Source organism: Phyllobates terribilis, unplaced genomic scaffold (assembly GCF_046119375.1).
Source record: "Phyllobates terribilis strain yellow unplaced genomic scaffold, ASM4611937v1 Scaffold_11__3_contigs__length_659146591, whole genome shotgun sequence".
In the NCBI taxonomy this organism is placed as follows: Eukaryota; Metazoa; Chordata; class Amphibia; order Anura; family Dendrobatidae; genus Phyllobates; species Phyllobates terribilis.
In genome coordinates, this window is record NW_027362771.1 from 597,763,380 (window position 1) to 597,830,941 (window position 67,562).

The following is a 67,562-nucleotide window of genomic DNA, read 5'->3' on the forward strand; positions in this document are numbered from 1 at the left end:
ACCTGCAGTCTTCTGCCCTTCGGTTTCCGCTGCTGGGCCTTCAGTGCCCCACAACATCGGACTCCGGTGTCCGGTTCTTCTACGCTCCTCTCTGGGGTGAACTGCCGCACAGCTCCACTCCCCAGGTCTTTGCTCGTCCCTGTCCTGTATTCAACTCCTCTCACTAACTCTTACTAACCCGCCTCCAGATTCCAGTTGCTAAGGGGAGGAGCTCCCCTTGCTGGTCTGGAGCCAGGAAAGTGTTACATTCTAGTATACCTGATTAGGGGACCCTTGCTTGCTTCCAGGCGTGGCATCACCCATTGTGAGGGAGGCAATGCCACTGTGGCAACTGGACTCCTGGGGTGCCACATTCCCCCCTAGTTAACTTCAGTACTCCCGGACTGAGGATACCTTTTAAAATTAACAATTAACAATTCACATTACAAATAGTTTACAAAGGCAAAAATTACAAAAACCAAACCAAAAACGTAAAGCAGTCACTGCGGCACTTAGTCTTTACGCCACAATCCGGATAACTGAAATTTGGCTGGGAACAACATCAACCCACTTTGTGTATCGTCCCTGGGCGTGGCTTCAGGGCACTCTGTCGTTGGGCCTGGTCTTTGGCCACGCCTGCGGTTTATTTTCAAGGCCACTTACTAACTATTTTCAATATTGTAGTGACCACACCTAGTCCTGTGGTCCAATTGTCCATAAATTTAACAACTATATATATCCAAGATTATTTAACGGTTACAACTATATATAACATACACTTTAGTTCCTCCAGCGGGCAGGGAGCTGACCTTTTGTACTCCTGGTCGATCTACGTAGTACATTTGTTGTCACTGACCTACCCTGGTCCCTAGTGTCTACCACTTGTGTGGTGGGTTCAGTGTGAACTACACTACGGGTAGTCTGAGGTAACACCGGTAGGCTGGGTAATCTCCTACGAATTCTTTGACTCACCCTGGGTACGACAGGTTCACTGCTAGCAGAGGGTAGATTCTCCTGATCTGTTGCTGATGAAGCATCTGTCTCTGAGGCCGACTGGTCTTCCAGATGTTCTGGAGCCTCTGCAGCTTCCGGTGAGGCCACTTGGAGAAAGGTTAGGACAGGCACCACAATGGCTTTGTTCACCTGCGTCCAAGACCGGGGAAATGCTCCAAGGACTGTCTGGACCATTTCCTACACTTTTTCTATGGGCTGAGGGCTGTCTTGGTCTTCTTCTTTGTGTTTCAACTGTTCAGGGCATATCTTCAAGTGGTCTCTTGAGACTGCCTCTGAAGTTTCCTCTCCATCTTTACTAATGAGGCACACTTTGGTGTTATCGTAATTCGAGGGTAGGACGGTGTATGGCTCAACCTCCCACTGGTCATCTAATTTGTGGACTCGTCTCTTCCTCTTGAGTACTTGTTCTCCAGGTGATAAGGGAACTGCAGGTGCATGCTGATTGTAAGTTTTCTCCTGCTTCTGTCTCGCCTGGGACAAACTTCTCTCCACACATTCTTGCACCTTGCGGTATTGTTGCTGCCGCTCTGTATTCCAATCTGCATCTGGTGATGTCGTCTGTGGTGTTAAGACTCCCATGTTTAAGTCAATGGGTAGCTTGCCAGGTCTTGCCCTCATCAGGTAGGCGGGTGTACAGTTGGTGGAGGGATGTGGTTATATAGGTCCACCAAATCTGGTAACCTCTCTGGCCACAGGCTACGTTCTTCAAGGGGCAACGTCTTCAACAGGTCTATTACCACCTGGCTTATTTTCTCGCACAACCCGTTGGTCTGGGGATGATACGGCATTGTCCTTATATTCTTGCAGCCGTACAAGTTACAAAATTCTTGAAACACTTCTGCTTCAAAGGCTGGACCTTGGTCGGTCAGCACTCGTTCAGGGTAACCGTGCGGGTGACAAAAGTGTTGTTGAAACGCTTTGGCTGCCATCTGAACCTGGAGTAGTGGTCAACTATGGTGAGAGCGTAGACATAGCCTGACCGGCTTGGGGCTAGCTTCACGTGGTCCAAGGCTACCAGTTCAAGTGGTTGTTTGGTGATTATGAGCTGCAGGGGAGCCCTCTGGCTGTCACGGTCTTTCCGTCTCAGGTTGCATAGACCACATTCTCGACACCGTCTCTTGATTGCTTTCCTCATGCCAACCCAGTAGAATCACTCACGTAGAAGGACTTCCAACTTCTTCCACCCAAAGTGTCCTGCTCCATCGTGGTACGCTTCTAAGACCATTGACGCTGTAGCATCGGCGCCTCTGCCCCGTTCTAGGCAGAGACGCCGTCCCTCTCACCTCCCCGCTCCTGGCGCGGCGTCCTCCAGCGCTGCTCTCCCCGCTGCTTCCGGCGCGCGCTCCTTCCCCGGCAGTGTGCTTAGGGCGCGCGCGCGCCGTCCTAGGGAGTCCCCGGCCAATTGCCGGAGGACCTCCCATATAAAGGGCACCTCCTCCAAAATGGAGGTGCCCGAGCAATGTTGTTTGCACCTGTGTCTCACCTGTGCTTCAGCCCTCAGGTCCCGTTGCCAGTTACCTGCCAGATTCCTGCCAGCTTGCTGCCTTTGTCCTGCCTGATATCCAGTCACCTGCCTGCTAGCCTGAGGTCCGACGGTCTGCCTTCCAACTCCTGTCAGTCTGTCTATGGACCAGCTTGCCCGCTCACCTGGGAGCGCACACCTGTTACCTGCCTGCTAGCCTACCTGGAGGCTCCGCCGTCACGTGCTGTGACCATCTGCCTTTTCAGAGACTCCTGCCCGCTCACCTGGGAGCGCACACCTGTTACCTGCCTGCTAGCCTACCTGGAGGCTCCGCCGTCACGTGCTGTGACCATCTGCCTTTCCAGAGACTCCTGCCCGCTCACCTGGGAGCGCCCACCTGTTACCTGCCTGCTAGCCTACCTGGAGGCTTCGCCGTCACGTGCTGTGACCACCTACCATTCCAGAGACTCTCGCTTGCTCACCTGGGAGCACACATCTACCATCTGCCTGCTAGCCTACCCGGAGGCTCTGCCATCACAGGTCGTACCTACCCTTTACCCAGAGACTGCCCCGGTCACTTGCCGTAACTCCCTGCCCGTTCATCCAGAGACTGCCCCGGTCACTTGCCGTAACTCCCTGCCCGTTCTTCCAGAGACTGCCCCGGTCACTTGCCGTGACCTCCTGCCCGTTCTTCCAGAGACTGCCCCGGTCACTTGCCGTGACCTCCAGCCCGTCCACTCAGAGACTGTCCCGGTCACCTGCTGTGACTGCCTGCCCGTCATCCCTGATTGCCACCCGCTCCCTTACAAGGACCGCCCCCTTGTATAGTAGCTCAGAGGTTCCGCCTCCCAGACCCGTTACAGTTTGCTCGGGCCATTGAACCCGGTGGCACCCAAGCTCCCTCGCTCTCGGACCTGTGTCATGAACTGTCCCGCCAGAGGTCCCAACAGGAGTCCATCCTGGGTCACCTGCGGAATGTCAATTCTCGCCTGGACACTCTGACTGCTCCGCCAGCAACCTCCGCCAGCGCCATGATTCGCAATCCGACAGCTCCGCTGTCCACCAACACTATGGTATCCTACCCCGGACCCCGGCTTTCTGCACCTCCTCGCTTCGGAGGCGACTCCGCTCAGGCTCGGGGCTTCATAAATCAGTGCACCCTGCACTTTGAACTCCTGTCCCACCAGTTTAACTCCGACCGGGCCAAAATTGCCTTCATCATGTCCCATCTCACCGGAGAGGCTCTGGCCTGGCTAAATCCTCTATGGGAGAGAGGAGACCCCCTGGTGTCCAACTTGCCTGCCTTTCTCATGGCCTTCCGGAAAGTCTTCGACGAACCCGGACGGAAGACCTCATCCGCATCATCACTGCTACGCCTCCGTCAGGGAAGCCTCACCGTGGGCCAATATGCCATACGGTTCCGTACCCTTGCCTCGGAGCTGGCCTGGGATAATGACGCTCTGGTTTCAGTCTTCTGGGAGGGTCTGTCCGGCCGTATTAAAGATGAACTTGCCGGTCGGGACATTCCTACCACCCTCGATGACCTGATAGCTCTTGCCACCCGGATTGACCTGCGGTTCCAGGAGCGTGCCAAAGAGGTCACCCGTGAGAGGAGGTTTCCACGCCTAGCTCCTACTTTTCAGCAACCCGTCACTCCCTCCGTCTCTCCTGAGCCTATGCAGGTCGACCAGACCAAGATGGTCGGTTCTCGCCAAGAATCTCGCCGAGCCGAGGGAAGCTGTTTCTATTGTGGCAGTAAGAAGCACTTCATCCGTTCCTGCCCGGAAAAGCCGGGAAACGCCAGTGTCTAGGACCACTCGGAGAGGTCGTCCTAGACAAAAGTAAGTCCTCTTCGTCTCTGACCTTACCGGTCTCTATTGCTTGGGGAGAAAACCGTCTCTTCGAACTCGCCCATCTGGATTCTGGAGCTGCTGGAAACCTCATCGCCCAGTCTCTGGTAGAGAGATACCATATTCCCACCAAGTCCCTGGCAGAGCCATTGTCAGTTGCTTCCGTGGATGGAAGACTTCTCTCGGAGACCATCCTGCTCGTCACCGAACCTATAACCCTACAGGTGGGAATGCTGCACTCTGAGGAGATCTCATTCCATGTGCTGTCCGGACTTTCTCACTCCTTGTTGCTAGGTCTACCTTGGCTCCAGACACATGAACCCGTATTGAACTGGCGGTCCGGTGAAGTACTCCGATGGGGTCCTGACTGCCATAGGACCTGCCTGGTTCCGGTCCGTCCACTTCGCCCTCAGCCTACTCCAGCTAATTTACCTGGTCTCCCGGCTCCCTACTGGCCCTATGCGGACGTCTTCGGTAAGAAGGAAGCTGAGACGTTGCCGCCCCATAGGCCATACGATTGCCCGATCGACCTGGTACCTGGCACCACTCCTCCCCGTGGGCGTATCTACCCGTTATCTGCAGCCGAGACCCGAGCCATGTCTGAGTACATTGAAGAGAATCTGGCTAGGGGATTTATCCGAAAATTTACCTCCCCGGCTGGAGCCGGATTCTTCTTTGTCAAAAAGAAAGACGGCTCGCTACGTCCCTGTATTGACTACAGAGGACTCAATCTCATTACGGTAAAAAACAAATATCCCCTGCCACTCATCTCCGAATTGTTTGACCGGCTCAAGGGCGCCAGGATCTTCTCCAAGCTGGATCTTCGAGGAGCGTATAATCTGGTCCGTATCCGTCAAGGAGACGAGTGGAAGACGGCATTCAATACCCGGGACGGTCACTACGAGTACCTTGTGATGCCCTTCGGTCTCTGTAATGCTCCCACGGTCTTTCAGGAACTAGTCAATGACATCTTCCGTGACCTCCTGTACTCCTGCGTAGTGGTATACCTGGACGATATCTTGGTCTTCTCTCCGGATCTCCCCACACACCGGAGGGATGTTCGTCAGGTCCTGCTTAGGCTTCGGCAGAACCACCTTTACGCCAAATACGAGAAGTGCCTCTTCGATCAGACCTCCCTTCCGTTCTTGGGCTATGTCATCTCCCAAACAGGTCTGCAAATGGATCCCGAGAAGCTCTCTTCCGTTCTAAAATGGCCTCGTCCTGAAGGTTTGAAGGCGATACAGCGATTCCTGGGCTTCGCTAATTATTATCGTCTTTTCATCCCACACTTCTCGTCTCGGACTGCTCCCATATCTGCACTTACCCGTAAGGGGGCTAACCCCAGGATATGGTCGCCTGAAGCCGAGGAGGCCTTCCTTTCCCTAAAGAAAGCCTTCGCCTCTGCTCCCGTCCTGCACCGTCCGGACTGTAATAAACAATTCTACCTGGAGGTTGATGCTTCCTCCTCCGGAGCCGGAGCGGTGCTCACCCAGAAGTCTTCTACCGGGAGAATGGTAACGTGCGGCTTCTTCTCCAAAATCTTCTCCTCGTCGGAGCGCAACTACTCCATTGGAGACCGGGAATTGCTAGCCATCAAATTGGCACTAGGAGAATGGCGCTATCTGCTTGAAGGGGCTCTCTACCCGGTAATTATCTACACGGATCACAAAAACCTGGCATATCTCCAAAATGCCCAGAGGCTCAATCCTCGCCAGGCCCGGTGGTCGTTGTTTTTTGCCCGCTTCGACTTCACTCTTCATTTCCGTCCGGCGGACAAGAACGTCAAAGCTGATGCCTTGTCTCGGTCTTTCCTGTCCTCCGATCAAGAGGAGGAACCTACGCACATCATCGACTCCTCCAAGGTGATGAATGTGGCTCCCTTGGATCTAACTCGTCTTCCACCCGGTAAGACGTTCATAGCTGTGCCAGATCGGGAGAGGGTTCTTCGCTGGGGACATTCTTCTAAACTAGCTGGCCATGCTGGCCAAAAAAAGACCTTTCAACTTATTGCCCGGCATTACTGGTGGCCTACCCTACGTAAGGACGTGGTAGACTTCGTCGCGGCCTGTTCATCCTGTGCTCGTAACAAAGTTCCCCGACATCTACCTGCCGGCCATCTCCTGCCCCTTCCTGTACCTGCTGCTCCTTGGCAACACATCGCTATGGACTTTATCACCGACCTTCCAGTTTCTGCCGGTTGTACCGTCATTTGGGTTGTCGCTGACCGTTTTTCTAAGATGGCCCACTTCATTCCCCTGCCTGGGCTTCCGTCTGCACCCGAGTTGGCTAAAGACTTTATCCGCCACATCTTCCGTCTCCATGGTCTGCCCCTCCACATCGTGTCGGATCGTGGGGTTCAGTTCACCTCTCGTTTCTGGAGAGCCACTTGTAAGCTGCTGGACATTACCCTGGATTTCTCCTCCGCTTACCACCCTCAGTCCAATGGTCAAGTGGAGCGGATCAATCAGATCTTGTCCAGCTACCTCCGGCACTTCGTGGATGCTCACCACTCGGACTGGGTGGATCTTCTACCGTGGGCCGAGTTCTCTTATAACAACCATGAGAGCGAGTCCTCTTCCAAATCCCCGTTCTTTATAGTCGGTGGCCAACATCCCCGGATTCCACTTCCTGTCTCTGTTTCTGTGGACAACCCTGCTGCGGAGTCTCTTGTCAGCGAATTTTCTACTATTTGGGAGAGCACCAGGTCCGCTCTTCTTCTCTCCTCTGAGCGGATGAAGAGATATGCTGATAAGAGACGTCTGGATCCGCCCCAATTCCGTCCGGGAGACAAGGTTTGGCTCTCATCCAAACATGTGCGGCTCAAACTACCCTCCTACAAGTTGGGTCCTCGATTCATCGGCCCCTTCGAAGTCCTCAGGCAAATTAACCCTGTGGCCTACAAATTAAAACTCCCGGCCACCCTACGGATCCCCAACTCCTTCCACGTATCTCTCCTCAAACCCGTTGTCTTTAACTCTTTTTCCAAAAATCCAGGTGCCCCTCCTGCTCCGGTTTCCGCTGATGACATCTTTGAGGTAGAGAGTATTCTGGCCTCCAAGAGGGTAAGAGGAAAAACCTTTTTTCTGGTAGATTGGAAGGGGTTTGGTCCTGAGGAGAGAACTTGGGAACCCAGGGAGAACATCAACGCCCCGCTTCTCCTTGAAAAATTTCTTTCTGGCCTAAAAAAGAGGGGGCCTAAAGGGGGGGTACTGTAGCATCGGCGTCTCTGCCCCGTTCTAGGCAGAGACGCCGTCCCTCTCACCTCCCCGCTCCTGGCGCGGCGTCCTCCAGCGCTGCTCTCCCCGCTGCTTCCGGCGCGCGCTCCTTCCCCGGCAGTGTGCTTAGGGCGCGCGCGCGCACGCTCCCCCTCTCTTAAAGGGACCGCGCGCGCCGTCCTAAGGAGTCCCCGGCCAATTGCCGGAGGACCTCCCATATAAAGGGCACCTCCTCCAAAATGGAGGTGCCCGAGCAATGTTGTTTGCACCTGTGTCTCACCTGTGCTTCAGCCCTCAGGTCCCGTTGCCAGTTACCTGCCAGATTCCTGCCAGCTTGCTGCCTTTGTCCTGCCTGATATCCAGTCACCTGCCTGCTAGCCTGAGGTCCGACGGTCTGCCTTCCAACTCCTGTCAGTCTGTCTATGGACCAGCTTGCCCGCTCACCTGGGAGCGCACACCTGTTACCTGCCTGCTAGCCTACCTGGAGGCTCCGCCGTCACGTGCTGTGACCATCTGCCTTTTCAGAGACTCCTGCCCGCTCACCTGGGAGCGCACACCTGTTACCTGCCTGGTAGCCTACCTGGAGGCTCCGCCGTCACGTGCTGTGACCATCTGCCTTTCCAGAGACTCCTGCCCGCTCACCTGGGAGCGCCCACCTGTTACTTGCCTGCTAGCCTACCTGGAGGCTTCGCCGTCACGTGCTGTGACCACCTACCATTCCAGAGACTCTCGCTTGCTCACCTGGGAGCACACATCTACCATCTGCCTGCTAGCCTACCCGGAGGCTCTGCCATCACAGGTCGTACCTACCCTTTACCCAGAGACTGCCCCGGTCACTTGCCGTAACTCCCTGCCCGTTCATCCAGGGACTGCCCCGGTCACTTGCCGTAACTCCCTGCCCGTTCTTCCAGAGACTGCCCCGGTCACTTGCCGTGACCTCCTGCCCGTTCTTCCAGAGACTGCCCCGGTCACTTGCCGTGACCTCCAGCCCGTCCACTCAGAGACTGTCCCGGTCACCTGCTGTGACTGCCTGCCCGTCATCCCTGATTGCCACCCGCTCCCTTACAAGGACCGCCCCCTTGTATAGTAGCTCAGAGGTTCCGCCTCCCAGACCCGTTACAGACGCATCCCGCCTCGGGACTACCACCTGCCAGACCAGTGTGTCCGGGAGTTGATACTTCTTCGACACAGTTTTCCCTCGTAGATGAACAGTTTGCCCTTCTCCTTCCACAACTGTTGGGTCTCCTGTGGAGCATCTTGATCAGGGTGAGAGTCAGCTTGTGTCAGAAACTCCTTTACCAGGCGGACAGCCGGGTCGCTATCCTGCGTCTCTGCCCATCCATGGTGGGGCAATGGGTTAAATGTGGCTTGTCTGTTGGCGGAGCACTTGTCCTTCACACAGTGGGAGCACTGGGTCACCCTGTGACGATGGAAAGCGGGTAGCTCTATCTCCTCCAGCTCTTCCGGGTCTTCTCCCCCATCTGGCAAGTTGGGCATCCTGGACAGCGCATCAGCATTAGTGTTTTTATGCCCAGCCCTATACTTGATGGCAAACTCGTAGTTAGACAGTCGGGTGTTAGAACTCTCCTGTTAGGTTTTTTTTAGTTTGCTGGTCACATGACCATTTTTGCCTATTTAATCCGTCTCCAACCTCCTGGCCTTGCTGGACTTCATTGTATTTACTACTCTTGAGCTAGCTTGGTGCTCTGTTGCCGTTCTCTGTTAGTTTTGCTAGGTCTTCTGACCTCTATGCTTTTTGTTGTGTGTTTGTCTTTGACTGCTATTATTTCTGCTAGGAGGTTTCCAACTTATCCCAGTCCCTAGTTCTTGTAGGGATCCCACCCTCACATCTATAGGTCTTCGTACAGACTAGCCGAGGACTTTAGCGGGTCTGATCGCAGGATCAGGTTCCACGTTACATCGTAGGGATCTAGTTTAGTTCTATTGTAGGGACAGATCTCCTGTCTTTCCTTAGTCCCTGTAGCAGATCATAACAGTAAGTCCAGCCCTAAAAGAAAAAAAAACAAAACTTTTCTCTAAGGAAAGACCTCCAGTTTTCCATCATGGTCTCGGTTCAAGATTTGGCTCAACGCTTGCAGGGACTCTCTCTGGAGGTGGCCAAGCTCCAACAACACGTGAGTAGCTGTTCTGGAGCACATTTTGTGGAACCAAAGGTACGTCTGCCTGATTTATTTTTTGGCGAACAACAAGATTTTTTTTCTTTTAAAAATGCTTGTTTATTGTATTTTCGTTTGAGACCCGGATCCTCTGGTGATGAATCACAGCGCATAGGGTTCATAATGTCACTTTTGCGCAAAGATCCTCAGGGATGGGCCTTCTCTCTCCAACCTAGTGATCCGTGCTTTAGATCAGTGGATAGTTTTTTTCTGCTTTGGGTTTGTTGTACGATGATCCTGATCGTGTCTCATCTGCTGAGTCTGAATTGAGACGTTTGAGGCAGGGATCAGGTAATGTGGAAAAATATTGTTCTCACTTCTGTCGGTGGTCTGCCCAGGTGGGGTGGAACGATTCAGCTTTGAAAAGCTTGTTTCTTGCAGGGCTAGGTGAAAGGGTTAAGGATTTACTGATTGCTTATCCCACACCTGGAAACTTGCAGGAGGCAATGCAATTAGCTATACGGGTGGACAGGAGACTGCGTGCAAGGGTTAATGAGAGCAAATCCTCTGCTATGTCAGCTCCGAGTCCTGAGAGGGTCTGTGCTGACAATGGAGAGCCGATGGAGATTGGGGCGATGGCACCCCGCTCTCAGGAAAAAGACCGCAGGCTTTCTGAAGGCTTGTGCTTCTATTGCGGAAATTCTGGTCATTTTATTAAGAACTGTGTGCTTCGTATGAAGAAAGAAAAAAAAAAGGTCAGTCATGCACGTATTGCCTGTTTAAATTCTAAGGGAGTATTCCTATCTGCTACTACCGCTGCTCAGGATGAATTAATTGAATTTCGGGTATTTGTGGATTGTGGTTCTACTCTGAGTGTGATTGATGGGGGATTCTTGGAAAAACTTAGATTAGAACCTAAAACTTTGTCATCCCCTATTGCTGTGGTTTCTGTTGATGGCTCTCCCTTGAAGAGTGTTACTCATAAGGTCTGTGAATTTCCCCTCACTATTAATGGTATTCATCAAGAGAATTTGGATTTGGTGGTATTGGATAATTTGCCTTCTCCAGTAATATTGGGGTTACCCTGGTTAAAATTGCACAATCCTGTACTGGATTGGTCTACCAATGAAATTAAGTCCTGGAGCCCTAAGTGTTATGACAAGTGTTGTAACGGACGTATTGCTGCTGTGGATAAAGGGGAATTGCCTGTACCTATTCAGGATTTTTGGAGAGTTTTTTCTGAGGAGGAGTCACAAATTTTGCCTCCCCATAGAGACTATGATTGTACCATTGAATTTGTCCCTGGAGCGACTCTTCCTAAAAGTCGTTTATTTAATCTTACTATTCCTGAGAAGGCTTTGGAGGAATACATACAGACAAGCTTGGCCGCCGGTCACATTAGGCCTTCCAAGTCTCCTGTGGCTGTTGGATTTTTTTTTGTAAAAAAAAAAGATGGCGGTTTACGTCCTTGTCTGGACTTTCGTGAGATTAATAAAATTACTGTACGCAATCCTTACCCACTGCCATTGATTCCTGATTTATTTAACCAGTTAGTGGGGGCCAAGTGGTTCTCTAAAATTGATCTCCGGGGGGCATACAATTTGTTGCGCATGAAGGAGGGTGACGAATGGAAGACTGCTTTTAACACTCCTGTGGGTCATTTTGAGAATCTGGTTATGCCTTTTGGTCTTACTAATGCTCCAGCATTTTTTCAGAATCTTATTAATGACATCCTTAGACCTTTAATCGGCAAAAATGTGGTTGTGTATTTGGATGACATTCTGATTTATTCGCCTGATCTGGAGTCTCATTGGCGGAGCGTACGTGAGGTATTACAGTTATTAATGGACAATTCGCTTTTTGCTAAGCTGGAGAAATGTGAGTTCGCTGTACAGAGAATTAGTTTTTTGGGCTACATTATCTCCAGTGAAGGTTTTGAGATGGACCCGGTTAAAGTTCAAGCTGCGCAGGAATGGCCTAGGCCTATTGGTTTGAAATCGATACAGAGGTTTTTGGGTTTCGCCAATTATTACAGAAAATTCATAAAAAAAATTTCTATTATTGTCAAACCGCTGACCGATCTCACCAGGAAAGGTGCTAATGCGGTTCAGTGGACTTCTGAGGCCATTGAAGCTTTTGTGTTTCTAAAGGAGAGGTTCACCTCTGCTCCCATCCTTATGCAGCCTGATGTGACTAAGCCGTTTTAGGTTGAGGTTGATGCTTCTTCGGTGGGGGTCGGTGCGGTGTTGTCTCAGGAAAACAAGGATGGAGTACATCCCTGTGCTTTTTTTTCAAAAAAATTTTCTGAGATTGAACTTAATTACGATATTGGTAATCGGGAATTGCTGGCTATTAAACTCGCATTTGAACACTGGCGTCACCTCTTGGAAGGTGCTGAATTTCCCATTCAGGTTTTCACTGATCATAAAAATCTGATCTATCTCGATGCTGCCAAGCGCTTGAATGCCCGTCAGGCTAGGTGGGCACTTTTTTTCTCGCGGTTTAATTTTTCCGTTACTTACATCCCTGGTACCAAGAATGTTAAAGCGGATGCTTTGTCTCGCAGCTTTTCTCCCATGGTCAGTGCTGAGGAGGAGGAGAGCATTTTACAAGAAGGTGTTGTGATTGCTGCTTTGGACTCCGTTTTGGAGGATGAGATTCTTAAAGCACAGGAGAATGCCCCATCTAACACTCCCCATGGGAGGTTGTTTGTGCCTAGGACCTTTAGGAGAGATTTGTTTGTTGAGTGTCATGAGTCTCGGTTGGCAGGTCATCCAGGAATTTCTGAGACCAAGAGACTTGTGGGTCGCAGTTTTTGGTGGCCTGGATGGCAGAAGGAAGTCATTAAGTGGGTGCGCCAATGTACTGTGTGTGCTAGATCCAAGTCTTCGCATGCTCCTGCTGCGGGGTTGCTTTGCCCTCTGGAGGTTCCTAGTGCACCTTGGACACATCTGGCTATGGACTTTATTACTGACCTTCCCCCCTCTGAAGGTTTCACGGTCATCTGGGTGGTCGTGGACCGTTTTAGCAAGATGTGTCACTTGGTTCCCTTCATCAAACTACCTTGCGCTAAGACACTCGCTAAGGCCTTTGTCAAGGAAATTGTCAGACTACATGGTGTTCCTACTGACATTGTTTCTGATAGGGGACCTCAGTTTGTGGCTCGTTTTTGGCGTGCCTTTTGTGACAGGTTGGGAGTTCATTTGTCGTTTTCATCCGGATATCATCCTGAGTCTAATGGCCAGACAGAAAGGAAGAATCAGGATGTTGAGCAGTTCTTGCGTTGTTTTGTGGCAGACAATCAAGAGGGGTGGTCTGAGTTTCTGCCACTTGCTGAATTTGCTCTTAACAACCATACATCCTCTTCTGCTGGGTGTTCCCCTTTTTTTTGTTGTTCTGGGAGACATCCGTCTTTTGGGTCATTCTCCAAATTGGTTTCGGCTGTGCCTGAGGAGGAGAGTTTTTCCGGTGATTTGGAGAGAGTTTGGACGGATGTGCGTGGTAATCTTCAGGAGGCTAACAAAAAATCTAAGAGGTACTTTGATAGGAAACGGCAAGAGGTTTTGTTTGCTGTTGGTGACATGGTTTGGTTGTCCTCTAAGAATCTGCGATTGAGGATTCCTTCTAAAAAATTGGGTCCCAAGTTCGTAGGGCCTTTTAAGGTGCTTCAGATAGTTAACCAATCTGCTGTTAGGTTGGAGGTTCCTACGTCCTGGAAGATTAACCCGGTGTTTCATGTTTCTCTGTTGAAAAAAGCTGATGTGTCAGATGGTGACGCCTCTGCCACTGTTCCTCCGGTGGTGGAGGACGGGGAATATGAAATTTCCCGCATCCTAAATTCTAGACGGTATAGAGGGAGTTTGCAGTATCTCGTCGCTTGGAAGGGTTTCGGACCTGAGGATAATTCATGGGTGAGGGCGGATGATGTTTCTGCTTCCAGACTTGTCAGAGCTTTTCACAGGAGGTTTCCTGGTAAGCCTGGGCCTAGGGGATCCGGAGGATCCTCTTAGAAGAGGGGGTACTGTTAGAACTCTCCTGTTAGGTTTTTTTTAGTTTGCTGGTCACATGACCATTTTTGCCTATTTAATCCGGCTCCGCCCTCCTGGCCTTGCTGGACTTCATTGCATTTACTACTCTTGAGCTAGCTTGGTGCTCTGTTGCCGTTCTCTGTTAGTTTTGCTAGGTCTTCTGACCTCTATGCTTTTTGTTGTGTGTTTGTCTTTGACTGCTATTATTTCTGCTAGGAGGTGTCCAACTTATCCCAGTCCCTAGTTCTTGTAGGGATCCCTCCCTCACATCTATAGGTCTTCGTACAGACTAGCCGAGGACTTTAGCGGGTCTGATCGCAGGATCAGGTTCCCCGTTACATCGTAGGGATCTAGTTTAGTTCTATTGTAGGGACAGATCTCCTGTCTTTCCTTAGTTCCTGTAGCAGATCATAACATTGGGCCATCCATCGTTGCTCTAGGGCACCAAGCTTCGCAGTGTCCAGGTGCGTCAGCGGGTTGTTGTCTTTGAAGACTGTAAATCTGGAGGAGGCGAGGTAGTGTTTGAAGCGCTCTGTTACAACCCAGACTATGGCTAAAAACTCCAACTTGAAGGAACTATAGTTGTCGGGGTTCCTTTCCGTAGGACAGAACTTCCTGCTGGAGTGGGCAATCACTCTCTCTCTGCCTTGCTGTACCTGGGACAGCACCGCTCCCAATCTCACGTTGCTGGCATCCGTATGGTGTACAAAGGGTTGGCCATAGTCGGGGTAGGCCAGGACTTCGTCTCCAGTAAGAGCCATTTTCAGTCAAGTGAAAGATTCGCCTTCTGGTTTACCCCATTTGAACGGAGGTTTCGGGTTCTTGGCCTTCTTAGACTGGCCCACTAAGAGGTCCTGCATGGGTGCCGCTATGTTGGTGAAACCCTTGATGAATCTCCTGTAGTAGCCTACCAGCCCGAGGAACTGCCGCACTTCCTTGATAGTGGAAGGTCTTGGCCAGTCCTTGATCACAGTGACTTTTTCAGGGTTTGGTGCTACACCTTCGGCGCTTACCACATGACCTAGGTACTGCACCTTGGGCTTTAACAGGTGGCACTTGGACGGCTTTACTTTCAGGCCATAACCAGATAGGGCTTCGAACACCTCGGCCAGGTGCTCCAGGTGGTCTTCATATGTCTTTGAGTAGACGATTACGTCGTCTAGGTACAGCAGGATGGTTTCAAAGTTTTTGTGTCCAAGGCAACACTCCATTTACCGCTGGAAGGTTCCTGGGGCGTTGCAGAGCCCGAATGGCATGCAGTTGAACTCGCTGAGGCCCATTGGTGTTGTAAACGTGGTCTTTTCTATGTCGGCCTCTGCCACAGGAACCTGCCAGTACCCACTGGTGAGATCCAAAGTGGAGAAATAGTTAGCTGATCTCAATGATTCCTCAATTCTGGGTAATGGGTAGGCGTCCTTATGTGTAATGCGGTTAATCTGCCTGTAATCAACACACATCCTCATTGTACCATCTTTCTTTCTAGCGAGAACTAATGGAGCTGCCCAGGGGCTACAATTATCTCTGATCACCCCAGCCTCCTTCATCTCCCGTAACATTCCTTTGGCACATTGATAGTGAGCTGGGGGTGCAGGCCGGTACCTCTCTTTAATAGGCGGATGATCTCCCATGGGGATATGATGTTGGACCCCTTTTACCTGCCCAAAATCTAGTGGGTGTTTGCTGAAGACTCGCTCATATTTTTGGACCACCCGGTTTACTCCATGCTTTTGGTGCAAAGGGGTGGAGTCAGTGCCCACTTGTAGCTTCTGACACCAATCCTCCATCTGCCCCTTGGAGCCATTATCCTCCGCCGGTTTGGACGGAGGCAAGGGTTCCACCGTCTTTATTGAGTTGTTACTGACAGTGAATAACTTAGCAAGGGTAGCATTCTGGGGTAAATGGACCTCTTTTTCCCACAATTCAGGATGCGGATTGGCACTCTCCCCTTGCGGACATCGACTACCCCCCTGGCTGTCAAGATGGTGGGCCTACTATCAGAGTACACGGGTTCTACCGGGGCCTGATAATCTTGACCCCTGAGACCAATTGCTGCCCGACACCATATTAACATTTCACTCCTAGGGGACATTGCAATGGGGAATGTATCACTCATCCTGACACTGCCAACTTCTCCACCAGACAGTTCTACCTGTTGTCTTCTCATCAGGGCTCTGATTTCCTTCTGCAGAACCCGCTGCTGACTGGAACTGGCAGTCTCTGCGACCTGTTGAGAATAATTTCTCCAAGACAATTCTCTATCACATTGTGCCTAAGGTTATCATGGGATGACTTTCTCGGCGATCAATATCAACAATAATCATTCCTTGTGATGGCAATTCTACTCGGCCAACTTTTATGGTCACCTCTTTATACCCCACCTGAGCCAAGGGCTGACCATTGCTGGCATAGATACTAAGATTTTCATCTGGACGGCAGGTAATGTCTAAATCAGTCCAGTATTGTTTATAATGGATATATGGCATCGTTGTCACCTGGGACCCAGTGTCCAACAGTGCGTTCATCGGGATGCCATCGAGCACGACAGGAATGATAGGTCGTCCTCCCACGTACTTGTCTCGCCTGCTTTGTGGGCCTGCTCGTCTTACTCCTGGGGGTTGGCCCTCTGTCCCAGGGGTTGCTCGTTTTAAATTGCAGAATCTTGTTAAGTGCCCCGCCTTTTGACAGCGGCGGCAGATGGGTTGTCCGTCCTGGTCGTAGCGATCGCTGTTCCTCCCTCTGGTCGGTGGAATTCTTCTCTGCCATCGCCACAGGATGTCATCTGGACTGGAAGCCAGCTGGATCCTTTCCTTTGGGGACACTTGCATGGCCTGCACGGTTTTGGTTAACGCAGCCACACTTTTGGTCAGCTCCTGGACCTGAAGGCGCAGGTCGGCAGATGGGTCGTTGTCTAGAGTCTGCGCGTCAGCCTCCACAGGTGCTGGGGAAAAGGACGCCACCTCCTGGTGGTATGTGATAGCTGGGCGCCGGAGGGGTGCAGCGCCTCCTGGTGTTGATTCCCACAGCACCCGGATGGCTCGGTCTTTAAATTGTGCAAAGTCCAGATCAGGGTTTTGCAGAGCCATAATGCGCAGCTGTGTCCTGTGAGCGCTGGACAGGAGCCCCTCAATAAACTGCTCAGTCAGCAATCTGTCCTCGTCTCGAACACGGTCGGGGTCTACCTGTTTAATGGCCCGCAGCGCCTCCTGCAGGTAGGGCTGTGGAGTCGGAGTCGTGGAGTCGGAGTCTTGTGCTCATTTTGGTGGAGTCGGAGTCAGAGTCAGTATAAAATGCACCGACTCCGACTCCTAAAATATATAATAAATTGGGTACAGTAATTCAATGCAGAATGTGCTGAATATTTTTTCATAGGAATTTGGGAAAGTTATGAAATGTCCTATAAATGGCTGTTCTATTCCTGATCTAAGGCTACATTCACACACAGCGTTTTTGCTGCGTTTTTTGAGGATACGTTTTTCAGCTGCAAAAGCAGATCCGCTTTTTAAAAAACCGCATCACCTGCAAGGTTTTTGAGCTCATAGATAATGTTTTCAATAGCAAAAGCAGATTAGAAAAACGCCGCACAAACTGACATGATCATTCTTTGTGAGGATCCGTTTTTGAGGCCCAAAAAAAACGATGTGTCTGAATGTCATATCTTGAAACCCATTGACTTTGCTGGGATGCCCAGAGACGCTGCATTTTACTGCAAAAAACGCTGTGTGTGAATCATGGCCGTAGCCAGCGAGGGGCAGAGGGGGGGCAGATATGTTTAAAAGACAGCTCATCCAGCTTGTTGTGAAGGACGGTGTACCATTATCATTGTTTGCACCACCAGCTTTTACAGCTCTCAATGGAGAAATGGCCCGCAAGCTTGGTGTTTCTCTGGAAAAAGAAAGTATTAGAAAATTAGTGATTGAAGAAGCCCTTAAACAAAAGGAAGATCTTAAAAAGACTCTCAAAAGACACGTCATGTTTCTTAAAATGGATGCCTGCACACGTCACAGAGTGAACTATTTTGCCATCAATGTTCGATATGTTTGGCAGTAAAAGATACTAAAGCTCATCACACCAGCCAGCCTCTCCAGGCCTTAGTGGAAAAAGTTCTGCAAGATTACGAACTCAAAAAAGAACAGGTTCTCGCTATTGTAACGGACAATGAGAAGTACTATTACACTGATGAATGAGAGGAATGAACAACAGCTAGAAGAAAATGTAGGATTCAGTATGTTTGAGATGGAAGGCCACAGTGCTGTTCAGGTAACTGAGGAACAAACAGATATTACAACAGAAGAACAGCAAAATGATACTTTAGAAATAGATGATCTTGTTGAAGCTGCTTCACACCTCTTTCCTATTCATCACATGCGCTGTGTTGTGCACACGCTGCAGCTGGCAATAAGAGATAGTCTGCAAGAGGGACATGCTGGAAATCTGACTGGAAAAGTGAAGAAATTGGTTATTGCCGCCAGAACCCCTAAAATTGATTCCATCTTGAAGAGACGTGCTGGGAAAGGGGCAATTGTCGATCCAGCCACTCGGTGGGGCAGCACTTATTTAATGATTAAGCGATTGCTTGAACTAAAACCGTTTCTTATAGATAAGGCGAACCCTCAGGTAACCCTAAATGAAGGTCAATCGACACAGGTGGCTGAATTGAAGGAATTGCTTAATCACCCATTTACAGTGACTAAAAAATTACAAGCTGAGGATTTAACTCCTGGCATTTTCATGGGAGTGGAAGAACTTGCTATTTTGCTTGTCCCAAAGAGGAGGTTTAATGGCCGATGGCATTTCTGCTTCAATGAAACGTAGAGAGACATAGCTATTGAAAAATAAAAATTTTCTGGCAGCTGTTTATGTGGACCCAAGTCATCGTATACTGCTTGATGATCAACAGCTTACTAAAGGAAAAGAAGCTGTGACCGAGGTAGCAGGTAGGATGAGTGGCCTACAGGAGGACTGCCAGGCGCAGGAGGACTCGGGTCCTGACAGTGCTACTGCTGCCATATCTTCATCCTCATCAGATGAGGAGTTTGACTTTGACAAGTATTTGGATGACATGGAGCAGGCAAAGCGTTACCGCAAGGAAAAAGATTTCACTCCGTCTATAGCAAGCAGATTGACCATATTTCAGCAAAATGTTTCACTTGCTCTCAAAGAAAAAGAAAAATTCAACCGTTCATCAAAACTGACTGTGCATGAGGCAATTCCTTTACACCCGGAAATTGTTAGAGATGTCGCCCATGTGGTTACGGCTTTGCCTCCAACCCAAGTTAGTGTAGAGAGGTTGTTCTCTAGCCTTAAAATTATTAGGTCAGATTTGAGGTCCTCTATGAAGGAGGATCTGATGGAGGCGATACTATTTCTTAGAACAAATTCATAGACTGCACAAATGTTATTTAGTATGTTTTTGTTGAAAACTGTTTTTTGCCACTTATATAGTTTATTACATAGTGTTATATATATATATATATATATGTATATATATATATATGTAATCAATATTACATAGTGTATTGCATATTTACAATTTATTACAGTTTTTTGTGTTCTAAAGTTGTATTCCAATAAATATATATTATGTTCTATCTAAATATCTTGATTATTGTATCATAAAAATGATTAAATGTCTGATGTTCACATTGTACTACAATAAATTTTTCACTTAAATATAAGCAATATACGTGGGAGTCGGAGTCGTGGAGTTGGAGTCGCAGGTTTGGCTTACCGACTCCACAGCCCTGCCTGCAGGTTTAGAGCATAGTCCCGTACACTGTCCTGCACCCTTTGTTTGCACCCGTAGAACTTCATCTTAATTTCTGCTGCAGTGCGGGTGTCAAAGGTATCCTTGAACCAGTATTTCTTTTACAGTGCCTTTGTCCCTGCCCGGCCAGGACTTCACCTCTCTCTGGGCTGCACCGATTAGCTGGCCTATGAGGATGCTGACTTTTTGCTCCTCAGACAGGCGGTACACTTTAAACAAACTGCGCAGTCTCTCCTCAAAGTCGTTCAGGGTGTGCGACTCCCCTGAGTACTGGGGCAACCACGCCGCCCCTGGTATATATGGCATTGATAGCGGCATTACAGTGGCGGCGCCCGCAGCCGAATCCTCTCCCAGGTTGGGCATCTTCCTCCCCCCTAGTGAACCTCAGCCAGGTCCTGGGTTTCTGCTGACATCTGCTCTGCAGACGGGAGGGATCTCTTACCCGGCGGTTCCGGATCGGGGCCTCCTGCTTCCCCTCGGCTGACGGCAAATGACGTGATATTACAGTTCAGTAAAGTCTATGGCACACAGGACCCGGTTATACCGGGCTTCGTGAATCCTGTTTGTGACGCCAAGTTGACGCACCCCCTGGGCCGTGGGGTACTCGGTGCCGTGCTGGTCGATGCTGGGGGATGTCACAGTGGCAGTGACCCGGTCCGTGACCCAGGGTGGTCATTAAAAGGGGATTACAGTTTTTATAGTTTAATGTTCGTGATGCCACCTGTGGTATGAAGCTATATGGCGCCACCTCTGCGGTGCAGGTCCTCTGGAGCTGATGTTAGTGCAGCAGAGTTGGTTCAGCTCTCCACAGGCAGAGCTTAGCACCAGGGCAGGAAATGATATTGTTATATATGTTGCTGTGCAGTTTACAGTAGTGCAGGTGATGGCGCAGATAATGACCAGTCCACAACTTAATGGCGGTTTCCTATTATCTTTACTTGCGGTGGTTAGGCAGACCGAGGCACGGGTACTAGCTGGTAGTAGAGGTCCGGGCAGCCTGGAAGCAAGTTGGGAATCCACCTCGCCAGGTGAAGTTGGAGGCCTTCCCTTTGCGCTAATCTCTTTGGCCCTGCTGCTTGTAGCTGTGCTGCAGCCCTCGTCCCTGAGTAAAACGTTTTTGTGCTCACCCATATGGCAGGCAGCTCGGGCCTTCCTGGAGTGTTGCTCCCACGTGGCGGTGCTGGGCCCTATGTGCTGGTGAGCCTCTGGGCGTCTGATGGGACCAGGAGACCTGCAGTCTCCTGCCCTCCGGTTTCTGCTGCTGGGCCTTCAGTGCCCCACAACATCGGATACCGGTGTCCGGTTCTTCTACGCTCCACTCTGGGGTGAACTGCCGTGCAACTCCACTCCCCAGGTCTTTCCTCGTCCCTGTCCTGTATTCAACTCCTCTCACTAACTCTAACTAACCCCGCCTCCAGTTTCCAGTTGCTAAGGGGAGGAGCTCCCCTTGCTGGTCAGGAGCCAGGAAATTGTTGCATGCTAGTATACCTGATTAGGGGACCCCTGCTTGCTTCCAGACATGGCATCACCCCTTGTGAGGGAGGCAATGCTACTGTGGAAACCGGACTCCTGGGGTGCCACAAATACACTCGCCCATCACTAGTTATAAATCTTTAACAATCTTCTGGGCAGCATGTTGGCTCAGTGGTTAGCACTGCAGCCTTGCAGCGCTGGGGTCCTGGGTTCAAATCCCACCAAGGACAACATTTGCAAGGAGTTTTTATATTCTCCTCGTGTTTGCATGGGTTTCCTCCCACACTCCAAAGACATACTCATAGGGAATCTAGATTGTGAGCCCCAATGGGGACAGTGATGATAATGTATGTAAAGCAGTGCAGAATATGTTTGCGCTATATAAAAATAAAGATTATTATAAAGAGCGTCTGTGAAGAAATGGCACCAGGGAGCCCCGCAGAATGCCGCTTCTTCCGGTGGATCCACACCCCGCCACCTGCCTAACGTCACACTACACCAGACGGAACACGTGATACTGATATACCCTTTGCACCTGTGGCACCCCAGAGGGCCACAGTGGTAGTAATACCATGTCTGGGAGCAAAACAGGGGTTTCCTGGTCAGGAACTCATTACATGCAATACCTCCTGCTCCAGACCAGAAAGGGGAGGATCCTGCCCTTTATAACTGGATCTGGAGGCGGGGTTAGTCTATTTCAGTGTCAGGAGTCAAGTAGGACACGAAGGAGCAAGGAGCTGAGGACTGGAGCTGGCAGAGCTCGTCCTAGCCGGAACACATACAGAGAACCGGACACCGGAGTCTGAGGCTGTGGGGATTGTATATCCAGCAGCAGAAACCGCACGGCAGGAGATTGTAGGTCTCCTGGCCCATCAGAAGCCCGGAGGCTCAGCCACACGAGAGGATCAGTGCCGCCACAGAGGAGCGAGGAATACACGGGATCCGAGTCGCCAGCCATACGGGTGAGCACAGCACGTTACACTCAGGGACGTGGGCTACAACACGACTATAAGCGGGATAGCCAAAGAGTACAGTCAGAACGGCAGGCCTACAACTCCACCTGGCCAGGAGGATTCTAGGATTGCTCCCAGACTGACCAGGCCCTCATCCCTAGCAAGTACTCCCGTTGGGGCCTATATAATTGCCACCAGTAAAAACCCTAGGACTGCACTGCAATGACTCCGTGTTGTCATTACTGATCCCGGCACTATCACCACCATCATCTATACACGCTGCCCTGAAGCTCCACTCTTCCTGTGGGGAGTCACATCACCTTGCTGCACACACCATCAGCTTCAGTGGACTGCTCCGCAGCGGCGGTTCCCAATAACCGCATTCCACAGGTGGCGTAGTCGGACTATATATAACAGACACCCATAGACTACCCTTGTTTGACCGCCCTGGGTCACGGACCGGGTCACCACCACGGTGACTACAACCCCCAGCATTTACAGGCCCGGCTCCGGGTACCCCCACAGCCCAGAGGGCGCATCACACCAACGTGACATTCCGCACCCCCCTTGAGGACGTGTAAGGTCAGATTGGTACAGTTCTACACCGTCACCTCCTGTCCACACGGGTATAGAGAGGCACCAGGGAGAGAGAAAAGGTGGTCCACTCAGTCACTGACGTGGCCCCACACTCACTCACACCCCTGACAGGCTGAGAGGCTCTTTCACTACTCCAGTGAAGCAGAGCCTTGTCGGCTTGGATAGAGCTGCCACCAGTTTCTATTTGATATAACAGACTTATATCAGGCTAGAAACCAGCCCGGTAGCGCGTTCGTATGACCGAACAACAGACGTAGGGTTCGTGGATCGAGATACAAGAACAGCCCAAGATTAAATTATATATTTAATCACCATAAGGGCTCACTAAACAATCTACTATATACACAAGGTTATACATATACAGTGGTCAGAGTTACAAATACAAAAGCATGGTACATCAAGCATAACAGATCTTTCCAGTAAATGGAAAGCATGGCTCGGAGGATGGGCGGCCACATGGGGAAGGTTGTGGGCCCTGCTTGGTTGCTGGATTTCTCCCACACTTCTTGATATCACAAGCTTCCCCAGGAAAAGACAATAGGCTTTTGGCTACAGAGACCTTCAAACTCTCTGGGAAATCCCACTTCCGCCCACCGGCTCAACCCCAATTCTCCACCTCTGTTCCTTCCTAGCTAAGAGACACCAAGAACTAAAGTGGCCTCCATACTGGAAGGTCCCAGGTAACCAGTTCTGGTGTCAACGGACCCGGCCGGGCACCTGCTACTTGTGGAAACCAAACACACTGGTTTTAGGAGGTTCCAAAAGGCTGGAGTGTGTACCTCCTCGTCCCTACACGCTTGATTGGGCTAGGATGCAGTCTGGCATTTGCTATCTCCCACTGAGCTAGAAAATCCATTTTGTGAAGAGTTGGGACATATAGTTCTCCCACAACTTGGTATTGAAATTTAGTACCTTAACAAAACAGCACATGTTAGTGAACAAAGGAAAGGATCACGGCAGGGAGCCTGCCTGTCAGATCAGCTCACAGCTACAGAGGGACACTAACACTGAAGCCCCCCTCCCTTCTCTCTTACAGCTGGAAGTCGGGTTATGCTGTGCCTGGAAACCTGACAACCAGGGCACATGTGATTATTCTAGAATATTCTTCACAGCGTCTCTCTCCCAGGAGGACCTGTCCTGTCCTGATTTATGCAGACAATACATTGATGTGAATGGACACTGTGCAATACTTAATTCCACCTGTGATGGTGCTGGAGGGAAAATGAACACTTATTGACAGTTTTCCTCACGGATTGTTGCTGATTGCTAAGGATTCCATTCTAATAAAGGAACCAAAACAGAGTAATAATTTGCAGAATAAGAAGAGTTTCTTTGTGCAGCTTTTTGGAACTTGAAAAGTTAAAAATATAACTATAGTAGTTAAGTTAGGAGGTTGTTAGAATAAAGGAAGTACACAATTTTTCTTGCATGGAAAAAGTGAAAATTATAGTACATCTCCAGCCAGAAACATAGCTCGAGGCCCTTGGGCACAAGAGCTATACTGTCCAAGCGATATACTGTATACATATATATATATACTGTATATATATATATATATATATATATATTTATATATATATATATATATATATATATATATATATATCTCAATATTAGGTTACGCTGTGGCACAAAGTATTCAAATCCCAACTATGGCCTCAACCCTCATGACAGACGAGGGTACGTTAGTCCCATCAGGGGAAGTGACTCCTATACTGCTTTTTCTGTGGGCCCATGGTTGAGGGAGGAGAGTCGTGACTGCAACTTCTCCCATTACCATGTCACTGTCTCCAACTAAATTACTAATACACGTAGGACACAGTTGGACTGGGACATGCCAGGCTTTGCTTGGATTATTTCCAAAAATTGAGGACTGATGGCAACCATGATAATTTTTGGAGAGAAAAGGCATTGCATGAGGTCCTCAGTGAAGTTTCTCCCCCTCTCACTATTGTAAACACATGAACACTTGGCAGACCAGAGTGGTCATATGTATGGGGGGTGGTCAAGAAAAATAGTTGTCTAAGGTGTACGGCCTTCAGCCATGATGCAGATCCTCTCACTTACTCTCTATGAGGGACTGTTCTTTGTCACTTTGTATACAGCAGAGCATGTGAACTGTTTCACTAGGGAAGTGTTGTCCAGGTGTCTCAGGAGCAATTTATCTCCATTAGACAGGTAAAAATGTCAAAACCAGTGGGCTCTACTGAGAAGAACTTGGTGTCCATGCACAGCTTTTGGAAGAATGTGAAATTTAGTTCTTTGAGTTTCAGAGCTGTCTGTTCTTAAGGAGTCGAATCAAACCGGCTAAGAATGGAGATGGACTATGAAGGAGACCTCTCTGATGATTGTAAATACTCATTGAAGGCCATAAATAGCCTTATTAAAGACTACAGAAGTGTCTACAAGCCTTCCCAAGTGCTCCCATCCTGAAGAGACTACAGAAATGTCTATAACTCTTCCTGAGCACTCCTTCCATTGGAGATTACAGAGGTGTCTATGATGTTTCCTGTGCACTATCTACATTGGAGACGTATATGGCAGTGTCTATGACTCTTCCAGAATGCACCCTACAGAAGTGACTACAAGTAGTGATGAGCAAGGATGCTCGTTACTCGAGATTTACGAGCATGCTCGGGTGTTTCCCGAGTATCTTCAGCGAGTATCTTCAGCGTGCTCGGGAGTTATGTTTTAGTTACTCCGTGCTCATGATTTGCGACTGTTTGACAGCTCACATGTATTAAAGTTGTCAAACAGTCGCAAATCATGAGCATGGAGTGACTAAAACATAACACCCGAGCATGCTGAAGATACTCGGTGAGCACCCAAGCATGCTCGCTGAAAGGGTTAACAGAACATGCTCGCTCATCACTAACTACAAGCCTTCCCGAGTGTTTCATCCCAAAGAGACTACAGAAAAGTCCATAACTTTTCCCGAGTGCTCCTTCCAGTAGATACTACAGAAGTGTCTATGACTGTACCTGAATGCTCTCTCTAGTAGATACAACAGAAATCTCTACGACTCTTCCTAAATGCACCCTCCGTGAGATGCTACAGGAATCACTATGACTCTTCTCAAGTGCTCCTTCCAGTAGATACTACAGAATACTTCCTACAGTAGAGACTACAAAAATGTCTGACTCTTTCTGAATGCTTCTTCCGGTAGAGACTACAGAAGTGTCTGTAACTATTTCCAAACGCTTCCTCCGGTAGAGGCTACAGGATTGTCTGACTCTTTCCGAGTGCGCCTTCTGGCACAGACTACAGAAGTGTCTATGACTCTTTCCAAATACTCCTTCTGTAAGAGACTACAAAAGTGTCTATGACTCCTTCCGAATGATCCCTCCAGTAGATCCTATGGAAGTGTTTATGACTCTTCCCAAGTGCTTCCTCCGGTAGAGACTACAGAAGTGTCTATGACTCTTTCCAAGTGTCCCCTTCAGTAGAGACACTTCCCGAGTGTCCCTTTACCAAGTGCTCCCTCCAGTACTATGACTCTTCCCGAGTGTCCCCTCTTGTAAAGACTATCAAAGTGTCTATGACTCTTCCCGAGTGCCCCCTCCAGCAGAGACAACAGAAGTGTCTATGACTGTTCCCTAGTGCCCCTCCCAGTACTATGACTCTTCCCGAGTGCCCCCTCCAGCAGAGACTGCTGAAGTGTCTATGACTCTTCCCAAGTGCTTCCTCTGGTAGAGACTACAGAAGTGTTTATGACTCTTCTCGAGTGCCCCCTCCAGCAGAGACTACAGAAGTGTCAATAACTCTTCCTGAGTGCCACCTCTGGTAGAGACTACAGAAGTGTTTATTACTCTTCCCGAGTGCCCCCGTGCCCCTCTTGTAGAGACTACAGAAGTGTCTATGACCGTTCCATAGTGCCCCCTCCAGTACTATGACTTTCCCCAAGTGCCTATACTTGTAGAGACCACCAACGTGTCTATGACTCTTCCCGAATGCCCCTCAAGTAGAGACTACCAAAGTGTTTATGATTCTTCCCGAGTGCCTCCTCCAGTAGACCCTACAGAAGTGTCTGACCTTTCCTGAGTGTTCTCTCTGGTAGAGATGACAGAAGTGTCTATGGCTCTTCCCAAGTGCCCCTTCCAGTAAAGACTACAGAAGTGTCTACTACTCTTCCCGAGTGCATCCCCCGGTAGAAACTACAGAAGAGTCTATGACTCTTTCCGAGTGCTCCCACCGTAGAGACTAAAGAAGTGTCTATGACTGTTCCCAAGTGCCCCCTCCAGCACTACGACTCTTTCCGAGTGACCCCTTTTGTAGAGAATACCGAAGTGTCTGACTCTTCCCGAGTGCCCCCTCCAGCAGAGACTACAGAAGTGTCTATGACTGTTCCCTAGTGCCCCTCCCAGTACTATAACTTTTCCCAAGTGCCTCCTCTTGTAGAGACTATGGAAGTGTCTATGACTGTTGCCGAGTGCCCCCTCCAGCAAAGACTACAGAAGTGTCTATGACTGTTCCCTAGTGTCCCTCCCAGTACTATAACTTTTCCCAAGTGCCTCCTCTTGTAGAGACTACCGAAGTGTCTATGACTGTTCCCGAGTGCCCCCTCCAGTAGAGACTAGAGAAATGCCGATGACTCTTCGCGAGTACTTTTTTCTGGTAGAGACTAGTATTGAGCGAAATTGTTCGGCATTTCAAATTCAGGTTCATGTTTGGGGTTCCGGCTTGTTAGCGCCAAAAAATCGTCTCCGCCCATGAACATCCCTGATTTGCCACGCTGTCACGCAGGATAACATCTGCTCTGCTATGGCTCTTCCCGAGTACCCACTCCAGCAGAGACTACAGAAGTGTCTATGACTCTTCCTGAGTGCTTCCTCTGGTAGAGACTTTAGAAGTGTCTGACTCTTCCTGAATGCCATCTCCAGCAGGGACTACAGAAGTGTCTATGACTCTTCTAGATTTCTTCCTCCGGTAGAGACTACAGAAGTGTCTATAACTCTTCCCGAATTCCCCCTCTGGTAGAGACTACAGAAGTGTCTATGACTCTTCCGAGTGCGCCTCTTGTAGAGACTACAGAAGTGTCTATAACCATTCCCTTGTACCCCCTCCAGCATTATGACCTTTCCCGAGTGCCCATATTTGTAGAGGCTACCCAAGTGTCTATGACTCTTCCCGTGTGTCCCCTCCGCTAGACGCTACTGAAGTGTCTATGACTCTTCCCGATTGCTTTTTCTGGTAGAGACTACAGAAGTATCTATGGCTCTTCTTAAGTGCCCCCTCCGGTAGAAACTGCAGAAGTGTCTATGACTCTTTCCGAATGCCCCCTGTGGTAGAGACCAAAGAAGTGTCTATAACTGTTCCCAAATGTCCCCTCCAGTACTATGACTCTTTCTGAGTGCCCCCCTCTTGTGGAGACTACCGAAGTGTCTATGACTCTTTCCGAATGCTCCCTCTGGTATAGACTACAGAGTGTCTACGACTCTTACCAAGTGCCCCCTTCGGTAGAGACTACAGAAGTGTCTATTACTCTTTCCGAATACTTCCTCCAGTAGACATTATAGAAATGTCTATGATGACTCTCCAGGACGCTCCCTCCCCTTCTTTCTTCACTACTTGTCTCTCCTTTGCCTCAGGTTGAATTAGGAGTCAGGAAGTTTCCTGTGTCCAGGGAATGAGATTCCCCCAATACAGACAGCACACTCTCCTCTTTCTCTCCTTGCTGGACCTCCCTCCTCTTCCTCCTCCTCCTCCTCCTGTCTCCTGGTGAATAACAGCAGGATCACTAAATAGCACTTTTGTTAGGAAAGAATTCTGAGGACAGATGGAGAAGTAAGAAGAGATGAAGAAAGGAGGGGGAGACAAAATGAGAGGAAGAGGAAGGAGGGGACATCAGGAGAGAGAGAGACAGGGAGAGAGTTAGGAGAAACTGAAGAGAGGATCAGAGGAGAACAGATGGAGAAGAAATGAGGAAAGAGGGATAAAGAAGACGGAGAGAAGAACCAGAGGGCAGAAAATCAGAGGCACAGCGTGGAGAGAGAACCGGGAAAGAGACAGCAGGGGAGGGAGACAGAGATAGAGAGAGTGAAGTCAACTATGAAGAGAGGAGGGAACATATAGGACAAGCGAAGCAGACAGAAAGTTCTGAGACTGGCAGAGGTCTATGAATGAAACAGGAGAGGACAGAGGCCCCGTCCCATTACCAAAAGCGAAGGAGAGGGACAAAGAGCAGAGATAAATGAGGAACAAAAGAAAGAGAGCCATCCTGACTTGTGAGAGAGGAGACACAGCGAGGTGGACGCCGACCAACAACCCAACAAACTAAGGACAGGAGACACCTCTACGAGTACACCCAGACAGGTGAGTGCAACCTGACCGGAGAGACAGACGTGAAGTGTGAGAAAGAGAGATACATGTGGATAGATAGAAAGATAGATAGATAGATAGATAGATAATAGATAGATAATAGATAGAATAGATAGATAGATGATAGATAATAGATAGATAGATAATAGATAGATAATAGATAGATAATAGATAGATAATAGATAGATGATAGATAGATAATAGATAGATAGATAATAGATAGATAATAGATAGATGATAGATAGATAGATGATAGATAGATGATAGATAGATAGATGATAGATAGATAATAGATAGATAGATAATAGATAGATGATAGATAGATAATAGATGGATAATAGATAGATGATAGATAGATAATAGATAGATAGATAATAGATAGATGATAGATAGATAGATGATAGATAGATGATAGATAGATAATAGATTGATAATAGATAGATGATAGATAGATAGATGATAGATAATAGATAGATGATAGATAATAGATAGATAATAGATAGATGATAGATAGATAGATGATAGATAATAGATAGATGATAGATAATAGATAGATATGGGATAGATAGATAGATAATAGATTGATAATGACAGATCGATAATAGATAGATGATAGATAGATACATAGATAATAGATAGATAATGGATAGATAGATAATAGATAGATATATAATAGATAGATAGATATATAATAGATAGATAATAGATATAGAATGCATAGATAATATATAGATAGATAATAGATAAATAATAGATAGATAATATATAGATTATAGATAATAGATATATAGATAGATAGATAATAGATAGATAGATAATAGACAGATAGATAGATAGATAATACATAGATAATAGATAAATAATAGATAGATAATAGATAGATGATAGATAGATATACAGATAGATCCGCAGTTCTCGGTGTACTGATTATTACTATTACAGTAATGTGTTTCTATAATATACTGTGAATTATTTCTTTATTTTCTGACTTCTACAGCGCCATTATATTCCACAGCTTTACTCATCATCACTGTGCCCATTGGGGCTCACAGTAGCCTCCTCTCAGTTGCCTCCCGGCTCTGTAGATGTATATACCGTGCCGCTCATGGTCTCTGATCCTCCTGTCATCTCTGTTCCTACATCTGGAAGCAATCTGGGCTTATAAATTTGTGTAATTATCATCAGGCGGAAAGGAGGGGGCTGGAGATCAGAGGTTACTTGCCTTGAGGGCCACCACATACTTTTAGACTAGTTAGTTCATGAGTGGGGTGAGGGGTGGACTAGGAGGTGACCTGTGGAATTTCATCTGTGGACCATTTACTTGTTTCTTTTGGATATCAATCTGTTGCTTAACACCAATACATAGATATTATTTGTCTCCAAGTATACATATAGTATAAGAGAGCGCGGTGGAGATGTCAGTATGTGAGCCCAGGCCATACGCTGCGAGAAAGAGAACTATGACATGCCATGGACTTCCTTAGCCCTCACCCTGGATGTGCCCCATCCATCGTTCCTACAGTCCTTACCCATCCATCGTTCCTACAATCCTTACCCATCCATCGTTCCTACAGTCCCTATCTCTATTCCCTACTCTACACTTGCTTTGGCAAAGCTAATGTTTATTTGGTCCTGCCAATAACGCTTCTTTGAATTCGTATGAAGGTCAAAGTAGGAAATAGAATGGCATAATATGGTTGTGCAAGGTGAGGGACAACTCTAAGCACCAAAATATGATCCCATGGCTAAGAGATCGTGGCTGTCTATGGGGAGAAACAACTCTAGACATCAGACAGTCCATGACTTGGAAAACATGGTTGTGTTTTGTGAAGGACCCCTCAGCATACAACAATAAAGTCCCATGATTAGCAGAACATGGTTATGCAAGATGCTAAATGCATCTAAGCACAATAATATGGTTCTTGGACCATGAAAGCATGGTTGTAAAGGTGAGGGACACCTATAGACACCACAATATGATCCCATGACTAGGAGCACATGATTGTGTAAGGTGGAGGACATCTCTAGACCACACAGCATGGTCCTATGACTAGTAGAGCATGATTGTGTAGGGTGGAGCACACCACTAGACACCACAGTATGGTCCTATGACTAGAAGAGCATGGTTATGTATAGTGAGGAACACCTCAATACATCACAATATGGTCCCATAACTAGGTAAGCATGGTTGTGTAGGTGAGGGACACCTCTGGACTCTGCAATATGCTCTCATGACTAGGAGGGCATGATTGTATAAGGTGGAGGACATCTCTAGACCACATAACATGGTCCTTTGACTAGGAAGGTATGTTTGTGTAAGATGTGGGACACCTTTAGACACCACAGTATGGTTCTATGACTAGGGAGCTTGGTTAAGTATGGTGAGGGACACCTGTATACACCACAGTATGGTCCCATGACTAGGAGACCATGGTTGTGTAAGGTGAGGGGCATTACCGGACTCCACAGTATGGTCCCATGACTAGAAGAACATGGTTGTTTAAGGTGACGGACACCTCTAGACACCACAGAATGGTTTCATGACTAGGATAACGTGGTTGTATAAGGTGACGGGCATCTCTAGACACCACTGTATGGTCCTATGACTAGGAGAACATGGTTGTGTAAGGTGAGGGACACTTCTAGACACCACAGTATGGTTCTATGACTAGGAGAACATGGTTGTGTAAGGTGAGGGACACTTCTAGACACCACAGTATGGTTCTATGACGAGGATAACATGGTTGTGTAAGGTGAGGGACACTTCTAGACACCACAGTATGGTCCTATGACTAGGAGAACATGGTTGTGTAAGGTGAGGGACACTTCTAGACACCACTGTATGGTCCTATGACTAGGAGAACATGGTTGTGTAAGGTGAGGGGCATCTCTAGACACCACAGTATGGTCCTATGATTAGGAGAACATGGTTGTATAAGGTGACGGACACTTCAAGACACCACAGTATGGTTCTATGACTAGGATAACATGGTTGTGTAAGGTGAGGGACACTTCTAGACACCACAGTATGGTTCTATGACTAGGAGAACATGGTTGTGTAAGGTGAGGGACACTTCTAGACACCACTGTATGGTCCTATGACTAGGAGAACATGGTTGTGTAAGGTGAGGGGCATCTCTAGACACCACAGTATGGTCCTATGATTAGGAGAACATGGCTGTATAAGGTGAGGGACACTTCAAGACACCACAGTATGTCCTATGACTAGGAGAACATGGTTGTGTAAGGTGAGGGAGACTTCTAGACACCACAGTATGGTCCTATGATTAGGAGAACATGGTTGTATAAGGTGAAGGGCATCTCTAGACACCACAGTATGGTCCTATGACTAGGAGAACATGGTTGTGTAAGGTGAGGGGCATCTCTAGACACCACAGTATGGTCCTATGACTAGGAGAACATGGTTGTATAAGGTGAGGGGCATCTCTAGACACCACAGTATGGTCATATGACTAGGAGAACATGGTTGTGTAAGGTGAGGGGCATCTCTAGACACCACTGTATGGTCCTATGACTAGGAGAACATGGTTGTGTAAGGTGAATTACACCTCTAGACACCACAATATGGTCCTATGACTAGGAGAACCTGGTTGTGTAAGGTGAGGGACACCTCTAGACACCACAGTATGGTCCTATGACTAGGAGAACATGGTTGTGTAAGGTGAGGGACACCTCTAGACACCCTAATATGGTCCTAACACTAGGCAAACATGGTTGTGTAAGGTGAGGGGCATCTCTAGACACCACTGTATGGTCCTATGACTAGGAGAACATGGTTGTGTAAGGTGAGGGGCATCTCTAGACACCACTGTATGGTCCTATGACTAGGAGAACCTGGTTGTGTAAGGTGAGGGACACCTCTAGACACCACAGTATGGTCCTATGACTAGGAGAACATGGTTGTGTAAGGTGAGGGACACCTCTAGACACCCTAATACGGTCCTAACACTAGGCAAACATGGTTGTGTAAGGTGCGGGACACCACATCATGCCCCCAGTCAGGATGAATGTAGGTTATTTTAGAAGATCTATGTTGAAGTGACTACAATCACCACGTACCACCTGCTGTTTTCTAGTTGTGTAATGCACACTAGTTTACAGTTCCTGGTGAGGCAGCCACTTAGTGAATAATGAGCTTCACTGATGTGAATCATTGAGTTTTATCGTCCAGCGGGATGATGAATTTAGTTAGTTGGCCATACTCCATCCCTGGTGGTCCAGTGTTTATGTAGTCTTAGCGGTCATTCTTCCTGCTGGTCCAGTGGTTTAATATCTATGGTGTTTCAATAAGGAGTAATGATCCTCATGATATATCTGAGGGGTGATTGTTTTTTTTAATAAAATCCCTGATAGTTAAGTAATTTAATAAACTATGCTCAGTGATCCAGATCCCCACTAATGATCCCTGGTATCTAGCAGGTTATTAATATTTCATGAAGTGTTTAGGGAGGTCATAAAAATATCCCTGGTATCTAGTGGGTAAATGAACAATGAGTTCTATAATATAAAGATGAATAATAATAATAATAATAATATCTCTCGTATCTAGTGGGTAAATCATTTATTGTGTGGTCAACTGATTAAAAATAAGATCCCTGTTGAGCTGGAGGTTAATAAATAATATGCCCGGTGTTTAGTGGAGTAAGCAGAGATAATCAGTAATATCTAGAGGTCTAGGGGTTAATAAATAACACCCCTGCTGGCTGGTGGGTTAAGAATATAGGGGGATTCTGGTGTCTCCATAAATAGGGAAAATGGTCACCTTGTGATGATCGATGTTTAGTCGGGCGAAACTAGAGGCATCTCTAACTTGCTATGGGGTTCATTGATTCTCGTCAGATTCAGTATTATCCCTGGTACCTAGTGGATACAAAACTATATACCTTGGGTCTATTGAGTTTAGGAATGGTTTAGGAGGAAATAGCCCTTACATGCTACTGCTTAATATAATATATATAACGCTCCTGGTGATCTAGTGGTTAATAATAACATACCTGCGTTGGGATTGGATCACCAGGCTCTGGTTACCCAGGTCAGGTCTCACAATGCAGAGGGGGCACAAGGTGGCAGGCGCTTATCCCATTGCCGTAGGTCCATAAACCATTGTTGGTGACCTCCACGGTGCTGGACGGGAATCACCTCACTGTGTAGGTCAGGGCAGACACATGGTCTTTGTAGCTACCCAGGAGCCTAGAAGAAGGTCGGTGGCCCTTTTTGGGCAAAGGGTGTCTCAAAAAAAGTACCTGTTTCTAATGTTAGCTTCTATATTGCCCTAGACCACCAGGGATGGGCTATCATTAATCTATATATTGCCCTAGAGCACAAGGGATGATATGATAATTACAGAGGAAATTAACATTGGGGGCTCATTTTTCGGAGTCATAAAGTAATATATTTATTTTTTAGTTATGAGAAGATGCACAGTGGATATAAAAAGTCTACACACCCCTGTTAAAATGTCAGGTTATTTGTCATGTAAAAAAAAAAAAACCCAATAAGAATCATTTCAGAACTTTTTCCACCTTTAATGTCGCCCATAATCTGTACAAATCGATTGAAAAATAAACTGAAATCTTTTTGGGCAGGAAAAAAATAAAAAAAATTGTGGTTGCATAAATCTGCACGCCCTTTCACTATTACTTTGTTGAAATACCCTTTATGACAGCATTCAGTCTTTTTGGGTAGGCACATCTAGAATTGGCGATCTTTGCCCACTTTTCCTTGCAGTAGCTCCACATCGTTCAGATTGTGGGGGCATCTCCTGTGTACAGCGCCCTCTGCAGGTCACCCACAGATTGTCACTTGGATGCAGGTCTGGGCTCTGGCTGTGCCAGTCCAAAACTCTGATCTTCTTCAGGAGAAACCTGAAGTTTTTTGCTGATTTGGAAGTCTTTTAGGGTCATTGTCATGCTGAAAGGTGAAATTCCTCTTCATCATCAGCTTTTTAGCAGAGGCCTGAAGGTTTTGTTGCAAAATTGACTGATATTTGGAACTGTTCATAATTCCCTGCAGCTTGATTAAAGCAACATTTCCTGCTGCTGAAAAACAGTCCCAAAGCACAATGCTGCCTCCATCATGCCTAATTGTGGGTAGGGTGTTCTTGCAGTGATGCGCAGTGTTGACTTTGCACCTTTTGGAGTAAAAGCCAAAAAGTTCCACCTTGGTCTCATCAGACACAACAGGTTTTCCCACATGCTTTTGGCAGACATGATGTCGGTTTTAGCAAACCATAGCTGGGCTTGGATGTTTTTCTTTGAAAGAAAAGTCTTCCATCTTGCCGCCCTCCCCCACAGGCCAGACATAAGAAGAATACGAGAGATTGTTATCACAGTAGCTTACAACCAGTACTAATCACAAATTCTTGCAGCTCCTTTAATGTTGCTGTCAGCCTCTTGGCAGCCTCACGGACCAATTTTCTTCTTGATTTTTCATCATTTTCTGAGGGATGTCCAGTTTTCGGTAGAGTCACTGTTCTTCTGAATTTAAGCCCCTTCTAGATGACCTCTTCACAGTTTTACATGATGCATCAAATGCCTTGGAAAGGCCTTCTCCTGACTGATCAACAATGAGATCCCTTTGCTGTGTTGTCAGCTGTTTGCATCTCTTTCTGTAAAATGTCACGAAAAATCCTCCTAGAACAGTGAAACTTTCTATGGGGTTCTTCCGAATCCCTGTAAATAATGGCGGCCGTGCACTGACTACTATGTAACATGAGTGTAAATGTGATTGGCTAACTCTGAACACAATCACATCCCCAATTATAAAAGAGGGTGTTCACACTTATGCAACCAGATTATTTTATTTTTTTTTGTATCCTCAAATACTTTCAGTTTGTTTCTTAATTGATTTGTACAGATTATGGGCGACATTAAAGGTGGAAAAGGTTCTGAAATGGTTCTTCTTGGTAGAATTTTTTTTTACCTGCAAATGTAATGGGGGTGTGTAAACTTTTTATATCCTCTGTATGTTGCAGTGCACAGTTTGTCTGTATTTGTCCCTGCTGCAGATTCCTCTGGAGGGCGGCTCTATCTCATAATAAAATAGCCCCTTGTTAGGACATCTAATTAAATGTCTCTGCGCGGGCCGCACTCCAAAGACGCTCATTTTACAAGGAAACTACTCGTTTTCCTCTTAATGAAGCCAGTTCCTTGTTACAAGAGGCTGAGACCATAAAAAGATCACTTGAGACCGGGACGAGAGGTTGTTCTCAAGAGAGATTGATGTCCCACATAATACGAGGAGTAGGGGGGGGTCTATTATAAAATATGTCACAATCATTGAGCGCAGGCCGCGCACTGTATGTCACTTTGCAATTAAACTTGTCAATGAGTAACTGGCTCCATCCTAAGTCGCCTCGTTAAGTCTCCGGAGCACCCCTCCCTAAAGCTCAGCTCTCGGACCTCAACCAACAGGCTGAAGGCTGCGTCATCTCATAACTACAACCTTCACAGATGGTCAGTACGAGTCCTGCCCTCTAATTTTAGAGCAAAATTTACAAAAAAAAAAAGTCAAAAATTTACAGCTGGTAAATCCCATGTGGTGTAAACAGTTGAGTTAGGAGAAGGAGGGGGGCACAGATGCTGCAGAACATCGGAAGAATAAGATTCATCAGAAATGGGTTCCTGTTCTATCCTTCCATTTGTCGTTTTTTGTGTTTTCGTATTTTCCTCTTTTTCTAAGAACTGTAACTTTTTATTTTTCCATCGATGAAGCTGAGTGTGTTTCGAGCTGACTTTTTACCTGCATCATTTTTGGGGTACGCACAACATTTACCGTACCGGTTAATTAATTTCATATTTTGATTGATCTTAGTTTTACGAACAAGATAGAGCAACAGAATAAGTTCAGAAACGGGCCTAAGAAACAGCTTTCCGCCGTGCTTGGGGATCTTGATCTCCACCTTCCGGACCTTTCCATCTTGGGAAGACTTTGGTCACCAATCCTGGAGGCCACTCATTTCTCTTAGACTGGGTGGTCTTTACTAGGACAACATTTCCAGGTTCCATGTTGAGGATACTAGCTTGCCATTTGTCTGTAAGGTATTGGAAAGGTATTGATTTCTCCACTTGGTCTACAAAAGGTCTGCTATCAGTTGCACTTTCTTCCACTGGAATTTGTACAAGTCCTTAATAGTAAACTCCCCGGGAGTCGCCATGGTTGCATAAAAATTCTGGATGAGGAGAATTGAAGGAGTAAGCAGAGATGGATCTTCAGGATCATTGGATATGGGAGCCAGTGGTCTAGCGCTTATAATGGCTACTACCACAGCCATGAAGGTAGTGAGAGTCTCATGGGTGAGCTTCGAAGGACCTAGTTGCAAAAAGATGGAATAAAGGATTCTGCGAGCTATGCCGATGGTGCGCTCCCAAACACCTCCCCTATGAGATGAGTGGGGTGGATTGAAGGTCCACGGGCAACCCAGTTCAGAAAGACATATTTCTACTCGGTTAACATCCAGGTTTGAGGATGTAAAGATTTTGAGGATCTTTAGTTCATCACATGCTCCAACAAAGTTAGATCCTCTATCGGAGTGGATATGTTTTACATGTCCTCTGAGAGAAATGAATCGCCTGAAGGGCATTTATGAAGCTGGATGTGTCCATTTCCTCGAAAACGTCTAATGCTCAAGCATGTGAATAAGACAGGCCAGCGCTTACTGTTTGCATGTCCTCCTCTAGGATGTCATGCGGTAATAGACCAGTGACCAAACACATCCGAGGCCGGCGTTGGTTCGGTACTCAAACGGTCTTCTGGAAGGTCAGCCATTTTTTAGATTTGACATGTACTACGGATTTTCCGGCAAACAATACATTTGAAAATTACTCTACTTACGAGTCACTTAGGCTCCTATTACCCAGAATTCTGCTGCCCATAGGGCCCCTTCATTTATCAAGTGTCCTTGATGCTTAACCTGTGCGTGATAATACTCTACCACCAGGGAAGCAACATGGACGAGGGGGACTATGATACACTTGTTATTTTCAAGCTTTGCATTCGAGATGCGTCCCCCCGACTCTCAACAGTCCATGAGCATCTACAAATGGGTCCAGTTTTTTGAGGGAACTATCTTTAGGGACGTCTCTGTGATTTCAGTGGGACTCTAGAGTCTGGGTACAAGCCTCGTGCTGCACACAACGGATGATAACATGTTTCACCTGCATGAACTCGTACACTGAGTAAGCTTTAGGACTATATTGCCAGCCTTTACATAGAACTGACCCTGACTGCGTGATTTTAAAAGACCTAACAACATGAATCTGGCAAGCTAAGACTCTGTAAGTGGAGAATCTGAGGAACCTAGGTGCTATTTGGTGACTAATGTGTTATGTGTGGAAACCTGAGACCGGATCTCCACCTCTGATTTGGGCTCGAAGAGGTTATGCGTGTGTTTATTGTGAGCGGTAGATACTGGTTGATACAGGAATGCAGGCCCAACGAGCCAGGTAATGTCTTTAAGGCATAATGCCGGTACCGCTCTGGTTGTATGGCCTGCAGGATTGTGGTTGGTTGGTATATATCCCCACTGAGAAGGCTGTGAAGACTTTTCAAGTACTTGGTTATTTATGTTGAATCTCCTTGTCTCCTTATGAATGTAGCATAACACTACTTTACTATCAGGGAATAATTCTGCGTCTTCCAGCTGTAGGTCAAGTTCTGACGTGATGACTTCCGCCAGTTCTATGTCAAGTAGCCCGGAACTCTAGTCTGGGTATGGTAGGTTCGGGACATGGCACTAGCTTGGCTTTTCCCATGACGAACCCTATGTGAACATGACCCATCACATCTATAGTTTTCAATTAGGCAAACGCGGCTATGGCTTTAGCTCAGGTAGCACAAACTACGCCCAGCCTCCAAGAATGAACGTCCTCCAAGGAAATATACATGTACGGCTTGTGTGTGTGAAGGACAGATAATGACTTTAGAGAATCCCTCCAGGTTACCCACAAAACCTCTTTCTCAGGAGAAAGTGGGGTGTCCCAATCACCCGAGTCTACAATTAAAGAAGTTGTCCAGTACTTTATATTACCCCCAATGTATGGATTTTTGTAAATACCTTACGTTGCTGTTTCTGCCCTTGAGCGGCGCTATCCTTGGCCACTCACAGGTATCACGTGACCCTACGCTGACGTCACTACAAGTGAGGCATGACTCAGCGCTGGGGTCCCCGCGGTGGCTGCTGGGTTTTGGGTGGGGTTACCCCCCGCGTCACACCCAGCACATCCACTACGCACTTTCCCAATGAATGGGGACAGGCAGAGCTTGCGGTGGATGCCGGGTGTAACTCGGGGGGGTAACCCTGCCCACAGCCTGGCATCCACCGTGGAATGCAGAAGACAGAGACCCCCGGCTGCTGCCAGCACTTGTTATGACGTCAGCGGATGTCAGAGCCGGCTGCAGCCGGGGGTCACTTGATGCCTATGAGCGGCCAGTGATAGCGCCGCTCACAGGCAGTATCTGCAACGTAAGGTAATTACAAATATCCCTAGGGGCCCCGTTGGGATACATTGGGGGTAATATAAAGTACTGGACAACCCCTTTAATTCAAGTAGCAAGGTCTTATCTTGGGTGAACACCGGTGCAGCGAATCCAAGGGAATCATACAGACTGTTAATTGTGGACATGACACTTCATTGTGTAAAGGGTTTTTTCTCTAGGTTGACTTGAAACTTCAAAGTATCGGACTTGAGGTCCCAATTGAACCCTAGACTGCTTTGTATAGGAAGACAGTCTGTGGCCCAAGTCCAGTTATTTCAACTTGGTGGTGTAGTCTTTGGTGGGAAAGGCCTCTGTCACCATTTTGCTAGTAAAAGCTATCTTATGTAGCCTGAGGTTAGAACAAGTGAGTGAACTATGAATCCTCTTGAGTAGGCTGATTGCAGCCTCTGAAAACGAAAGAGACTTTAGACAGTCATCTATGTAGAAGTCTCTTTCAATGAACTGTCTGACGTCTTCATCAAAGTCTCTTTCACTTCCTTGTGCGGACCGCTTAAGCCCGTAGATTTCTACCGCTGGGCTGTTGCCAAAAACATGCACCTTCATACGGTATTCTACAATGTCTTTGGTAGGTTCATTACCTCTGAACCAGAAGAATCGTAGGAAGTCTCTATGTTCTTCACTGACAAAAAAAACAATGAAACGTGTTATATTTCTGCAGTGATGGCAACTGTTTCTTTATGGAATCTGATGAGAACATTGATGAGAGCGTTGTTGAGGTTGGGTCCCGTTAAAAAAAATCATTCAAGGAGAGTCCTTGGTATCATGAGCTGGAGTCAAAGCACCTGGACAGGCTTTTTTTGGGTGATAGACACCAAATATTGGGAGGTACCAGCATTCCTCGCTCTCTTTCAGAAGTGGCATTACTTCCGCATGGCCATTTTCAAATATTTTGACCTTGAAAGCAAAGAAGTGTTTTTTCATTTCTGGCTTCCATAAGAAGCTGCGATATAGGAAAGCAAGGCGTTTTAGTGCCGACTGCCAGCTGTTAGGAAGACGGGGACTCTGTGGCTTGAATGGTAGTGGGGTCACCAGCTATTGGTTTCATCCTTGAGAAATCCTTGATTCATTATCTCCAGGAAGGTTACATCTTCAATGGAATGGGCTATTTTATGATCCTCTTTAGTCCTTTGGAAGACGGCACACCCTAGGTGATCTTTGTCTCCGTCACACAAGTAATTTGTGTCGTATTTGTCTTCCCTGGCATCCGAGTGTGCCGAGTTGGCGAGCTTCTCTTTTACAAAGAATATGTTGGGGCAGGGTAGAAAAAAGATGGATGCCCGCTCTCTAACGTGTTTGCGTAGAGAGAGTTGACGTTGTTTGGTTTGTGAGCGTTCTTGGCAAACAACTCCTGTAGGGCGAGTTATGAGGACCGTTTATCTGCTTCCTCACTATGTGGACTCTGATGATGTCTCTCCCCAGAAAAAGGACCAACTTGTCGTGAGGATTGGGTGCGGGGATGACATGCGCTATGCTTCTCAAGTGAGAATCATGTAGAGCCTCTGGTGTGGAGATCTCTTCTCTATTGTTCGGGATTGAATTACACTCAATTAATGTAGGAAGGGGCAAGGACGTCTGCCCATCTAGAGATTCGATTTGATAACCTGCGGCCCTTCTCCCAGATTCTTCACTCACCCCTGTGCATGTTTTAAGTGAGTAGTATGAACTAAGTCCTTCGATTTTACAGATATCTAAGAAAGCTGAGCTGGTAAAAAGATCTGTTGCTTTGATTGTCAAGGATAGCGTAGAGTTTAACCACCTTTTCTCTTTGGCTTTAGGGTAAACTGTAACAAGACAGAACTTCGTGCAGGATTTGTTACTAAGACCTTCCCGGTAAACTTTAGTGTACCGGGGTGACACTTCAGGAAGTGCCCTGTTTTTCCCCTCCCCGCCATGCTCTGTAGGTCGGTCTACGCGTGAGGGAGACTGTGGCGCTGGCCCTGGGTGTAGAGCTGTATGGTGCTCTTGGCTGTTACACTCCCAACAAGTGATACTGTCTTTGCAGTCTCTATCTGTGTGAGATGTAGATGCACAACACCTGAAGCATATGGTGTTCACTCTGAGGAAAATTCTATGGACTTTAAGAGATTTTTCTCTAAAACTCCTGCACTTTTGCAGTGGGTGAGGCCTTTTATGTAGGGGGCACTCCCCTGTTTGGGACTTTCATTAGCAGTGATCCTTCGGTTTCTGCTGTACTGCAGCTCTGTACGATGAATCCGTAGAAGACACATTTGTTTTATGCACGCAGATAGGTGTGCTTCTGGGGTTTACGGACTGAAGCAGGCTTACCTGTTCTTGGGTTGGCAGGATCTATGGTGGAAAGGTCGAAGCTGGGATCATTCTTGATCTTAGCTTGCTGGCGCATGAAGACTACAAAGAAGCAGAATGGAGGGAACAGCTCGTTGTGTTGCTGTTGAAATCTGAGCTCCAGATGACCCATTTCTCTTGCAAACTGAAAGGTAGCTTCTGCACTATGGCTGTGTCTAGGGACGTGAGGCATAGTAGTTCTCCTTCAGACCTGGCGACTTAAGAGTTCTACCAAGAGGTCTCTCAATTCTCTTAACTTGCGACAGCTTTTGTTAGAGATTTTACGAAAGTCCTCCAATCTTTTAAAGAGGGATTCTTCTATCATCTCTGAGTAGCCGTAGCATTTATCGAGCCTCTCCCATAAGATGTACACGTCTCTGCTCGGGTGGTTGATATTAATATCTCTGATGCGTTTTGCGTGTTCTGCTGACACATTTTCTAGCCACTTGACCAACAGGTCGATCTCTTCACTGGCAGAGAGGTCTAGGCCAGCAGTGGAATTTCTGAAGGAAGCTCTCCACGCTCTGTAACTTTCAGGATGGTTCAGAAACCTTTGGTGAGTAACTCACAGCGTGCAAAGAACTTGAGAAAAGCTGGTAGCTCTTGATATCTGAGAGAGTGATCTGGGTGCGTGTCGCTGTGGTGAAGTCTCGGTGAGCTATTGTTGTAGTAAAACGCGTTCTCGCTGCGATAGTCACCACTGGCGTCGTCTTTTTTAAAAGCGGTCGCTGTGTAATAGGGATCTACAGGCTTGGGTGTAGGTTGCACTGATGGTAGTAACTGATGGTAGTAGGTAGACAGAATTACCTTCATGTTTAATGAGGGATGATTGGTGGATGAGGGTCAATGACTGAATGGTAGGATTTTGTCGCTGATGATCAGCAGGGTTTGGGCTCGCTCTTGGAGCTAAATGTAGGTAGCCATCTAGCGGGGTATGTTGTAGAACATAATCTGAAGTGTGTTGCGAGATATCACAATGACTAAGTTGTGGTCCGAGTGTTATGCTGAAACTCTCACTAGTGCAGCGTGTTGCTTCTTCTAAAGTGTGTGCCTCAGATTCTGCTGCTTCTTTGTCCATGGCAAGTTTTGGAAGGTCGGCTTCTAGCTGTGCTTTTTCCTTCTTTAATTTCAACTCCTTTTCAGCGATGGCAGCTCTCAGTTTGGCGGCTTCTGCCTTAGCCTTGGCAGTGGCAGTTGTGGTGCTGCTCGCAGACTTCTTTGAAGCTGTTGAGCTTACATGGGAGCGTGTTGCATAATCATCAGATCCTCTATCTGACATCGTGTCTGTATGCAGCTTGACTGCTCGCTGATAGAAGCCAGTGCCTGTGCTTCAACCCCGTTCTATAGTAGTCATTTTACTGTTCTGGCACCCTCACTCCGTTCAGGGAGAATGAGTTGACAGCTGAACTGTTTCCTATCGATGCATTGAGATAGACACAGGGGGTCCTTTACAACTTTTATTGATAGGATCAGTGTAAAACTATAAGAAAAATAAAAGTACTTAGTACAAAGCATACTGTGACAAAACAGCTTCTTATCTTAATCAGCCAGACGTCTAGATTTGTTAAGCCAAGAGAAATACACTATTGTGTTTGTTTTGACTTGTGAATGTATGTGTGTTTCTTTGGCTGGTCAAGGACCGTGACTCCAGGTGAAACAATGATGTTTGTTACTATGCTAATTGCATATTGTACTAAAGCCACTTAGATGTTGATTTAAAGATTCCCCCCTGCTATACTAACTATGTAAATTGATTAAATGCACAAACAATGAGACCTGAGCCCTGAGAAATAATACCCTCCCTAATCCTTGACCAGTGGATGTGTACTTCAAAGGATAATTGTAACTATTTGCAAGGGACATATGCCTCTGTAGCAGGCAGACTTTACAAGGAGAATCAAAGATCAGAACATCATCTTGGTAGCATGGCTCAATTTAGAGAGACACAGATTTGGATTCTGCATGATTCCGGCATAAGGGTACATGGCCCTGGCTGGAAAGATATGGATCTGCTCCATTGACCATCAGAGAACCCATGAATACATTTGGGGAGACCAGGTTGGGACGATGAAGTCACTTGGACCATCTGGTCACCTGGAACCCATGGAGACATTCGGAGAAGCCAGATTGGGACCAGCTGGTCATCTGGCCCCATGGAAACTGTCGGAGAGGCAAGGGAGGGACTCTCGGGTCTCCTGGCCTTGTACCTCGATGGACTGTCAGCTTCCTAAGCTTGCTGCTACCTTCTCTCTGTGAGGGCCCTACAAAAGCAGGGGGAACTGGTTGAGGTAGTTGGCCCTGGAAGTCCCAAAGTCACAGTTGTTCTATCTCAGGCGGGCCAGCGGAAGGCTGAGACTGTGTAATGTTGCACCATCTTGGGTATTTGCTGGGACTGTTCTATGTGTTTATTGTCTGTTTGGTGGTTCAATAAAGTATTGCCACGCTGTTTTACCCTCACACTGTGTTGTCTGAGTAGTGTTCTGCCCACAGAAGACCCCGAGTCTTCACACATACAGTATATCTGAGGTACATAGCATTATGTATGGTACAGGACACACATGGCGAATGGCGGAGATAGCTATAAAGGCAGAAGAGACTACTCGATAAGAAAACACGAAGAACAGAGCAGGTCCATCAGACAATATGGTGAGCACTAACAAGGGGATATAATAATTCACCAACTGTGCTATGTTGAGAGAGACAGGGAGAGAGACAATCACCATGTCAGCTTCCAAGGGGCCAAGATGGCTGCTGCCAAAAAAGGAAGGGGCGAGACTAGTGAAGAGGCTGATGGGAAACTATGGAGGCCTAAGGAGCAAAAGTTAGACTGCACAGAAAACAAATGAGGCAGAAATAAACAGGCCGCAATGAGAAAACATGTCAAAAGATGGCGCTCTTGGTTAAACTATCACAAGACACTAAATTGTGATGTTACAAAGGCCTAAGTAACTTGGTTATAGCATTTCTGTGAAGGCATGACATATATATGTATATATATATATGCTGCTCAAAAAAATAAAGGGAACACTTAAACAACAGAATTTAAGTCCAAGTAAATCAAACTTCTGTGAAATCAAACTGTCCACTTAGGAAGCAACACTGATTGACAATCAATTTCACATGCTTTTTGTGCAAATGGAATAGACAATAGATGGAAATTATTGGCAATTATCAAGACACCCTCAATAAAGGAGTGGTTCTGCAGGTGGGGACCACAGACCACATCTCAGCACCAATGCTTTCTGGCTGATGTTTTGGTCACTTTTGAATGCTGGTTGTGCTTTCACACTCATGGTAGCATGAGACGGACTCTACAACCCACAGAAGTTGCTCAGGTAGTGCAGCTCATCCAGGATGGCACACCAATGCGAGCTGTGGCAAGGTGGTTTGCTGTGTCTGTCAGCGTAGTGTCCAGAGGCTGGAGGCTCAACCAGGAGACAGGTCAGTACACCAGGAGACGTGGAGGGGCCGTAGGAGGGCAACAACCCAGCAGCAGGACCGCTACCTCTGCCTTTGTGCCAGGAGGAACAGGAGGAGCACTGCCAGAGCCCTGCAAAATGACCTCCAGCAGGCCGCAAATGTGCATGTGTCTGCACAAACGGTTAGAAACCAACTCCAGTGGTATGAGGGCCCGACATCCACAGATGGGGGTTGTGCTCACAGCCCAACACCGTGCAGGATGCTTGGCATTTGCCACAGAACAACAGGATTGGCAAAGTCGCCACTGGTGCCCTGTGCTCTTCACAGATGAAAGCAGGTTCACACTGAGCACATGTGACAGACGTGACAGAGTCTGGAGACGCCGTGGAGAGTGATCTGCTGCCTGCAACATCCTTCAGCATGACCGGTTTGGTAGTGGGTCAGTAATGGTGTGGGGTGGCATTTCTTTGGAGGGCCGCACAGCCCTCCATGTGCTCGCCAGAGGTAGCCTGACTGCCATTAGGTACCTGTAGCGCCGGCGTCCCTGCCCTCTGCTAGGCAGGGACGCTGTTCCCCTCACCTCTCTGCTCCTAGCCCGGCGTCCTCCTCCCGCTCTGCTGGCAGCGCGCGCTCCTTCCCGGCCACTGTGCTTAGGGCGCGCGCGCGCGCTCCCTCCCTCTTAAAGGGGCCGCGCGCGCCGTCCTAAGGAGTCCCCGGCCAATGGCCGGAGGACTTCACCATATATAAGGCACCTCCTCCAAAATGGAGGTGCCCGAGCAATGTTGTTGCACTGTTCACTACTCTGCTTCAGCCCTCAGGTCCCGTTGCCAGTTACCTGCCAGATTCCTGCCAGTTTGCTGTCTGATTCCTGCCTGATATTCTACTTACCTGCCTGCTAGCCTGAGGTCCGACGGTCTGCCTACCGACTCCTGTCAGTCTGTCTAAGGACCAGCTTGCCCGCTCACCTGGGAGCGCTCCTCTGCTACCTGCCTGCTAGCCTGAGGTCCGACGGTCTGCCCTCCAACTCCTGTCAGTCTGTCTATGGACCAGCTTGCCCGCTCACCTGGGAGCGCGCATCAGCTACCTGCCTGCTTGCCTACCTGGAGGCTCCGCCGTCACGTGCTGTGACCACCTGCCATTCCAGAGACTCCTGCCCGCTCACCTGGGAGCGCACACCTGTTACCTGCCTGCTAGCCTACCTGGAGGCTCCGCCGTCACGTGCTGTGACCACCTGCCATTCCTGAGACTCCTGCCCGCTCACCTGGGAGCGCACACCTGTTACCTGCCTGCTAGCCTACCTGGAGGCTCCGCCATCACGTGCTGTGACCACCCGCCATTCCAGAGACTCTCGCTTGCTCACCTGGGAGCACACATCAACCATCTGCCTGCTAGCCTACCTGGAGGCTCTGCCATCACAGGTCGTACCTACTCTTTACCCAGAGACTGCCCCGGTCACTTGCCGTGACCTCCTGCCCGTTCATCCAGAGACTGCCCCGGTCACTTGCCGTGACCTCCTGCCCGTTCATCCAGTGACTGCCCCGGTCGCTTGCCGTGACCTCCTGCCCGTTCATCCAGAGACTGCCCCGGTCACATGCCGTGACCTCCAGCCCGTTCACTCAGAGACTGTCCCGGTCACCTGCTGTGACTGCCTGCCCGTCTTCCCTGGTCACCACCCGCTCCCTTACAAGGACCGCCCCCTTGTATAGTAGCTCAGAGGTTCCGCCTCCCAGACCTGTTACAGTACCGAGATGAGATCCTCAGACCCCTTGTGAGACCATATGCTGGCGCGGATGGCCCTGGGTTCCTCCTAATGCAGGACAATGTCAGACCTCATGTGGCTGGAGTGTGTCAAGATGAAGGCATTGAAGCTATGGACTGGCCGCCCGTTCCCCAGACCTGAATCCGATTGAGCACATCTGGGACATCATGTCTCGCTCCATCCACCAACGTCACGTTGCACCAAAGACTGTCCAGGAGTTGGCGGATGCTTTAGTCCAGGTCTAGGAGGAGATCCCACAGGAGACCTTCTGCAACCTCATCAGGAGCATGCCCAGGCGTTGTAGGGAGGTCATACAGGCACGTGGAGGCCACACACAATACTCAGCCTCATCAGGAGCATGCCCAGGCGTTGTAGGGAGGTCATACAGGCACGTGGAGGCCACACACAATACTGAGCCTCATCAGGAGCATGCCCAGGCGTTGTAGGGAGGTCATACAGGCACGTGGAGGCCACACACAATACTCAGCCTCATCAGGAGCATGCCCAGGCGTTGTAGGGAGGTCATACAGGCAGGTGGAAGCCACACACAATACTGAGCCTCATCAGGAGCATGCCCAGGCGTTGTAGGGAGGTCATACAGGCACGTGGAGGCCACACACAATACTCAGCCTCATCAGGAGCATGCCCAGGCGTTGTAGGGAGGTCATACAGGCACGTGGAGGCCACACACAATACTCAGCCTCATCAGGAGCATGCCCAGGCGTTGTAGGGAGGTCATACAGGCACGTGGAAGCCACACACAATACTGAGCCTCATCAGGAGCATGCCCAGGCGTTGTAGGGAGGTCATACAGGCACGTGGAGGCCACACACAATACTCAGCCTCATCAGGAGCATGCCCAGGCATTGTAGGGAGGTCATACAGGCACGTGGAGGCCACACACAATACTCAGCCTCATCAGGAGCATGCCCAGGCGTTGTAGGGAGGTCATACAGGCACGTGGAGGCCACACACAATACTCAGCCTCATCAGGAGCATGCCCAGGCCTTGTAGGGAGGTCATACAGGCACGTGGAGGCCACACACAATACTCAGCCTCATTGTGACTTGTTTTAAGGACATTACATCAAAGTTGGATCAGCCTGTAGTGTGATTTTCCACTTTAATTTTGGGGGTGACTCCAAATCCAGGCCTCCATTGGTTAATAAATGTGATTTCCATTGATGATTTTTGTGTGATTTTGTTGTCAGCACATTCAGCTTTGTACAGAACAAAGTATTCAATGAGAAGATTTCATTCATTCATATCTAGGATGGGTTATTTCAGTGTTCCCTTTACTTTTTTGAGCAGCGTATACTGTATTTTTTGCACTATAAGACATACCGGACCATAAGATGGACCCCAAATTTTGGGGTGGAAAATAGAAAAAAAAATTTTTTCTAAGATGGGTGTCCGTCTTAAAGTCCGAATTAAAGGTATCTTACCTGGGTTCGGCCGCAGTGGTGGAGCAGAATCACAGGAGGCATGGTCCCTTCCTCAAGAAGCCAGCGAAGACATAAGCGGGGCAATGCTGCTTGGCCCTGGGTGGGAGGAAGGGATGTCCCAGCGGTGTGATGCTGTGGGCCCGGTGTCGGCGGTGAGGCAGAGCGGAGTGCATTGCTTTCCCGGCAGTGGGCTTCAGGTAGATCGCCGCCTCCGGTGGCGCATGCGCAGATTGAGATCTCGGCTGGGCCCACGACTTCAGGAAAATGGCCACCAGGAAAGCAATCCACTCCACTCTGCTCATCGCCGACACCGGGTCCGCAGCATCGCCACACTTCTACCGCCGCCGGCTTCCTGAGGAAGGGACCCTGCCTCCTGTGATCCAGCTCCACCATGGCCGCAGCCCCCTGGCAGGCCTGCATTCGGACTATAAGAAGCACCCCCCGTTTTCCTCCCAAATTTGGAGGGAAAAAAGTGTGTCTAGTCCGGAAAATACGGTATTTTTTTTTTAACATTTCTTTATTTTTGAATTGCGGAAAAATGAGGAAGAGGTAAACTTTTATATATTTTAAAACATTTCTTAAACTAATTTTTATTTTACTTTTTACGTCTACTTGGGAACTTGAACCTCGAATTACTTGTACTATGTTCTGTTATACTAAGGTATTGCAGTATACAGTAAATTTATTGACCTTGTATGTCACAGGCTGGGCTTCATATGAGCCCCAAGATGACAGTGACAAAGGGGCTTTCAATAGGCCACGGCTCCAATGGCAACCCATCAACTTCCCGAGGAAGGAGGCACTGGAACATTTGTGCTACGCAATCATTCTATTTAAATGCTGGTGTCAGAGACTGGTTAAAAGGCATTTAAATAGTTAAACAGTAGCGATCTGAGCTGGATCTGGTCGCTGCTGTTAGCGGCAGTCAGTATAACACAGCTGGCACTAGCCCATCATGGAGTGGGCCCAACTCATGCCCATAAGAGGGGTAGATTTCATTTTCTCACTTTAGAACAGTTTAAAATAGGACAAATTTATAAAGCGGCATGCATCTCTGGAAAAAATAATCTCTGTATGCAGGGAGCTCCCCCTAGTGGTGGCTGCAGACAGAATCTTATCATGTATCTCTGTATACAGGGAGCCCCCCCTAGTGGTGGCTGCAGACAGAATCTTATCATGTATCGCTGTATACAGGGAGCTCCCCCTAGTGGTGGCTGCAGACAGAATCTTATCATGTATCTCTGTATACAGGGAGCCCCCCCTAGTGGTGGCTGCAGACAGAATCTTATCATGTATCTCTGTATACAGGGAGCTCCCCCTAGTGGTGGCTGCAGACAGAATCTTATCATGTATCGCTGTATACAGGGAGCTCCCCCTAGTGGTGGCTGCAGACAGAATCTTATCATCTATCTCTATATACAGCGAGCTCCCCCTAGTGGTGGCTGCAGACAGAATCTTATCATGTATCTCTGTATACAGCGAGCTCCCCCTAGTGGTGGCTGCAGACAGAATCTTATCATGTATCTCTGTATACAGGGAGCCCCCCCTAGTGGTGGCTGCAGACAGAATCTTATCATGTATCGCTGTATACAGGGAGCTCCCCCTAGTGGTGGCTGCAGACAGAATCTTATCATGTATCTCTGTATACAGGGAGCTCCCCCTAGTGGTGGCTGCAGACAGAATCTCATCATGTATCCCTGTATACCGGGAGCTCCCCCTAGTGGTGGCTGCAGACAGAATCTTATCATGTGTCTCTGTATACGGGGAGCTCCCCCTAGTGGTGGCTGCAGACAGAATCTTATCATGTGTCTCTGTATACGGGAAGCTCCCCCTAGAGGTGGCTGCAGACAGAATCTTATCATGTGTCTCTGTATACGGGGAGCTCCCCCTAGTGGTAGCTGCAGACAGAATCTTATCATGTGTCTCTGTATACGGGAAGCTCCCCCTAGTGGTGGCTGCAGACAGAATCTTATCCTGTATCTCTGTATACAGGGAGCCCCCCCTAGTGGTGGCTGCAGACAGAATCTTATCATGTATCTCTATATACAGGGAGCTCAACCTAGTGGCGGCTGCAGACAGAATCTTATCCTGTATCTCTGTATACAGGGAGCCCCCCCTAGAGGTGGCTGCAGACAGAATCTTATCATGTATCTCTATATACAGGGAGCTCAACCTAGTGGCGGCTGCAGACAGAATCTTATCATGTATCTCTATATACAGGGAGCTCAACCTAGTGGTGGCTGCAGACAGAATCTTATCATGTATCTCTATATAGTGGGAGCTCCCCCTAGTGGTGGCTGCAGACAGAATCTTATCCTGTATCCCTGTATACAGGGAGCCCCCCCTAGAGGTGGCTGCAGACAGAATCTTATCATGTATCTCTATATACAGGGAGCTCAACCTAGTGGCGGCTGCAGACAGAATCTTATCCTGTATCTCTGTATACAGGGAGCCCCCCCTAGAGGTGGCTGCAGACAGAATCTTATCATGTATCTCTGTATACAGGGAGCTCAACCTAGTGGTGGCTGAAAACAGAATCTTATCATGTATCTCTGTATACCGGGAGCTCCCCCTAGTGGTGGTTGCAGACAGAATCTTATCATGCATCTCTGTATACAGGGAGCCCCCCCTAGTGGTGGCTGCAGACAGAATCTTATCCTGTATCTCTGTATACAGGGAGCTCCCCCTAGTGGTGGCTGCAGACAGAATCTTATCATGTATCTCTGTATACAGGGAGCTCAACCTAGTGGTGGCTGAAAACAGAATCTTATCATGTATCTCTGTATACAGGGAGCTCCCCCTAGTGGTGGCTGCAGACAGAATCTTATGTATCTCTGTATACAGGTAGCTCCCCCTAGTGGTGGCTGCAGACAGTATCTTATCATGTATCTCTGTATACAGGGAGCTCCCCCTAGTGGTGACTGCAGACAGAATCTTATCATGTATCTCTGTATACAGGAAGCTCCCCCTAGTGGTGGTTGCAGACAGTATCTTATCATGTATCTCTATATACAGGGAGCTCCCCCTAGTGGTGGCTGCAGACAGTATCTTATCATGTATCTCTGTATACAGGGAGCTCCTATTAGTGGTGGCTGCAGACTGAATCTTATCATGTATCTCTGTATACAGGGAGCTCCCCCTAGTGGTGGCTGCAGACAGAATCTTATCATCTATCTCTATATACAGGGAGCTCCCCCTAGTGGTGGCTGCAGACAGAATCTTATCATCTATCTCTATATACAGCGAGCTCCCCCTAGTGGTGGCTGCAGACAGAATCTTATCATGTATCTCTGTATACAGGGAGCTCCCCCTAGTGGTGGCTGCAGACAGAATCTTATCATCTATCTCTATATACAGCGAGCTCCCCCTAGTGGTGGCTACAGACAGAATCTTATCATGTATCTCTGTATACAGGGAGCTCCCCCTAGTGGTGGCTGCAGACAGAATCTTATCATGTATCTCTGTATACAGCGAGCTCCCCCTGGTGGTGGCTACAGACAGAATCTTATCATGTATCTCTGTATACAGGAAGCTCCCCCTAGTGGTGGTTGCAGACAGAATCTTATCATGTATCTCTGTATACAGGAAGCTCCCCCTAGTGGTGGCTGCAGACAGAATCTTATCATGTATCTCTATATACAGGGAGCTCCCCCTAGTGGTGGCTGCAGACATAATCTTATCATGTATCTCTATATAGTGGGAGCTCCCCCTAGTGGTGGCTGCAGACAGAATCTTATCATGTATCTCTGTATACAGGGAGCTCCCCCTAGTGGTGGTTGCAGACAGAATCTTATCATGTATCTCTGTATACCGGGAGCTCCCCCTAGTGGTGGCTGCAGACAGAATCTTATCATGTATCTCTATATAGTGGGAGCTCCCCCTAGTGGTGGCTGCAGACAGAATCTTATCATGTATCTCTGTATACAGGGAGCTCCCCCTAGTGGTGGCTGCAGACAGAATCTTATCCTGTATCTCTGTATACAGGGAGCTCCCCCTAGTGGTGGCTGCAGACAGAATCTTATCATGTATCTCTATATAGTGGGAGCTCCCCCTAGTGGTGGCTGCAGACAGAATCTTATCATGTATCTCTGTATACCGGGAGCTCCCACTAGTGGTGGCTGCAGACAGAATCTTATCATGTATCTCTGTATACAGGTAGCTCCCCCTAGTGGTGGCTGCAGACAGAATCTTACCATATATCTCTGTATACAGGGCGCTCCCCCTAGTGGTGGCTGCAGACAGAATCTTATCATGTATCTCTGTATACAGGGAGCTCCCCCTAGTGGTGGCTGCAGACAGAACAATATTATCCCTCTGTATACAGGGAGCTCCCCTTAGTGGTGGCTGCAGACAGAATCTTATCATGTATCTCTGTATACAGGAAGCTCCCCCTAGTGGTGGCTGCAGACTGAATCTTATCATGTATCTCTGTATACAGGGAGCTCCCTCTAGTGGTGGCTGCAGACAGAATCTTATCATGTATCTCTGTATACAGGGAGCTCCCCCTAGTGGTGGCTGCAGACAGAACAATATTATCCCTCTGTATACAGGGAGCTCCCCTTAGTGGTGGCTGCAGACAGAATCTTATCATGTATCTCTGTATACAGGAAGCTCCCCCTAGTGGTGGCTGCAGACTGAATCTTATCATGTATCTCTGTATACAGGGAGCTCCCTCTAGTGGTGGCTGCAGACAGAATCTTATCATGTATCTCTGTATACAGGGAGCTCCCCCTAGTGGTGGCTGCAGACAGAACATTATTATCCCTCTGTATACAGCGATGCAGGATTTATCTAGATTATAAAGCTAAACTCATCATGATATCTGATGTTTTGTTCTTTTTCATTCTATACAGGACAATGAGGTTAAGTCAAGTCTGCAGGATACAGATCCTGGGTTTTGGCCTCATAGTTCTTATGGCCGTCGCCATTACTATTCAGATTCTGGGGATCCACTTCCCGAGGAGGTGAGTGATCATCGGACAGTCTGCTCCCTGTGGATATAGTCATTGATTAATATTTTACATGACAAAACCCAGATCCTGCATAGCGTGCCTGCAGCTGTTAGGGCATGTTGAGAGTTGTAGTTTTGCAACAGCTGCAGGGCCGCAGGTTGGGGATGTTGGCTTCCACCACGTGAGGACATCTTCCCAGCTGTAACTCACTGATTATCACATCTCACTAAGTGCCTCTGAGGAGACATCCCCATGGGACTCCGTCTTCCCATGCTTCCCAAGATTAAAATATTTACTAAATGTTTGGCATTCATACCCTCCACAAAGGAATGTTCCTAAACATACACGAGCGACCAGAAGATTTACAGAAACGATGGGAATGGTCCATTATTGGTGGAATCTGTAGTTGTGTCTCGTTTTTCCTCAGTCATTTATAAGGCAGTATATCAGTGTGCTCCTCTACTGTATACAGCCTGTACATGTGATTGTGCAAGGTCAGATCTGTGCTACGTTACATTCCCCCTAAACTGTATTATGGGAGACATTCTCATTATACACAGGGGAAACAGTCAGCAGGGCATAAACAGATGGTAGGAAAGACATAAGAAGCATGAGAGATATGAAAGACAGGGGAGGAACATGAGGCAGGAGAGATATAAAAGGTAGGGGAGACACAGGAGGCAGGAGAGATATAAAAGGCAGGGGAGGCACAGAAGGCAGGAGAGATATAAAAGGCAGGGGAGACACAGAAGCCATGAGAGATATAAAAGACAGGGGAGGAACATGAGGCAGGAGAGATATAAAAGGTGGGGGAGACACAGGAGGCAGGAGAGATATAAAAGGCAAGGGAGACACAGGAGGCAGGAGAGATATACAAGGCAGGGGAGATACAGAAGGCAGGAGAGATATGCAAGGCAGGAGAGACACAGAAGGCATGAGAGATACAAAAAGGTAGGGAAGACACAGAAGGAATGAGAGATATAAAAGGAAGGGGAGAAACACAAAAGGCTGGAGAGATATAAAAGGCCGGCGAGACACAGAAGGAATGAGAGATATAAAAGATAGGGGAGACACGGAAGGAATGAAAGATATAAAAGGTAGGGAAGATACAGAAGGCATGAGAGATGTAAAAGGCAGGGGAGACACAGAAGGAATGAGAGATATAAAAGGCAGGGAGGACACAGGAAACAGGAGAGATATAAAAAGTAGGGGAGACATAGGATGCAGGGGAGACAAGAGTTAAGAATGTCATAGTATGCAGGGAAGACACAGGAGATAGGAAAGAGATAGGAGGCCGGGGAGACAGGAGCTAAGAGAGATAGAAAGGACATAATCTACATAGGAGAAACTGGAGGCAGGGGAGACATAAGAGACAGGAAAGCCATAGTAGGCAGGGGAGACAATGGAGACACGGGAGATAGGATAGACATAAGAGTAGATGAGATACAAGAAGCAGTGGAGACAAAGGAGGCATGGGAGACAAAAAGCTGGAGAAAGACTATACAACCCCAATTCCCAAAAAGCTGGGACGTTATGTAAGATGTAAAGCAAAAAAACAAGAATACAATGATTGATGATGGGAAATCTCTTATCGCCATATTTTATTCAAAGCAAAACATAGAACAGATCAGAAATTGGACGTTGGACATTTTTCCATTGCGTTTGAATATATTAAATCATTTAGAAATTGATGGCAGCGACACATCTCAAAAAACTTGTGACAGGATTAACAAACGGATAAAAAACTAAGTGATGCGAATGAAAAATATCTGGAGGATAACTGTGTATAGAAAGAGCATGTTAGAGAGGCAGAGTCTCTCAGAAGCAAAGATGGTCAGATGTCACCAATCTGTGGACAACTGCGTCTAAAAATTGTAGAACAATTTCAGAAAAATGTTCCTCAACGTAAAATTACAAAGACTTTGAATATCCACCATCTCTACATAATATCAAAGGATTCAGAGATCCTGGAGAAATCCATGTGCACAAGGGACAAGGCCGACAGTCAATAATGGATGCTCGTGATCTATGGGCCCTCAAGTGGCACTGCATTCATAACAGGTATGATTTGGTCATGCAAATCCCTGCATGGGTTCAGGAAAACATTGCCTGTGGTCACAGTTCGTTGTACAATCCACAAATGCAAGTGAAAGCTCACTCATGAAGAAGAAGCCATATATCGACGCAATCCAGAAACGCCTCCATCTTCTCTGGGCCAAAGCTCATTTATAATGGATGGAGGCAAAATTTAAAACTGTTTTGTGGTTGGATGAATCAATATATGAAATTCTCTATGGAAATCTCAGATGCAGTGTCCTGCGGACTCAGGAGGAAAGGGACCATCCAGCTTGTTTTCGAAGAAAAGGACCATCCAGCTTGTTATCCGCGCACAGTTCTGCATCTCTGATGGTATGGAGGACATTAGTGTCTACGCCTTGGGCAGTTTACATATCTTGAAAGGCACTATCAGTGTTGAGCTTTATATAGAGGTGTTAGAAGAACATGTGCTCCATCCAGTCTATTTCAGGGAAGACTTCGTATATTTCAGCAAGTCAATGGTAAACCACATTCTGCATCTATCACAACAGCATGGCTCCACAGAACATAAACCGGCCACCTGTAGTCCAGACCTTTCTCCAATAGAAAACATTTGGTGCATTATGAATCAAAAAATCCGGCACAGATCCCGAAATATGGAGCAGCAAGAATCCGAAATCAGACAAGAATGGGACAATGTTCCTCTCCCAAAACTTCAGTAATTGTTTCTTCACTTCCCCGACGTTTATAGACTGTTGTAAGAAGAAGAGGGGATGCTTCACAATGGTGGATACAGTCCGGGACCAACTTTTTGGAGATGTGCCTCTGGCATCAATTTCTAAATGAGTTAATTTTTTCAAATGAAATGGAGAAATGTCCAACGTCCAACTTCTGATCTGTTCTATGTTCTGTGGTAGATAGAATATGGCGATAGGGGATTTCCAGATCATTGCACTCTTATTTTCTGCACATCTTCCACTCTTTGGAAATCGGCATTGAACATTGAATGTAAGAAAATGAGCTCTGATGAGTGGAAGAGACTGACACTAATTATCGAACAAGTTTCTATACGAAATGAGTTTGTTGGCAGCGTCCAACCAGAATTGTGAATACTGCTCTTGAGTATCATTCGGGTTCCGGTGCTATTGGGCAACGACTTTTGTATCTTCTAGTTTCCAAACTGTACTGTAATTTAATGCAGTTTTTCCATGTCTTCAGGTCCCACCAAATATCTCCGCTTCACCTTGTAATGGTGCCTCCGCCTTCCACCCGGACGTGCCAACCTAAGCGGCACGTCATGTTTCTGAAGACGCACAAGACAGCTGGGAGCACCATACTGAACCTTCTGCATCGTTACGGTGATAGGAACAGTTTATTTTTCGCTCTTCCCTACAAGTATCAATTCAACTATCCGAATTCCTTCCAGTCTCTTAGAGTGAAGGGATACAATGCTTCCTCCCGGCCGCACTACGACATCTTGTGCCACCATATGCGCTTCAACAATCCCGAGGTAACACCTAAGTCTTGTGATAAGCTGTCATTACCATGTAGAGGGCAACTCCGGCCTTCCTCTTCCCCCAAAAGAAAACAAGCTTACATTTTTCTCCCTACCTTTACATGCAGCCTTCTGGCATTACCAGCATTGCTCCGGGCTCTTCTTATCTTACAGAAAATCAAAGGTTGAAGAAATCAAAGTGACATTTTTTCTGTTAGCCTGGCCATTCACATTAGTTACCTGTCTGCCAAACATTCATTTAGTTGACTGCTATCTCTCCTGACCCCACCACAAACATGGACGCTCTGCTCGGCTGATAATACATGTGTTCTCGATGGGGAGCAGACCATTGTCATTGGTGGTGGCTTTTCATCCCTGAGAACATAAGACATACCTGAGAATTGCACAATCCTCCATTCCCACATCTTCTTTAGGGAAATTGTCGGGAAGCTCCCATACACATTAGACGGTTGGCCAGTAATAGACACTATTTTACTTATTACACATCTTCTTTTACCAGTAATTTTAGAAGAACATTCTGACTTTCAGGAAAAGAGGCTTGATATTAACCATGTTGGCTTTACAAGCAGCAGACTGGCATTACATGTATTGCTAAGCCTTTGATCTGCTGCTACTCCTACGTTTCTGCTCATCGCGTGTGTTTTACAAGCTATTTCCAAGCTACAGAACATTATTATCATCAGTGTCAGCCGGTACCAGGAGACCGAATGACTGTAAGGAAAGAACACATCAGTTAAACTTTAGTGAAGAGTAGTGTTACACCGTCTATGGACAAAGTATATGGAAACTGTTTGCAGGCATTTTGGGCTAAAAATTATTTTTGCAATTGACTTGCTTTAAAGTTTTTGCACCGTCGAGCTCTTCTTGACCAATTCATGAGAGCCCACCAGCCACAACAAGGTGACATTTCATTGATGGGACCTTATATCTTATATTAATCAAGCATTCTTCACCCGGACTAAAAGCTGCAAATATAAAAGGCAGCACTAATTAAAAACAACCTCAGACTGATGGAAGGAGAAGGAGCTCTGCCAAATATGGAGGAAGTCACCACCTCCAGTAAACTATAAAAAACTGACCAGCACCTCTTAGAAAAGGTACGCATTGTCATGGCTAGTGGGCAAACATGAATTGGTCAATTTGTTCTCTAGGTACCTTAATTTTTACAAGTATAGTATATATGGCAGTCATTCATCCAAATGCCATATATTCATTGCAGAATCTTAGCGCTTACGGAGACTGTATGCTTTTGTTTCTATATTATGCCACTTGCATCTACTCACACTTTCTTTATTCTGTTCAGTTTTTTTTAATATATATAAAACATATATAACCCAGGTAACTGCTCTGGGGGAAAGACATTGAAAAGTTATCGAGTTGCTCCAATTTTCCAGTTTTTTAATGAAATTATAATTTATTTCACAGGTTCGGAAAGTGATGCCTCCAGACTCTTTCTACTTTACCATTCTTCGGGACCCAGCCACCATGGCCGAGTCATCTTTTTCCTATTATCGTGCTGTGTCGTCAGCCTTCAAGAAGGCACCTAGCTTTAAAGCATTTATTTCTCACCCATCTCATTACTATCGACAAGGTGAGAGATCCAACCACTACGCCCGGAACCCATTATGGTACGATCTTGGGTTTAATCCTGATGTTCCATTTACGGAAACTTACGCAAAAGCTGGAGTCCAAGCAGTGGAGAACACGTTCAACTTGGTTCTTCTTGCCGAACACTTTGACGAATCGGTGATTCTCCTGAAGGAGGAGTTGTGTTGGGACCTCGATGATGTAGTGACCTTCAAACTGAACAGCCGTGGCACCTCAAGACCACTGGATCGTGGAGACATGGAGAGACTGAGAGCGTGGAATACTCTAGACTGGTACCTCTACTCTTACTTTAACCGTACATTCTGGGATAAGGTGGAACATTTTGGACGTCTAAAGATGGACAAAGAGGTCAAAAAGTTGAAAGATAGGAGATACTACTTGGCTAAACTTTGTCTTGAGGGTTTGGAACCTGTAGGGGCAGAACAAATTAAAGAAGAAGCCATTAAGCCTTTCCAGTTTGGGCAGGAGAAGATCCTAGGCTGGGCTGTCCGGAAAGATCTCCCTCCTGAGATTCGGACACGTTGTGTTCGAATGGTAACTCCAGAGCTGCAGTACAAAGATCTCTTAGATGCTCGCCAGTTTCCGGTGAAGGCATCTAATGGCTCTGTGGCCGTAGTCAGATGATGAGAGCGCAGGAGACTTGTGGGGTTAGCGTATTTTCTATGCACAAAGTTGAAGATGTTTTTGCTTTAAACTAATGTGCCTGAACATATATGGGAACCATGTCCTTGATGATAACACTACATCGTTAGGCTCGACAAGCACTTTATAGCCTCTGCACTTCTGACATGCCTTCTCCAGCCTTGAGACTTAATAGGATATTAAAAGTCGAGCTACGTCATGCCATCAATTTGTTGTTAATCATGACTATGATACTAATGCTCGATGCTACCTCCGAAACATTAAGCGTCTTTTGGGAATTGGCAATCAACCATGTAAGAATGTCTTAGACATGACAAGGAATCGTAACGAAGGCCTTGGAGCCAATGTGAATCTTCTGTAAGAATCGAACAATCCAAGACTTCATTGACATTAATTTTCAATATTTCCGGGGACTGATTTATCTTGAACTTAGGTAATACACTGCTCGTGACCTTGAGACTGTCACCATTCCCATGTGCACTTTGAATGAAGGGTGGGGGCTTCTGGATTTGGGGAGTTCTACAACGTGAAGATGATAAAGGACCAGTGGGTGGACAGACCCTAGTAAATATTTTTTTCATCTGGGCCCAGAAGCTCAAGGCTGCACCATGCTTTAGGGCACACAATAGGACATCACATTGGAAATAATTGACCCATTTGTGGTCAAATCGAATGGTCCTCCCTTTAGGACCAGTATAGGGTTATCAATAATGGAGAAAGCATAGAAATAACACACCTCAGTAAAAAGAAATATTTCAGAAAACCTTACATTTTGGAACCTTCCACTTTACTTCACCCATATCAATATGGCACCCACTTGGCAACACTGGTGTCTCAAACTATCGAAGGTTTTGTCTATAGATGAAGGGGGTCAACCCTTTTAAGTCTCCCCACTTTTGGACAGAGCCACTTCAACCCCTTCCCTCGCATGTGATTTTTCATTTTTCAGCTTTCCGTTTATTTTTCCTCCCTTTCTTACAAAAGCATTTTAAGAAATTCCCATTCCGTTATAGTTAATAAAAGCGTAAAATGCGGAGGCTCATCATATGGAGCAACAGCAACAAGTCAGAGAAAAAGTCTTCTCATCCCGACGGCGGGTACGTGTATGGGGCCTCCTTACTCCCCCCCCCCCAACTGATTATGGGGGGGGGATAAGAAGGATCAGTCACATTGAATTTTAGTGCTTAATCTTTTTATTCTAGGTGTATCTTATGGCCGCCTACTCCCCTGTCCCCATTCAGAACACATACACGCCGCACTGTGCCAGGGAGGATGTACGTAGGGACTGGTCAATAGTTTTTTAATGTGTATGGCCATTCTTCAAAGGGTGGTCTTCAATATGCTGGAGAGTCCTCCAACCTGCCAGATCCACACCTAAGGGCTTTTCTTCAGAGTCTATTTTCTAGTTATGTTTTTTCCTATAATTTAAAAAATATATATTTATAATTACTTGTAGCCAATATTTTCTATGTTTTATATGTTTTTAGCGAAAAAAAAAAACTGGAAATGTACAGAGTCCAATGGAGAAAATCAATGAATAAATACCGGTGTTTGATGGCGTGACTTTAATTGATCGTTAACGTCTCCTCCATGATGCTGCAATGCTCATGTCCTCTCAACCCTGGAAGGAAGATTTCTCTTGTTGCGCAGTGTCGCCCCCTGCTGTATAAAATATTTTATGTGTGCGGGGGAAGGGAAGTGACAACTGCAATGTGCGCACTTCCGATTTATCAAACTGGTTGTTGTCAGATTTACTCAACGAAAAGTAGACTTAAAGATTATCCTCTGACACTTGGAGAATTGGAAACATCTATCCTTGTGTTTTTGACGTTGCAGAATTTCTGCACATTTTCTGCACCTATTTAAATTAGGTTATTTGCGGTTTTTCATTTTGTTTTTGTGCGCTTTTTTTATTGAGTTTTGATCAAGTTCATTTTGTTTCTGTGTGTTTTTTTTTTATCGGGTTTTTATCGAGTTCATTTTGTTTTGTTTGCAGTTTTTTATTGAACTTTTCTCAAGTTCATTTTGTTTTTGTGTGCGTTTTTTTATCGAGTTCATTTGTTTTTGTGTGCGGGTTTTTATAATGTTTTTATTGAGTTCATTTTGTTTTTGTGTGCATTATTTTTTCATCAGTTCATTTTGTTTTTTGGTGTGTTTTTTATTGAGTTTTTATCGAGTTCATTTTGTTTTTGTGTGCATTTTTTTATCAGTTCATTTTGTGTTTTAGTGAGTTTTTATTGAATTCATTTTGTTTTTCTGTGCTGTTTTTTAACGAGGTTTTATTGCGTTTTTTGTCTTTTTTTGGTGTGTCATGCTTTAAATAAATCTACTTTGTTTTTGATACTTCCTGGTATTTGGCTTAGAAAAAAACTTTATTGAAACCAGAAGTTTCCATACACTATATAAAAAGACTAGTGTTGAGGGAGTATGTTCTATTAACCCTTTCGCCGAGTACGCTCGGGCCGAGCTCCAAGTATTTATAGCTGCTCGGTGATATGGTTGAATCGCTCCCGTGTGCATGATTTGTAACTGTTTGACAGTTTTATTACATGTGAGGAATGTCTATTTCTTACACATTCCTCACATGTATTAAAGCTGTCAAACAGTTGCAAATCATGCACAGGAGAGTGATACAAACATAACACCGAGCAGCTATAAATACTCGAGCAGCTAGCGAGTACGTACTCGGACAGAACATACTCGCTCAACCCTACCGAGCACTAAAATGCTCGGGCGCTCGAAGCTCGGGCTGAGCTCGCCGTGATACTCGGGTGCTCAACCCGAGCAACGAGCCCAATGTTAGTCTATGGGAGACCCGAGCATTTTTGCGGCGGCTCCCCCGGCAGTCTGTCGACAGCCTAAAAAGTGCCCAAAACGATAGTGACAGTGCTCAAAAGACATGGGGACAGCATGGGGATCGCCCCAGGAAGCATTTCTGACCCCCAGGTCACTGCTGTCAACAACGTGGAGTATTAAGCCACTTTTACAGGCTCACAATAAAACGTTCAAAAACGAAACTGCTTTCTTGTGAAATATTTTAAGTAGGGTTGAGCGAGTTCTGTCCGAGTATGCTCAGGCCGAGCTCCGAGTATTTATTGCTGCTCGGTGATAAGGTTAAATCGCTCCCGTGTGCATGATTTGCAACTGTTTGACAGCTTTATTACATGTGAGGAATGTGTAAGAAATAGACATTCCTCACATGTAATAAAGCTGTCAAACAGTTGCAAATCATGCAGACGGGAGCGATTTAACCTTATCACCTCGGAGCTCAGCGCGAGCATACTCGGCGAAAGAGTTAATAGAACATACTCGCTCAACACTAATGTTAAGGAATTTCCTTTCCAGGGTAAAGACTTGTGTATAAGGTAAAATAAATAACCAAAAACAAAAATACTCCTCCACACCTTGGGCTATGTTCACAAGTAGCATTTTTTATGCGTTTTTGCACTTTTGTATTGCTTTCAACCATGACAAATGCATTCACCGGGAAATTTCATTTTAACATTTTACAACCTTATCTGGCCATGTGCTGTGTGACACATGCATACAGTGCTGAAAAGACATGGGAACAGCATGGGGAAGACCCCTGGAAGCATCTCTGACTCCCAGTTCACTGCCTAAAAGTGTGCCCATCAGAAGTGATCCTTGCCGCATCAGAAGGTGCAGACTTGCAACTATCCCCGTGCAAGTCCTTGTCCCAGGGCAGTGTTCAATTGTACCTCCCCCATTCCTTGCAATGCAAGCGCAAGTATGCAGCCAACAACCCACCCACCCACAGGCTGCAATACCATACTGCTAGGTTTCACTTGAAATGGGGCCTTTTAGTTTGGAGGAGGCCGAAGCTGGCCACTACCTCATGGCAGCTTCGGCAGCGAAGTATCCATACTCAGTCCCCTGCCGCCCGGCGGCCAGGTGTCCATAAACGGTCCCCAGCCGCCCCTATTTTTCCTGTCACCTTCCCCCACACTTTTCTTAGCCTGGCCTGCTTTAGGGCAGCATTGGACAAGCCCACCAGAGAACCAGACTCCTCCGGTGGGTCCTGACTTCTCCATCAGGGGAGTTGAGAGTGCCAAGGTGAGGAGCATGATGATGATGATAGAAGTTAGCATCTGCTTTGTTTTATTTTAATGCAAGCGTAAGTGTGCAGCCTGCCATCCACCCACCCCCAGGCTGCAATGCCATACTGCTAGCTTGCACTTGCAATGGGGCCTTTTAGTTTGGAGTAGGCCGAAGATGGCCACTACCTCATGGCTGCTTCGGTGGCCTGGTATCCATACTCAGTCCCCAGCCGCCCAGCGGCCGGGTCTCCACACTCGGTCCCCAGCCGCCCCGCGGCCGGGTGTCCACACACGGTCCCCAGCCACCTGGGGGCGGCCGGGTGTCCATAAATGGTCCCCAGCCACCTTTATTTCTCCTGTCACCTTCCCACACACTTTTCTTAGCCTGGCCTGCTTTAGGGCAGCATTGGACGAGACCACCAGAGAACCAGACTCCTCCGGTGGGCCCTTGCTTCTCCATCAGGGGAGTTGAGAGTGCCAAGGCGAGGAGCATGATGATGATGATAGAAGTTAGCATCTGCTTTTTCTTTTAATGCAAGCGTAAGTGTGCAGCCTGCCACCCACCCACCCCCAGGCTGCAATGCCATACTACTAGCTTGCACTTGAAATGGGGCCTTTTAGTTTGGAGGAGGCCGTAGCTGGCCACTACCTCATGGCTGCTTCGGTGGCCTGGTATCCATACTCAGTCCCCAGCCGCCCGGCGACCTGGTGTCCATAAACGGTCCCCAGCCGCCCCTATTTCTCCTGTCACCTTCCCACACACTTTTCTTAGCCTGGCCTGCTTTAGGGCAGCATTGGACGAGCCCACCAGAGAACCAGACTCCTCCAGTGGGGCCTGGCTTCTCCATCAGGGGAGTTGAGAGTGCCAAGGTGAGGAGCATGATGATGATGATAGAAGTTAGCATCTGCTTTGTTTTCTTGGAATGCAAGCGCATGTATGTAGTACCGGCTAGGCCTGAGGTGGTCAGCATTTTGGCGCATATCCTACCTCCTCCGAGGATTGCTGGATGTTTTCCTGCTACTATCCCAGTTCTATGACTCCCGTTAAACCAAAGCTTCAGGTGATAAATGATGGATGAGGTGGTGGCAAAGGAGAAAGAGCAGGGGGAACAGGGACCATTCACATCAATATCAGGCCAGTCAACTACACATGTCTTGTAGGATATGTTTCTGTACCAAAAGGAGCGGTTCGGCTACACAGTTATAGGGCATACAGTGAGTGCAATGCCTACCAAAAATTTAGAGGCACTCCAATGCCCCTTGGAAGTGACATGAAGATCAGAGGGCCTTAACTAAACCATTTTTTGGCCTAAGCAGTGAATGGAAGGCTTTCCAAAAATTATGAAGAACTGCAATGCCCCTTGAAACAGACGTGGATTACAGCGTACTAAAAACCTTCTACCCATTATTGGGGAGTGGGTCTCCCTTAGTGTTCGCCTATGCATTGAAAAGCAAAAGCGGACTAAAATTAGGAGGAAATGTAATGCCCGTTGGAAGAGTCGTGGAGGTCGCAGTAGCTTAACAAGACAGTTTTAATGCCCCTTGGAAAAGTGGTGGTCACAGTAGCTTAACAAGACGGTTTTAATGCCCCTCGGAAGAGACGTGGAGGTCGCAGTAGCTTAACAAGACGGTTTTAATGCCCATTGGAAAAGTGGTGGAGGTCACAGTAGCTTAACAAGACTGTTTGAATGCCCCTTGGAAAAGTGGTGGAGGTCGCAGTAGCTTAACAAGACGGTTTTAATGCCCCTTACAAGAGCCATACAGTACAGCATCTTAAAAACATTATTCCCATTATTGGGGAGTGGGTCTCCCACAGTCTTTGCTTATGCCTTCCAAGCAAAAGATGACAAAAATAAGCACGGAGGAACTTTCAATAATGGCAACACGGACCACGGTCACCCTGGTGGTATAGTGGTGGTGGAGGCTGAGGATAAGGAGAAGAACATAAAACAGCAGAAATGAGGAAGCGTATACCCATGTGTGGGTGTGAACCGGTGCATGTGAATACACCTCCCGAAATAACACAGTGGATTTGACTTTATGTTACTCTGCTGTCATTTGGTGGTGATGAGAAGTCTGGCCCAATCCAGCCCTTGTTCATTTTGATAAGGGTCAGCTTGTCAGTTGACAGGCGAGTGCGCTTATCAGTTATAATTCCCCCAGCACTAAAAACACGCTCCTATAACACGCTAGTGGCAGAGCAGGCAAGGACCTCCAAGGCGTACAGAGCGAGTTCATTCCAAGTGTCCAGCTTGGATACCCAATAATTAAAAGGCAAAGAGGAATCACGGAGGACGCTGGTACGGTCGGCAAGGTACTCCCTCACCATCTTTTGAAACTTTCCACTCCTTGTGAGAGTACCCCGCGCCTCATGGTCTGGCGGAAGGGAGGGTCTGAGAAAACTGTCCCAGAACATTGACAGTGTTCCCCTGCCTCTGCTGGGTTGGAGTTGCGTCTCTCTCGCATGTACGCCTTGGTTGGGCAACGAACTGTGACCTCTGCTGCTAGCGTGTTCAGATGGGAATTTTTTTAACAGTTCTGCAGCAAGGGCCTTCTGGTACTGCCCCATTTTTGTAGACCTCTCCACCTCAGGAATAAGAGAGTGAAAGTTCTCCTTGTAGCAGGGGTCTAAAAGTGTCACCAACCAGTAATGACTGTCACCCAACATTTTGACAACGCGAGGGTCACAGTTAAGGCAGCGTAACATAAAGTCAGCCATGCGTGCCAGACTGGTAACGGGCAAGACTTCCGTGTCCTCACCAAGATGACAACTGACCATGCTCTCCTCCTCCTCCTCCTCCCCCCTGTCCTCAGGCCACCCACGCTGAACCGACATTATGACAGTTGTATAGGTACTACCGTCTACAGCGCATGATACAAGCTCCTGTTCTTCCTCCTCCTCCTCCTCTCCCTCATTGTCCCCCAATGCACATTGGGATGAGATGAGGCTGGGCTGTGTGTAATCGACCGCTACGGCTTCTTGATCCATCTCATCATACTCTGGCTGCAATGCCTCCTCTTTAATTCTCTGCAGAGAGCGTTGCAAAAGACAGACAAGTGGAATGCTGATGCTAATGATGGCGTCATCACCACTCACCATCTTTGTGGACTCCTCAAAGTTTGTCAAGATGGTACATATGTCAGACATCCAGGTCTACTCCTGAGGTCTTAAGTATGGCGTCTGACCTGAATATTGACGGCCTTGTTGCAGCTGGTACTCCACAACTGTTCTCTTCTGCTCACAAATTCTTTGCAACATGTGGAGGGTAGAGTTCCAACGTGTGGGGACATCACACACCAGTCGGTGTGACGGAAGCTGCAAATGCTGCTGCAACACAGCAAGGGCGGCGGAAGCTGTAGCCGACTTGCGAAAATGAGCTGACAGGCGGCGTACTTTGACGAGCAGATCTGGCAACTCGGGGTTCGATTTAAGAAACCGCTGAACCACGAGGTTAAGCACATGAGCCAGGCATGGTACGTGTGTGGTCTCGCCTCGCCTCAGAGCCGTCACCAGGTTACGGCTATTGTCACACACGACCATGCCATGTAGGTTTAGCGGTGTCAGCCACAGATCTGCCTGCTCTTTCACAGCTGTCCACAACTCACAAGCAGTGTGAGGTTTCTCACCTAAGCTTATGAGTTTCAGCACAGCCTGTTGCCGCTTGGCGGACGCAGTACTGCAGTGCTTCCAGCTTGTAACTGATGTGGTGATATCTGAGATGGAGGCTGAACATGAGGAGGAGGAGGAGGATGATGCACAGGAGCTGTACACTGTGGGGGCAACTCTGACTGACATAGGGCCCGCAATCCTCGGTGTGGGGAGGATGTGTTCCGTCCCAAGGTCCGACTGGGTCCCGGCTTCCACTATGTTTACCCAGTGTGCCGTCAGGGAGATGTACCGTCCCTGGCCACAAGCACTTGTCCACGTGTCCGTTGTCAGGTGGACTCTCCCAGTAACTGCGTTGTTGAGGGCACGGCAGATGTTTTGGGACACGTGCTTGTGTAGTGCGGTGATGGCACACCAGCAAAATAGTGTCGGCTGGGGACCGAGTACCGAGGGACGGCCACCGCCATAAGGTTGCGGAAGGATTCAGTCTCCACCAGCCTAAAAGGCAGCATTTCCAACAAAAGCAGTCGTGAAATGTGCGAATTTAGGACTGTGGCCTGTGGGGCGTTGGCTGCAAATTTCCGCTTTCGTTCAAAGGTCTGGGATATGGACAATTGAACGCTGCGGTGGGATGTGGACGTTGATGCTGTTTCTTGAGAAACTGCCATAACAAGTGAAGACTGAGAGGAGGGGGCATCTTTGCATGCAGTATGGACAGGGGATTGCCTTGCACGCACAACAGGGGGTTCTATTACACGCACAACAGCGGAAGAAGCAGTGGTGACACCCACTGACACTGGTCGTGGACCCTGGGGTTCACCCCACAAAGTCGGGTGCTTTGCTGCCATGTGCCTGATCATGCTGGTGGTGGTCAGGCTTGCAGTTTTGTCACCCCTGCTGATGCTGGCATGGCAGGTGGTACAAATG

At 47.5% G+C, this 67,562-nt stretch overlaps 1 protein-coding gene across 1 annotated transcript; it reads left to right on the plus strand.

Moving 5' to 3' along the window:
- Positions 1-28,010: 28,010 nt before the first annotated feature.
- GAL3ST4 (galactose-3-O-sulfotransferase 4) lies at positions 28,011-60,525 on the plus strand. Its single transcript, XM_073654435.1, has 4 exons — positions 28,011-28,764; positions 53,069-53,179; positions 56,423-56,714; positions 58,146-60,525. Exons 2-4 carry the CDS (start codon positions 53,073-53,075, stop codon positions 58,950-58,952), a joined length of 1,206 nt encoding a protein of 401 aa, XP_073510536.1. The 5' UTR covers positions 28,011-28,764; positions 53,069-53,072; the 3' UTR covers positions 58,953-60,525.
- The last annotated feature ends 7,037 nt before the right edge of the window (positions 60,526-67,562 follow it).

What these genes read in the sequence shown, in the direction of transcription:
- GAL3ST4 (XM_073654435.1), top strand. Translation starts at nt 53,073, where the DNA reads ATGAGGTTAAGTCAAGTCTGCAGGATACAGATCCTGGGTTTTGGCCTC. An exon ending in GGGATCCACTTCCCGAGGAG is followed by an intron (nt 53,180 to 56,422) that starts GTGAGTGATCAT and finishes CCATGTCTTCAG; the next exon opens with GTCCCACCAAATATCTCCGC. An exon ending in TGCGCTTCAACAATCCCGAG is followed by an intron (nt 56,715 to 58,145) that starts GTAACACCTAAG and finishes TTTATTTCACAG; the next exon opens with GTTCGGAAAGTGATGCCTCC.